The sequence below is a fragment of the Dermacentor variabilis genome, chromosome 8, assembly GCF_050947875.1.
Source record: "Dermacentor variabilis isolate Ectoservices chromosome 8, ASM5094787v1, whole genome shotgun sequence".
Classification (NCBI taxonomy): Eukaryota; Metazoa; Arthropoda; class Arachnida; order Ixodida; family Ixodidae; genus Dermacentor; species Dermacentor variabilis.
In genome coordinates, this window is record NC_134575.1 from 78,354,678 (window position 1) to 78,426,766 (window position 72,089).

At 47.9% G+C, this 72,089-nt stretch overlaps 3 protein-coding genes across 3 annotated transcripts in view; all 3 read left to right on the forward strand.

The window, feature by feature from the left end:
• The first annotated feature begins 5,928 nt into the window (after positions 1-5,928).
• LOC142591448 (sodium-dependent acetylcholine transporter-like) lies at positions 5,929-28,117 on the forward strand. Its single transcript, XM_075703777.1, has 8 exons — positions 5,929-6,082; positions 6,801-6,933; positions 8,189-8,320; positions 11,628-11,806; positions 14,782-14,957; positions 21,781-21,907; positions 24,686-24,820; positions 28,112-28,117. Exons 1-8 carry the CDS (start codon positions 6,041-6,043, stop codon positions 28,115-28,117), a joined length of 930 nt encoding a protein of 309 aa, XP_075559892.1. The 5' UTR covers positions 5,929-6,040.
• A 17,497-nt stretch (positions 28,118-45,614) lies between these two features.
• On the forward strand, positions 45,615-53,838 carry LOC142590347 (uncharacterized). Its single transcript, XM_075702402.1, has 2 exons — positions 45,615-47,298; positions 52,257-53,838. Exons 1-2 carry the CDS (start codon positions 45,670-45,672, stop codon positions 52,974-52,976), a joined length of 2,349 nt encoding a protein of 782 aa, XP_075558517.1. The 5' UTR covers positions 45,615-45,669; the 3' UTR covers positions 52,977-53,838.
• Positions 53,839-61,617: 7,779 nt separating this feature from the next.
• LOC142591449 (sodium-dependent nutrient amino acid transporter 1-like) overlaps positions 61,618-72,089 on the forward strand; it is a 10,987-nt gene continuing 515 nt past the window's right edge. Inside the window, exons 1-5 of the mRNA XM_075703779.1 lie at positions 61,618-61,668; positions 62,463-62,595; positions 63,901-64,032; positions 67,005-67,183; positions 70,537-70,712. Of these exons, the coding sequence (XP_075559894.1) occupies positions 61,618-61,668; positions 62,463-62,595; positions 63,901-64,032; positions 67,005-67,183; positions 70,537-70,712 (671 nt within the window). The remainder of the gene's footprint in view (positions 61,669-62,462; positions 62,596-63,900; positions 64,033-67,004; positions 67,184-70,536; positions 70,713-72,089) is intronic.

Here is a 72,089-nt window from a genome sequence, read left to right on the forward strand (position 1 = left end):
CGATGTCGCAGGTCAAAGTGCTACAGAAAATCACACTGTGAAGAAAAAAATCTTGAAATGGCATTTTCGCTCCTTCTGTAGACTGGGCATTCTCAGTCAGGATTCAGAATTTCTTATCCTTACTTCTGGCTGGAACTCTAGCTGGGGTGTTCACCTTACGCAAACTTCGCTTTTGCTCTAAACTACTCATTCGCAATCCGGATTTCGAATTTTATATCAATGTTTCTGGCTGACTGTTAGCATTACGCAAACTAAATGAAATAATATCGACGGTAATAATTAATTTCTCTTTGTGTTTACGGTCATCGCCCACAGCAAATGGTGGAACTAAGCTTTTAGGTACACTTCATTTTCTGATGCATGCCCACATAAATTTAATTAAATTGCTTTAGGTGCCTTGAACAAGGGATTATTCATGAACGAAATTACCCACAGTCTCGAACGAGCGGCCCTTAATGACCTTATAATATCATTACTTCCTACCTCAGCTTGCCTAATTACATTGCTAGATTCAAGAGATATGCAATTGCTCAAGACTCCTTGAGCCCATCTATAATTAACTGTTCTGAACAGACACACCTCATACTTGCTTGGCACAAAAATTCCTTTCGCACCACAAAAGCTTACCCGATTACGTCGTCGGAGGGGAGTGGGATAACTGTATTAAACTTTTATCGTCAGAGCGCATTTTATCGTCGTAAAGCCCTCCCCTCTGTGCCCAAACTGTGGAGAAGATGAGGCTATATATCAGGCGCTCTTAATCTGTCACCTTTTCTTATTTAAGATTATGATTGTTCGTTGGTTCGTTGTAACCAGTCAATCTCATTTCCAAATGACAAGCCCGTGTTCAAGTCGATCACCTTGCTCACCGGAAGAGGTATTCCCTGAAAGCTATGTGGCGCTTTCTCGGTAGCACAGGGTCAAACAATTAGCCGTGATAGAGTGATTAGTGTCACTACGGTCACCGCCACGTGCCCGTTGCTGCGATCAGCTCCGGCTGAACGAACAGTTAAGCGTTGTAAATCCACTCGCCGTCGGTGTCATTAAGCGTCAAGTCGAGCTGGCTTGGCTTGTTGACACCGGCTGCGACATGCACTCGCCAGCTTGTGCGTTCGTTGAACTCGTTTTACAAAAGGCACTTGCGGGCACGTTGCTTCAGAAGCTGAACAAGCTCTCTACTGAAGTCGACGGCTTTGTTATTTTCGCGAAGTTAGTGAAGCCCAGGTGACTACAATAACGCCGAAAGAACGCTTGGGACTTGTAGTCATATTGGTAAAGTGTAGTGCAATACTTCGCTTCTCAATAGGCCTTTACTAAATTACGGGGCTCAAGCTTGGATGATGACATAAATGTTGGAGAAGACCACGCAATGAGGGATAAAACGATGAATGATAGACATAACCTTAAAGGCCTATTCACATGCTGCAACTGCAGCACAAAAAAAATATGAATAAAGAAAGGAGTGGTGCAGTCGCAGACGTCCAAGTGCGATGTTCGGAGAACACTTCTCACATGCCTGCCTGTGATTCCGTTATTGTGACACCCAGGGTTGCTCGCTTCCAGGATTTGTGAGACGTGCCGAAAAGCGTCTCAAATGTAATGAGGAAGCATATAGGTTATGGTGCTGCTGGCATTCATTTAATACAAGCAAACAATACCCGTGTTCTGCACTTAAACCAACCCTTGCAAGTGGTAGGATTGCTTCAGAGTACGCCATAGTAGTTACTGAAATACAGTGCCAGAAGGCACGGCGGACGCTCGCAGCTGTTCTCAGCGATCTGCTCCAGCAACAACTTCGTCGTGTCAGTGTAGCCAATTGTATGGTAACGAACTGTACATACATACATACATACATACATACATACATACATACATACATACATACATACATACATACATACATACATACATACATACATACATACATACATACATACATACATACATACATACATACATACATACATACATACATACATACATAATGAACGTGTACCTAAAGGAGTCGCAGTTTCGCCCGAAAGGCGAAGCACCGATTGCGATAGCAATTGAGTAGACATCTATAAGGAGGATAGTAGATTTATCGGCCGCATAAACTTGTAAACATTCGCTTACCAACTAAATTAATAAGGATACAATGTGTAAGCGTGACTGAACGAAGACGTAGAAAGAAACAAACACACACAGACAGCGTGCAGCCTCTGTGTGTCTGTTTCTTTCAACGTACTCGTTCAGTCGCGCTTACACATTTTTTCGTGGATTCAAACCAACTAGCCTGCCAACGTGTTTTAACTAAATTATCAAGCACGCTGTCACGCGCGCACAGGTAAATTTGAACACATGTCGTTCGATGAGCACGGAAACTCGCTGTAAAAAATGCTGGAGCGAGGGATTTACCTTCGAGCATCTCTCGCTTCAACGCGAACGGAACGTCGAAAGCCCAGCGCATACAAAGCTACCGGCACTACGCCCAATATGCAAAACATCGCAGATCGCTCTGAATATCAGGCACGCGCTGGCGCGCACTTTGGCCACGTCGCAGATCGCTTTCAAGATAACGGCGCCTGTATCGCTTCGGAGAACTCCCTCCCTCACCTCAATCCCGTCAATCGCGCGCGACAGGAGACGGCGCGTTTCCGGCCCTCCTTTCTTGCTCCCATACGCGAGATTGAGCCGCGTTCGCAGGCTCACCCTCGCACTCTTTCACTCGCACACGCAGTATACGCGTGCGACGACGATTTCATCGGCCTTTGACTTGGTGCAGAACCTCACGGCGACGGCAGAAATGCACCGGGAAAGTCCATGTAATTGCAATCGCAATAAAAAGCATATGTACTGAAGTGGTTGTGCAACTATGGTATTAACCTTTTAAAGCTGGGATTTTAAAAGTTATGGGGTTTTACGTGGCAAAACCACTTTCTGATAATGAGGCACGCCGTAGTGGAAGACTCCGGAAATCTTGTCTACCTGGGGTTCTTCAACGTGCACCTAAATCCAAGTACTCGAATGTTATCGCATTTCGCCCCCATTGAAATGCGGCCGCCGGGATTCGATCCCGCGACATCGCGATCAGCAGCCCTACACCTTAGCCACTGAGCAACCACGGCAGGCGCAAGCTCGGGGTCATTACAGTAGCCATAAAGAATGCGCAGTCCGCAACATATTGAAAGTTCGTTTATGTGCAAGAAAGGACTACAGTTAGATAAAAAGATACAATTTAAAAAATGACAATTAAAGTTCGTTACCGCTTCGAAAAAAAACTGACAATACTGTCTATTCCAGGTCACAGCGTCAAATTGCTATTGTAGAAAACAGATCACGCTATACAACACGCTTGATATGTGAGTTCTGAATAAGCCGTTGCGACTCAATGCAGAGGTAGAAATATACTTTAAATAACGCGTTTAATCCACCGGGAAAATCACACATGATAACGACACGAAAGGGACGGTCGTCTACCTGTCGGCCTAGCCCACGACATGCCCCATGTGCTATAGGGCCTCGTTTCAATCCCTAAGCGTGGTGACCCGAACGTGATCCGAAACACACAACCACTGGGTATCGACGCTACAACCACGGACTCGTCAGGCAGCGACACGATAGGCGATGTCGTCACAACCGGCGCTGGGATCGTATAGCCACAGCGACGAACGAGGCAAAAGCTGCGGCCTTGGCAAGTATCTCGGCGGTACAGCTAAAACTACCGCAATTCTGGCCGCATAACCATGCCGTATGGCATAACCTTGCATAACCTGGCATAACCTGATTGCCGGTTACCATTACCGGTTACCATTACCGGTTACCATTACCGCTCAAGCCGACCCACAGAGACGGGAGGTGATCTTCCGCTACACTGTAAGGATTGCGGTTGCACTCCCTTCTTCAGCAACGTATCAGTCGTATGGAAGGCAGACTCAGCAGGAAAGAGAGTTGTTTGAAGCTTACATATCTCTATACTTGGCCCCGAGAAGTGTGTAAGCGCGCCATCGGTGTTCCTGACCAAGAAAGAGCTGCAATTTTTTATCAGCATTGCCGTGTTGGATAAGGTGATTACCGCGTATATGACATGCTGTGCCTCGCGCATGCTCAATACAGACTTGAAGGACGTTGTATTCAACAATAAAGTTCAGTTGTTAGTCCAGCCACCTTCGTGTCACTTTGTTTATGTCCATTTCTCGTTTTTTTTCCCCCTTCTTGATGTTTGCTGGCGCTCTCCTGGTATAACCATGCACCAACTTGCACCAACGTATAACCACCCATATTCGCCGAGTGGTTTACCCTGGTTAAAACTACTTTCGACCTTCGATGCATTACCGCTCAACGGACAAAGTACCTGCTTGTGCTCAGGAGCTCTGTCGCCCGAAGTCGCTAGGGATTTCAGCGACGTTATCGCCGCTGCCCGTCCCGGCACACCGTGCGACCATTTCAAGGCGGTTGCGCTAGCACGCAAGACCCCTTCGGAGCGTAGGCGCCTACCATGGCTGCTATGTCTGGAAGAACCGCTTTTTCTTAATTCTCACGAGTACGTACGTGCCTGTAAGAGGAGTGTGAGCATGGCGCAGGAGGTGCTCAATTGGGACAGCAACCGAGGATGACGAAGGAGCCGCTGTAGTAACTCCGGTACAGCTCTTTCGGAGTTTCTGTGCTTGGGCACTCACCGAGGAATGTATGCGCCGCCATAGAAAAAATTAAACCGATTTCGTTGTTGACAGCATCATTCATTTCATTATTCTCTTATTGCCTCATTTAGAAATACCTGTTGGTTGTCGCTCTCTCTTTCTCTCTCTGTACATTTCTTATATTGGCTGACTGTCTACTGAAACGTCTTGGACATTATAGATTTCTAAATTTATTTCTTGAAAGAATGCGTAAAATCTGCCCGACTCTCGGCCAGTCCCCGTGAGTGGGTATGTGCCAATGTCATTAAGGTCGTCGTCATCATCATCAACTGAAATTTCTTCACTTCTGCAGCGCAACATTGAAGCGTCGAGTACCATGGTGTTGAATTTTTTTTTTTCAAATTGCTCTAAGTGGAAGTGTGAAGAGACCATCAGTCATCTTTTGTGCCACTGTTCTCACTTTGGTAATCAACGTAAGAGTCTCCAGTGCGCCTTGAATAGACAGGATGACAGGCCATTTACGGAAGCAAAGATCTTGAGAGCCTGGCCTCACAGTTCATTAGCCCAGAAAGCAGTTCGAGCGCTTTTTCGCTACCTGAAGGCAACAGACTTAAGTGCCCGACTATAGACATCCCACATTTTAGTGTATGTGAAAGTGCGGTATATATTCATGTTTGCTCTCTCTCTTTCACTCCCCATTCCCCTGCCCACGTGTAAGGTACCAAACTGGAATTAGTCTGGTTAACCTCCCTGCCTTTCCTTCTTCCCTTCTCACTCTCTCTCTCTGTCCCTCTCTCTCAAATTGCTCCATGCATGCAATTTAATAATGATGATAGATAGATAGATAGATAGATAGATAGATAGATAGATAGATAGATAGATAGATAGATAGATAGATAGATAGATAGATAGATAGATAGATAGATAGATAGATAGATAGATAGATAATGGTTGTAGTAGGTTAGCAATGCTTATCACATAACTAAATAGTAAAAATATGGCATAAAATGATTACAACATTTGCATATTTCTTTCAGTCTCAACTACGGAACGAATCTTCATCATCTACATGCAATTGTTCAGCCATGTGATCTGATTACTTAATTATGCGCTCCTGTTTTGTGCGCAGCTTCGACTTTTTTATCCTGCAGCTGCTGTGTTGACTTGCATTCCTGTAGTTACTACTACCTTTATGCGGGTTTGTTGCAACCAGCCGACTCGCGGCCCACACACCGTTGTTGGCGCGTGTCAAAATTAAAGGCTCATCATCATCGTCATCGGTTGCCACTGGTGCCTGCGCGTGAAGCCACGGGGTCTTTTCTCCTGCTGTCAGAAGAAGACTGCCTTCCAGCGTGTCCGCAAGCATTCTGTGGGCCATTCATCGCTTGCCCTCAATTTGCGCACCAGTGAAGACCGTCGTCATGACATCATCAAAGCTCATGAGCCCAGCCGACAATGACCAGGTAAGTGAGGTAAGCTTTCTGTCAGTCTTTATTGTACTGTTTCGTTTATTATGTGGGGGCTGGTAAATTGTGCCAGAAAACCCTAATGCGATCGTCGAGAACTGATTTATTTATTTCTTTATTTATTTATTTATTTATTTATTTGATTTATTTTTACCGTCCCAATTTTATGCGGGTGCTGTAAAAAATGGCATAGTGGAGGACTCTAGATTCATCTTGACCATCTGGGGTTCGTTAACGTGTAACCAAAGCACTGCGTACCACCAGTACTCCAATACGACCACTGCTACTTCGAATTGAAGCAGCGAACTTGTATCGAACAACGGCACATCATAACTGGCTACGTTCACTAAGTCACCGCCACGTCAGCACATACGCTGAGTCACGAAAGATGACACGAAGCAGCTGGTGGGAGGGAAAACCGACTCTGGCTTTGCCTTCACAGAAAGTTGCCCGTTATGCGGCGATTACATTGTAACGTTTATTCGCAGGGCCGCCATTATATGCCTATTCTCACTCTAGGACAGAGAATAGGTTTTAAAGCGGTATTCTACGCATGCAGCTATTCAGACACCATTCTCAGCAGAGCTATCGGTAACGGCAGGCTTGCAGCCATCATACCTTTAAGTATGTTGGCTGCCAGAAAATTCAGCCTGCGAAGTGCCTGCGAAGCAATGCTAATGAATCGTGCACGCCGCTCTTCTCGCCGCATCAACAGGGACCGGCGGCGGGGCAAAGCGACTCTGGACGCTTCCACAGCCGCGCTCACAAGCTGGCCACGCTCATCATGATGACCACGGGAAGCGCGAACGCGGCCATGTTTCCCATGATGTTCATTTTCTACGGAGGAGGTGGGTGCCACCATTCGCCACCGCGTTCGGGCAAGCGCCGAATTCATGCCGCATGAATTCAAGGCCAACCGCAGCGAAATTTCAGTTTGGTTTACTTCTTTAAAGTGAGCAGTATGTCACTGAAACAATCTTGTCAAAGCTGCCGGCCTAATAATTGCATAGCTTTGTTGTTAGCAGCCTTCAAACAGCAGCTATGCGGATGACGCGCGCACATGGTGGTTTTCGCTTTGACGTAAGTCCAAACACGCCGCCTCCGAGATTTTGCAGCGCGCCGCGGGTGATAAAGACACCGCCTTATCTCGGAGGTCATGTCAAGGAGCCGTCCTTGCAAGGTCGCGCCTCACATTCGGCGAACGGAGATGAGAGCATTTTTATTATTATTATTATTATCCTATCGAGAACGACTTCTCTGCGAGCTTCTCGTGGCGATTCAGCTCTTTTTTCAAACGTTCAATCTCGCAAGGGGACTCCTCTATATCTTCGCTATGTTAAGCTATGCGTTCAACGCTCTCCAAAATTTCATTGCTGTAGGCCTTTTGGAAGTAGACGCAGTGAGCACAATGGCGCTTTTGTGGTTTCTTGAATAGCAGAAAGCGTTTGGGTGCTCGTTGTCGTTTCTTCGTTATCGCTCACTGTACACTAAAGCCATCCTATTTGAACAGTTTTCTCCGCTTCGGCTTCAAGAAACGAGTCAGCTTGTGGGAAAGAACTGCCCGCCGCCTTTCTTATTTCGTAAGCAATACTGATAGTTACGTCATCAAGGCCGCTTGTCGAGTTGGCTCTACGTTCTGAGCAGTATGACACCAGCAAAGGAAATAAGAAAATAGAAGAGGAAGTCGAGCAGAGGCAAAGACTGCCAACTTTCAGCTTTACTTTGCCTCCTCTAGATTTGCTGTCCTGCTTCCTTTGTGTTCGCTGGCAGCCCTCAACGTCTACAACGGAGGCGGCCGCGTCAGCCTCTAGAAGGCGGTGTCGAAGGCGCTTGCATGCTTACTGTCACTAGCGAAAACTCCGTGAGTGCTTAGTATTTGTCAATTTTGTTCGTAATACAGCAAAATCGACGAAGTAGTATTCTCGAGTAGCATATAAAGCGCTAGCATATATACCGATAGTTGAACCGGCTCAATTTTCTTTCCTCTTGCCATCCCTGTTGGCTCAAGTAATTTGCTGCGAGTAGGTAATGCTGCGAGACTTCGCATTCCGTGGTCATCCTAAACGGGGCACTGATACAACCGCCCACTTCGCGCACGCGCAGTGCCGTTCCTGCTGGCGTACCTTGTCGTGCTGGCGACCGTGGCGATGCCGATGCTGCAGCTGGAGAGCAACCTGGCCCAGTTCGCCGGAGACGGAAACTGCGGCGTCTTCAGCACCGTTCCGCTGTTCCTCGGTGAGCGCCACAAATTGAGAGTCGTGATTATCTCACATACAAACGTATAACTGTATTCGTGCAGAATTATGCGTCACACGTAGATTATGCATATACCTAGCTTCCGACTCCCGACCGAGAGAGAAGGAGTTGTTGATCCATTGAGAAATAAAATCAGACCTTTCATTGCTTGGAGTCACCAAATCGGCGCTAACAAGTTACAAGAGTTTGTGCACGTTGACATTGAGGAAGGAAACATCCTTGCTATACGTTTGTTCGATTCATTTATGTGTTACTGTACTATCGAAGCATTTCAAAGCCTTGAGCAATTCTCCGACCAATCGTGACCGCGGGCATGGCATTACTAGTATTGACCTGCCGATCTCACGAATAAGTTTTTATAAACTAGGGGGCGCACGAATTCAGTTCCTCTTGTCCTGTGACGCGCATTTTAAGATTGTATTTTAACATCCAGCGACCCAATCAGTCAAAGTACACATTTTGTGTTTCCCCGTTTGTAAACTTCGAAGAGCACCGCCGAATAATTTAAGCGATGCGTCCAATCGCAAGTGTGAAATTTTCGAGATATGTGAAATGGCCAAAATTTTCACCAAATTGACGAAATCTGAAACTGGATTTTTCAAGCCAGTGCTCTACGCCGAAAAATTTGGCAGCGCGTCCAAAAGCCGTGGTTTGATTTCTTTGATTGTCTTTTATCAAGGCAACATTGGCAAAGTTAAATAAAGACTAGGTTGATGCTACGATGGTGTGCATGTCATACACGTAATAAATTAAGCTGGTTCAACGCACTGTGGGAATCAACGTTAATCGAAGCAATTTGTAGATAACTTGCTATCCAGCATCGCTTGGTGTTCAGCAAAGCGCTGCCAACCGAACCAACGTGTTTGTGTTGGGCGATCATTTGCGCGCTACGCGAGGCAGCGTGACGACGGCTACACGACGACGACGAGGCTGACGATCGTACATAGGCGACAGCATGGTTTCTGCTGCGGCCGTTTTACGCGATTTGACTAAATGCTGATTATTCGGCACCTGCATTGTTTATGCTAGCTACCAGACGGGCGTAAGAGAGAGTAACGCAGATTGTGACGTCCTATGCGACTAAGTGTTCTACCGGCTGCGTTCACGTCTCTATGTAATACAGACTACGTTATAACGATGATCAAGTTTGTGCTTCGGCGAAAAAACATCTTATGCGCGGTTCGACATGGGCTGCTTATTAAGGCAGTAAAATGTCTCGCATCTTAGCGCAGCATTAGCTGCTACGATGGAAATACTGGGGGATGTGGGCAAAGGCCGAAGGCGGTGCAGTTCAACACAGCATCTCAAAGCAAAAGCTGTGGACAGGGAAGAATGCGAGAAAACGAGACACATGCGCCAAACCTTTCAAGGAGAGCTACTTCGCTTTCGAGCGAGAGAGGTACGTGGGTGCATGTGTATAAAAAATAAATAATGAAAAAAATATTTTGCCTAAGCAATAAAGCATGGAGCTGGTGCACTGAGAGACGGAGATTCAATTCCACCATCGGACACTTCAATTTCTTTTCGTATAACAGAGGCTTGGAACGAGGCGAGAAAGGAGCTATACCTACCTACCGCAAATTGTCTGGCATGATCCAAAAACAGCTCTCATGTAATGGTAGACAGATAGGGGATGACGAAAAACACAAACTTGCGAGAAATATTTCGCGGTTTCGCCCGAAAGACGAAGCACCGATTGCGATAGCGAATTTGTGGACAGCTGTGCGAACAAAGAATGGTAGTTCTAGCGACCGTATCAAGTTGTAAACGTTCGCTTACTCACTAAATTAACAATGATAGAATGTGTAAGCGTGGCTGAACGATGACGTAATAAGAAGCAGACACACAGAGACAGCGTTGTCTTTGTGTGTCTGCTTCTTTCTATGTAGTCGTTCAGTCACGCTTGCAAATTCTATCATGGATTCAAACCAACTAACCCGCCAACGCGTTTTCACTAAATTAACCAGCATGGTGTGACGCGCGCACAGGTAAACATGAACACATCTCGCGTGATGACCGCAGAAGCTCGCTGTCGAAATGCTGGAGTGAGGAATCGCGGCAGCAGCAGCGAGAGAATGGACCTTCGTGCATCTTCGTAGTACGTCCGCCGACGGCGTCTATACTACGGCGTCCGCCTTTCGCGTGCCGGACGCCGTAGTAAACGCCGCGGTTGTCTCCACTCTGTACGGAGCGGCAGGTGAGGAGAACATCGAAGCACCCTAACAGCCGCCGGGGAAGAACGGCCCTCCTCCCTCGCCTAACCACCCTGCCTCGCGCGCGACAGGAGATGGCACGCGTCCGAGCCGTGGCTTTATTCCCACCCGATTTCGCCGGGTCACTGTGCCACGCTTTCACTCGCACATACGGGGTCCTAAATATTTTGCTCCGTGTTTGGAAAAACTTTTTGCGCTATTCTTGCTCAAAGATACTAAACGAAGAAACGCTTAGTATCACACTTTGCACAGTTAACTCTTAGTTTTTTAAGAAAAAAGTACAAATTTGCCTGTGTTTATGGGGATGCGAGCTGTCGGCGCGAAGGCGCACGTATCAACTGGTGTCGCCACCTGTTGTCATCTGCAGAAAGCACCGTTTCAGGGAGGGCTGCCACGTGTTGCCCGCTCCAGGAACAGGTGTCCTGCCTCCCTGAAACGTTGTTTTCTGTAATTGCCGGCAAGTAGCGACCTAAGTTTATAAGCTTGCGCCGTCGCGGCAGCAGCTCGCATCCACATAAGCGCAAACAAATTTGTATTTTTTTCGCAAAAATTAGGCAGTTACCTGTGCCAAGTTATACTAACTGAAGTCGACGCCAAAACGGGATCGTTCTGCAAAATTCGAGCAAGAACGGTGCAGCGGCGAGCGCAAAACCTTGTTTTCGAACACGGGCAGCGCAATATTCAGGGCTCAGTACAGCATACAGCGCGCGGCGATGGTTTTATCGCCCTTGGACTTGATACGGAACCTCACAGTGACGGCGATGCCAACGACAGATATGCGTCTGGAGCGTCCACATAATTGCTATCGCAATAATAATTGCCTGAAGTCACAAGCAAGAGTAGCCCGAATGGCGTGGGCAACAAGAGAAATAGGAGGAACGGACGTTGGCAGGGCTGAGCCTGCTGGCAAGGACTTCGGAGCCGTCACTTCTCCGTAAGTTCAATCGACTACGCAAATCCTAGTGTGAATGTCCTAACGTCAATGTCCACGTCGCGCTTCTTTAGTTTAATGTTTGTCGCGTAATACTGGCACTTGGGTGCCGGCGTCATGACGTCTTCTTCACGCGACGCAGGCACGGGCTACGCGCTGACGCTGTACGTAGTCCTGCGCGTGGTCGCCGACTCGTTGCCCCTCTCCGACGTGCTCCTGCAGATGGCCGGTGTGGGAGGATCCACCGTCCCGTGGAGCGGGTCCTGTCCCGGCGGGTGGACGGCCAATAACCGCACCTGTTACGCCATCAAGCAGGGATCGGTAAGCGCGCCTGTTGGCTCAGCTGTTCTCGAATGGCGCAGACGCTGAGTGCTTCAGACCCCGGGCAACAAAGGAACACCAGGCGTTCCTAGTGCGCTACGTCCGTGGCTGGCGACGGACACACCAGAGAAAAGTACAGGCGGGGTGATCATTTCTAAGTTTTATGGAATTTTTAAAAATCTGCTGTTGTAGATTGCGATTCTAGTACTTGAGCTCAGAGAGGCGGACATTACTTGCACGAGAAATGAAACACACATATTCAACGAATAAACAAGAATCTACTAATTATCTGTTTAATTATTTCCTTGACGGCACATGCTGCAATTTACGAATTGTAGCCGCTGAGTTTGCAAGGCGTATCCACCACTAAGATTGAATTTGCAGAATGACGCCAGCTTGCAGATATACGCTATTAAAATAGCGCTAAACATGCATTGTTGTTACAACAGAATGTTTTGTACAACACGCTTAAACCACAAAAAGTAACTGGAACGCCCACGTATTTCGTTTCACACTTTAGGAAATAATACCTCGAAACAATTGTAATCCTGGAAATTCATGTGAAGTGTATGCGTCTGGTAAGCTCACCGCCTACAAATCGCAAATTGCAATATGTGCCGTAAAGTAATTAACTGAGAATTTAATTAGTATTTTTTGTATTATTAGGATGCGTGTCTTAATTTTTTGCAAGTGATGTCCGCCTCGAACAATCCAGTGCAAGGACTAGAATCATGTTATCTGCAACAGGCGATTTTTTTAATTCCGTGAAACATAAAAATCATCGCCCAGTAAATGCTGATCCAGCGCAGATATTGAAATCTTTGTACCCAAACTTTTGTGAAGCTGTTACGTGCTGTAAAACTAAATGACATATGTACAGCAATCTTTAATTCCATCATCTGCAATACATGATCTTTAGCAATGTTCATATTTACGCACAGCAAAAAACACAACGTTAATATTATCCGATGTTCATGATTATGACATTACGCAGCTGTGCCTAAACGCCGAAGTGTACGTTACAGTAGTTCGTGCGATTGCACACGGTGAAACATAATCGGAGTGATGTCACGAAGACGCGGGTGATGTTTGGTGCATGTGTAGGTGAGAATGGTGAGGCGGCATGTATGCAAAGAAAGGCACAACGCGATAGACAAGAGTAAAGTTTACGAGCGGAGGTCAAATGAGAATCTTTACTTGATGCAGATGCTTTGAACCTAAAACGTACTTGCTTAGGTAATTTTGTACGTGTTACTTGCTTCCATTATAAAATACCGATCTCTAAAGAATCAAGCGAAGGAAACGCATTTGGCGATGCTAAAGTCATTATATGGAACCCTATGGTTATGTCGTACAGCATGTTATTCGCTTACGTAGTCACCAGGAGTACAATACGTGTCGGCGGGGGCTAACGATGTCACGGATGTTGCCAAAGCTACAAAAGTACAAATTTTTATCTACAACTGCTTTGGCCCTGGCCTTTTCATGCTGTAGTCCCCAGAGATACACGTTAGGCAACATTCCCAACTCAGGAAATGGAAACTTGCCGACGATACCAAAGGGTTTTCTTTTTTCTTCATACTCACAGGGCCAGGAGGCATTACAGGGAGGAGTGTAGGTAATTTATGACAGATTCTTTGTATTTAGGGGCCTCAGTAATGACTGCAATGGTGGCTGTAAGGTGGTTCAAGTCGTTGGCACTTCTTAGAATAGAGTGGGAGTAGTTATAGCACGAACTTTATATCGGCGATCGGTGCGGGATGGCAAGTAATATGGATGATGGATCCGGTGACCTCTAGGCATATAGAGTTAGTGAAACATACGTCGCAGAAACTGCACAGGTGTAGTAGTTAGCGGGGACAAACTAATTATAACAAGCTGTTTGTTTTTCAATCTTGATACACTAGAGGGACGATATAAAAAAAATCAAGTGAGCTGTTCGGTTCGTAATAGACTCAAGAATGTCTGTTAGTGATGCGTGGTTTGGCTCCTGGCAACAATTCAACAAACCCACCAAGCCCCTGGTTAGCTCTTATGGTACAGTGACCATCACGGAAGGGCACTAGCTTCCAGTTAGAGCCCTGGACCAAAATCAATTGTTATTCAACTGTGAAGATGTAGGTTATATTTTTTCGCTTTTTGTGCGAGTTGCTCTCCCTCAAAGAGAATGAAAATATTACTTTTCATTCAAGTTTACGAGAATCTCAGTTCTTGGAAAATCATCAGTTCTTGCAGTGATTCCTGTAAATATTCCCATTCATGCTCAGGAGACCATATTTCCTGACGCTTAACAATGCCTCTTGTTTCAAATGTTGCGACGAGTATGAGCATATTCAAAATGTACGTAACCTGTCGACACCTTAACGATAGATCCCCTTCCTTTGACAGCAGCGCGCAGATTGCGCGTCCACTGAAGTCACCTCGGTTGACTCGGTTGAGAAGAACACGCGAACTTAATGTTCACACGTGCACTGTCAGCTGTTAAGCATGCAATTCGCATGAATTGGCCTTAGACAGTCTTTTTTACCAACGCCTTCGTGCGGCCGATACCCACACAGTACTGGCCGTATATTCCCTCTGGTCACCACGCTTGTGAAGCCGTATTTCCAGGCGCTAATTTTTCGGGTATGCTACTTTCGTATAATGAAGCATCATTCAGAATGACGCCACACTGGAGTCACGGTCATTTTGTTCGTGCAGTCTAAAACGATGCTACATGAAAATAGCGCTAACCGTAAGTGTCCCAGTACTTCCATTCATTTCACACGGCCTTTTCGAAACAGCGTATAACGAAGGCGGCGTCCCCGAAAGTAACTTAATAAACTACGGCCCCCGTTTCGTAGGTGCTGACTACATGTCTTTCTCTTCTCTTCCAGGAGCTTTTTTTTTTATCGGAAGCCACAGTACGGAGTGGTAAACAAGGTCGTACGATTCCGCAGTCACCGCAGTCGCCTGTGTTCTGGTGAATCACGCAGGTCCCGTGCCGATTTTTGCGCGGTCGATTCGTGGACTCGTTCCGGCGCGTGGCTCTCGGTGAAGGCCTACCTCTGCTGCGCGGCGACCAGGTGGTGCTGGTGCCGTCCAAGTCCTACCACCACGACGCCGCCGGCTGCATGCCCGACTTGTACACACAGACGCCCACCTACGACTTGTAAGTGCCGAAAAAAAACCGCCAGAAATATTGCTACGGAACAATACTTGCGATGACGAAGAGGCGAGCAGTGTGAAGACGACGACGACGATTGGAGGCTACCGCTGGCTGTTGCCTCTTGGCCAAGTGCGGCGTATTTCCTTGTAAATATATATAGCTTTTCGTCTGCGTCTTCCTACGTAACATATCTGGTGGAGGTGGCCGTTCCCTTTACCTCGTCACGGAGCTTCGCAGTGGACGGTACGTCGAGCCTTCCTTCGTGGTTCCCGTCGACAACAACTCGACTCAGTCGCCTCCGACACCTGCTGCCACTTCGACGACCTACATCGCTCTCCCCGCTCCCCGTGATCCTGGCGTATTCTCGGGCAAAGATGGGGAATACGTCGAGGACTGGATCAGCCTGTACGAACACGTCAGCCGCAATAAGCGGTGGGACTCTACTGCCATGCTCGCCAGCGTGGTCTTTTACCTCGGTGCGACACCTCGAGTTTGGTTTCGGACGCACGAAGATGATTGGGATTCGCAGTTGGGATTGTCTTATGCAAAAGCTCCGAGACTTGTTCGGCAACCCCTACGGTCACCAATTTGCCGCGCAGAAGGCGTTATCCGGTCGTGTGCAGACGTCAACAGAGCCCTACGTCACGTACATTCAGGACGCCTTGGCTTTGTGTCGCAAAGCTGACGCACACATGACTGAGTCCGACAAGGTTTCCCACATCCTCAAAGGCATTGCCGATGACGCCTTCAACTTGCTCGTTTTCAACAACGCGGTGACGGTAGATGTAGTTATAAAAGAGTGCCGCCGCCTGGAACTCGCTAAAAGCCAACGTATCGACCAGTAGTTTGCCCGTGCGCCCAACGCCCCAGCGACATCTTCCTGTGCCGACCCTCCTCGTCCCAACAACACTGGCGATCTTAACAGGATCGTGCGGCCTGAGATCGAGGCCGCCTATCCGGCTGCTTTTGACTGCAGCTCCTCCAACGCATCTGCAGTCACGGTTTCCCTGATCCAGGCAGTTGTCCGCCAGGAATTCAAAAACATCGGTCTTCACACCATCTCCTCGGCCCATCGCCCTGATACCCGCCCGGCTTCTTCTATTTCGCCCCGTCCCACATCTTATTACCCACCACGTTTCCGCGACCCATCTGAATGGCGCGCTGCTGACGACAAGCCCATTTGATTTCACTGCCGTCGAATCGGGCACATTTCACGGCACTGTCGCAGACGCTGGAGTTCTTCGACCCGGTCTACTTATACTGCCTGCTCGCGCCCCCCAGGTGGCCTTTCTCGTCCCTATGTCGCACGCTCCGATAATGCCGCCACTGATTCTCCTGCGCCGAGCCGCCCCTATTCTCGTTCGCCTTCACCACAACGACGACAAATCTCGCTCTCCCCAGCCCCGTCACTCCTTTTCGCCGACTCCCTTCGGACGCCACTCCCAGCCGGAAAACTAGACGATGGAGCGTCTCGAGGTGACGCTGCATTGCTCCCTACGCCGTCAAATCATCTACTGACGTTGGCCACTCATCTGAACCTTCTTGACGTGCAAGTCGACGGTGTTTCTGTATCTGCTCTTATACACACTGGGGCGCATTTGTCGGCAATGAGCGCTGACCTTCGTAACCGCCTGAAGAAAATAATCGCGCCCGCCACGACACCTCTTGTCCGTGTCGCCGATGGCGGAACCGCCCCCGTAATTGGTATGTTCGCCGATCGCTCCACTATTGCGCTATTCACAGTCATCGCCCAGTGTGCCCACGACATCATCCTCGGCTTAGACTTCCTCTCCGCACATTCTGCTCTCATTGATTGTCCCGCCAGTACTCTCCGCCTTGACCTGCCTGTTCTGGATCACGCTGAACCACACCCCAGTAGCCTCAGTTCCGTCGACTTCGTTCGCTTGCCACCTTCGGCACTGACTTATGTTCACTTAGTGTCATCCCCACCAGTGCCCGATGGTCACTACATCGCGGCTCCTATGCAAGACGTCCTCCTTACACACGGGATCACAGTACCTCATACAGTTTTATCTATTACGGCGAATTGCGTTTGCCTGCAAGTGGTCAATTTTGGCTTGACGACACAAGTGCTGCCACGTGGCATGTCTCTGGCCCAGCTTTGCTCATTCGAGGATCACTCAGTAGCATCTATTGCAGTAGACGACCATTCAGCCGATCCTCCTCTACCATCGCCTTCGGCAACTTGTACCATCGCCAACTTACAGAAAATGATTACGCCCGACATGCCGTCCGAGCACGCTCGTGAGCTCTACCGCGTTCGGTTTTCGTACAACGATATTTTTGACTTTAACTATCCTCCCTTGGCCCAAACTACAGCTGTTAAACATCGCATTAATACAGGCGATGCACCTCCTATTCATCGCCGCCACTATCGAGTGTCACCGGCTCAGCGTCAAGTTATTCACGCAGAAGTTCGCAAAATGCTCGCTAAGAACATTATTAAACCGTCTAGTGGTCCATGGGCGTCACCTGTTGTACTGGTAAAAAAGAAGGATGGCTCATGGCGCTTTGGCTTGGATTATCGGCACCTTAACAGGGTTACCGAAAAGGACGTGTATCCCCTAACTCGGATTGACGACGCCCTTGACTGCCTCCACGGTGCTCGCTATTTCTCCTCTATCGACCTTCGCTCTGGCTACTGGCAGATTGCCGTGGACGATCTCGACCCCGAGAAGACTGTTTTTGTAACACCCGACGGTCTTTATCAATTCAAAGTGATGTCGTTTGGTCTATGTGACGCTCCTGCCACTTTTGAACGCATGATGGACTCCCTTCTTGACGATTTCAAATGGTCCACGTGCATGTGCTACTTGGACGACGTTATAGTATTCTCCCCAACGTTCGCTACGCACCTCGAGAGCCTCTCAGCATTCCTGGACGTTTTTCGTCGAATCGGTTTGCAACTCAAAGCATCGAAGTGCCAATTCGGCCGTCGCGAGATTACCGTCCTTGGGCATCTCCTTGACGCGAACTTAGTACAACCAGACCCAGGCAAGATCCATGCTGTTACGCACTTCCCTGTTCCGAAGTGTGTCAAGGATGTGCGCAGCTTCATCGGCCTTTGTTCGTACTTCCGCCGTTTCATTAAAAATTTATCTGCCATAGCACGACCACTAACCAAGCTTTTGAAAAAAGACGCCCCTTTCCGGTGGGGCGATAATGAGACCTCTGCATTCTCGCAACTAATCGACCTTCTCAAAACGCCTCCCGTTCTGGCCCATTTAGATCCTTCTGCCCGTACCAAAGTCCGTACTGATGCCAGCGGTCACGGAATTCACGCAGTAGTGGCACAACGCCAGCGCGGCCACGACCGTGTTATCGCTTACGCCAGCAGGCTCCTCTCACACGCGGAGCGCAACTATTCCATCCCAGAGCGTGAGTGTCTGGCCCTAGTTTGGGCGGTTCCGAAGTTCCGCCCATACTTATATGGCCGACCCTTTTCCGTTGTCACAGACCATCACGCGCTTTGCTGGTTATGCTCACTGAAAGATCCTACAGGAAGATTTGGCCGCTGGGCCTTAGGCCTCCAAGAATATTCATATTCTGTCACCTACAAATCTGGCCGACCACACAAAGACGCTGACTGCCTGTCTCGCTATCCGGTAGACGAGCCTGACGACGCCGACAAGAGTACCGCCAACGGCATTTTCTCTGTGTCCACCTTCGCTAACTTCGCCGATGAGCAGTACCGAGACTTATCGCTGCGAGCACTCATCGAGCGTCTGCGCTCTACACCTACCGACGCATCCGTTCGCCGATATGTCCTCCAGGGTGGCATTCTGTACCGAAGGAACTTCCTCCCTGACGGATATAATCTTCTTGTTGTCCCAAAACATCTACGACAGACTGTGCTCTTTGAGATACATGACGCACCCACTGCCGGACATCTTGGGGTAACCCGCACGTACGACCGCGTCCGCCGCCGCTTCTGTTGGCCTGGTCTCGCTCGCTCCGTCCGACGCTGTATTGCTGCCTGTGATCCCTGCCAGCGTCAGAAAACGCCTCAGGTGCTACCTGCCGGTCATCTCCAGCCGATCACTGTCCCTGTGGAACCGTTCTTTCGTGTTGGATTAGACCTCGGTCCCTTTCCCACGTCATCCTCTGGGAACAAATGGGTAGCCGTCGCAGCTGATTACGCCACCCGATACGCTATCACGCGGGCTCTCCCTACCAGTTGCGCCACTGACGTCGCGGACTTTCTCTTGAGTGACATTATCTTGCTTCATGGCGCCCCGCGACAGCTGCTTACTGACCGTGGTCGTAACTTCCTCTCGAAAGTTATCGCCGACGTTGTGCGTTCCTGCCACACTCAACACAAGCTGACTACCTCATACCATCCTCAAGCCAATGGCCTGACAGAGCTGTAAACCGTATTCTTACCGATATGCTGTTCATGTACGTTTCCAAGCACCACCACGACTGGGACATTGCCCTTCCTTACGTCACATTTGCGTACAATTCTTGCGGGCCCGACACCGCCGGATTTTCTCCATTTTACCTACTGTACGGTCGCGAACCGACCTTGCCCCTTGACACGGCACTTCCTTCTGCTGCGGTCTCAAGAAGCGAGTATGCACGCGGCGCCATCGCCCTCGCCGACCATGCACGCCAGCTTGCCCGTACTCAACTGACGGCCTCGCAAACCACTCAGCAGCGTCAGTACAACGCCCGTCACCGTGACGTACAGTTTTCGCCTGATACGCTCATGCTCCTGTGGTCGCCCTCTCGTCACGTCGGACTTTCAGAGAAGCTCCTTCCGCGATACACAGGACCCTGCCGCGTGCTGCGCCAGGGGACGCCTGTGACGTATGAAAGTGCTCCTGTGAGTTCAACCTCGTCCTCTTCTCTGGCATCTAGTGATGTTGTGCCCGTCAGTAGGCTCAAGGCCTACTACACTGCTTCCGAGTCCGGTCCGGCCTTTAGTCGCTCCGGGACGGCGCTTTTGCCGCCGGGGATAGTGCTACGGAACAGTATTTGCGATGACTAAGAGGCGAGCAGTGTGAAGACGACGACGACGATTGGAGGCTAGCGCGGGCTGTTGCCTCTTGGCCATGTGCGGCGTATTTCTGTGTAAATATGCTTGTATATAGCTTTTCGTCTGCGTCTTCCTACGTAACAATATCCCCGGTACCCCCATGCAGTTAAATTATTGCTTTATAGCTATAAGTGTTACGGCAGCACTCCTTCCTGCTCTAGAGGTGCCTTTCACAGATGTTCATGCATGGTTTCCTTATTTATGCGCAAAAATTAATACAGATGAGATAATAACTTGCGGCAAGCTGTATATTCCTTTCAAGTGTATAGTCCTGGCAACTGCGTATTCCTTTCAACTGTGTATCCATTTCAACTGCAAGTACCACGTACTATGTACGTGAACATCGGAGCACCCAACTGACCAATAAAGCCTCGTCAGTGCTACGTCAGAACATCAGTGATGCCCGTGCGGATACCTTCAAGATGCAGTGAGCCAGATTGATCAGGAGAAAGCGAGGGGCTCGCTATTTAGTATAGCAACCATATGAAAACAATGCTGCCAACGAAGGCTCTCCTATCATTGGTTCATCGTTGGCTTCGCCGACGTACCAGCTATCGCTGTATTTAATGTGTTGAATGTTTAGTCACGTGTATTGTCGATCACAGCTAGTATTTTTACGCCGAACTAGGGAACAATCGACGACAAACGTCATGTTATGACAAATTTCAAATCAGCGTGCAACTTAATATTTCGCAAAGATTTGCGTGAAACGAAAGTTGGGCGAGTCAGAATTTTCCATGGTTTAGGCAAAGCTTCATTTCGCTAAAGCGCACAGCGTAAATTGCGTAAATGGTAGTGCCACCACCGAGGCTAATTATTCGTACGTTGTATATGTTTAACCCAACTGGTTAGAAAAACTTAAAAGAAGACACGGACATGAGCGCCAACCACTTGTGGTTTTAGGACACGCTGGTCTTGTATTTATATGTGCGGATGCAGACCACAGGCGTAACCCTTGCTCCAACAACCAAGAAATTAATGCGTATACGCAAATGTAAATACTAGAATAACTATACGTGCTTTCCTAAATAAGCATTTGTTAGCTTGCATTCCGTCTAATTTGTTGTTCTATTTTATTTTTATTTTAAAGCAATGCGGTTAATCACCTTCAGTGATGGGACTGTTAAAAAATACTTTTGAATAAATTTATTCATTTATCTATTCCTCGTGCCATGAATGTTCGTTTTCGCCATTTATAACTTCTCATTAACTACCCCTCTATATAATGGCTGTGAAAATATCGCGTGATAAGGCACATTTGGTGCAGACCCATTCGAGTGTTTCGCGGCCAGTCCGTTTATATGGAGTTCCGGAAAACCATACTTTCATTATCCAAGCAGCAGGCAACGAAGAAGCCTAGTAAATTGAATTCGCTTTATGGGCAATTTTCAGTAGTACAAATATCGTTCATCCACAACAACCAGAAGAACAAAAAAAATTATGCAACGACTGTTTAATAATGTAAGAAAAGACCTCGAATGGGCTACAAGCACCTTGAGTGCCAGAAAGATGGCTCGGGCCTCGCAGTTTTCAGTAGTAACTGATAATAGCATCGATGCAATAACGCCAGTGAGCTCACTATTGACACTAATAAAAGTGTTGAACAAACTTGTTTCGAGAAAGCGCCTCAAGTGGAACGAAGATCACGTGAAATTGTATTGTCGGCTGTGCGCCCATTGTGCTTTGCCGTGAAATCAGTTCCTTGCAATTTTTCTTCATATTCCAGGCAACTTCCTTTCCAGTATTCTTGCTTATTTATTTTTGCAGCCGATGTCAGCAGAATTGGGCGGAGCCCACGTTCGACCACATCCGGGCACAGCCTCTGCTCTCGATGGCCGCTATCTGGGTCCTGGTGTTTGCGCTCGCCCACGGTGGTTTCATCAGGCTCAGGAACGTGCGTCTCCAGTCCTTAATTTGATTATTAAAGAACACATGTAGGCTGAATAAAAAAGCATGTTTCCGAGATTTCATCGGGTGACTTTTGGTTTCGAGCCAAGACATAGGTTATGTTGCCATAAACCTAAGCCTTGGGGACCGATAAATGAAAAAATCGGCGTGTTCGACTTCCTTTCGATCAAAATTTATGCAAGTGTGCGATAGCTTAGGTACATATAGGAAGAGCGTGAAAGGCAACAAGGTCTGACTGGACCCTCTTTCCCATAAAGTTAAACATTGCGCTTGAACGCGTAGAAGCTCTTGGCATATCAAGGGCAGGAGCATACATGATATAAAACGAACCGATAAATCGAGGCAATGAATACATAAACACGTATACACAATAACATATTACAAAATACCGCCGCTACTAAACACATTGGTAAAACATTTAAGGAATGAAATGCATGTTAGCCGTGGGAACCTCACACTTTTACTGAAGAAGGTGGCTCCAGTAAAAAGTTACCCTTTTTTTACGCATTTACCTTGATTTACAATCCCTTCAACAGTTCCTCTGGACCTTCGTTATTGTGCAGAAATTGGTTTAACTCATAATTTATTGTGACTGGTCCTCCATTCCGCACATTTGCATTATTTTCCTGAAGTCATTCACAATAGGCACTTCCCACGAAAACTTCTGTGCACGTGTGACATGCCAGAACGTACAGTCGCCAAAGGAGTCGAGCAAAGGAGGCCTGTGCGCGTGCCATAGTCGAGAGAGATAATAAACATCCTTATTATGTGAATGTAGCTTTCGAGAGCCGTCCTCATTCCAGAATGCCCTGAGCTCGGGCCGCGTCCTGGTACCTTGCGACCAGCCCTTCCTGATCCTCGAGGTCGGAGCTGGCCAAGGCTCTCTCCCAAAGGTCGTCGGTGTGATAAGCGTTACAATGTTTTAGCGGTGCCAGTTTGCAACACCCTACAATATGCCTAAAAGACTCCCGTTCTCTGCAAAAGCGGCATTGCTGAAAGAATTGCGTAGCGGCCACGTGGTGATTTCTTCTTGGTTGGGGGAACGTACTGACTTGTAGAGCTCGGAGGAATCTCTCTTGCTTTCTGCATGGTGGTGACTTGTGTGGGGGATGGCATTTTGTGCGGTTTAGCCTATAATGTTGTGTAATGTCTTGGTACGAGACTAGATGGTGTATACGATCGGACTAGGGATTCCTCGACGTCTGTTCGGCGGGTGAAATCTCGAGCCTCGATGTTGGCGATCTTGTTGTCCGGAATGCCGTGGTGCGCTAGCATCCTGATGATCATGACTGGTCCCGTTGGACGCTTTTCATGCATGTTGGTATCAGTTTTGCCGCTAGGGAAGCTGCGCTTGTTTATCACTGTGACTTCAACCTCTGTTTGGGAGAGCGCGAGAGCTATGGCCCCTTTATCTGGCTGGAGGCGATTGTTTCGAGGAATGGAATGCTTCACCGATGTTATTTGTTCACAATTACGGTGGCCGTTGTGACTGCTCCTCTGGGGCAAAACGTTCCATCCTTGCAGCCTGCAGATGGTTCACTCCCGTATTGCTCGAGTACGTCCCGGGCGCGGGCCTTCCTTCACTGCATGCGATACACTGGGTGCATGTTGAGAGATACTAGAGGCATGGTGACGTCGCTCCGGATGGCATGGCGTAAGCTTAGTCTGAAGCGGCGGGTGGCTGAGTAGGACAGAGAGCCCCAGGCGTGAGAGGATGGACCTCCCCGTTTCCGTGACCGCCAACATTGTTCGCCGGCTCGACATATATGCCTCTATCAGCTCCTCGTCCGTATTGCGCAATCATAGGCAGAGTAGGCATTCTGTAGACGTATTTTTCAACAGATCCATCACCTGCTTATACGCCTTTCTGATCATTGTTCCTTTCTGAGCCAGTTTTCTCTGCATAGATGGTGGCGTATTTCGCAGCAACTTTTGGTAGTACTGCTGTTCGCCTCTTATACTTCCGATTTAATCGTTTCCTTTTGCAAAGCTTCAGCAGGCTACACCGGGCTTCCCACATGTGGAGCAAGCGACCGTCAACGCATGGAGTGCTGGCGGATGTTTCGAGTATTTTGCTCTCTGTCTTCACATTCTGGTGAAGCTTTGTGATCCAAACTTGAATGGACTGATGCTGCTGGCAGTGTTCATTTGTAGGTCATTGTGCCATCGTCGAAAGCGGTTCGAAACTTCGGTATCCGAGCTCAGATCTATGGGCTCCAGTTCGTGTGATTAGCTGGTGATTTGCAGCATCCTTAGAGCGTGCCCTTACCTGGAGCTTTTTCTTATGCCAACAAAAAGATCTTGCACCACTTTGTTCAGAATGGCTCTAGCTATTTGTGTGACAAAGACAACCCGTGCTGTCGCAAGGATTTGGTCACGGCACCTTCGCGGTGTCGGTCTTCGATGTCAGTCCACGATGTATCAGTCATATGCTTGAAGGGTGCACTGAGATAAAGGGCTGTACGAAGGTGGTGCTTAAAAGAACGAGGTGCGTCGTCATTTAGGTGCCGGGAAAATCGTAATACAGGTTAGTCGGCCATTTCTGAAAAATCATTCGCTCCCCACAGTCTAGTTCAACGCACCCTCGAAATCTATCTTTACGAAAACAAACAAACATCCACGTTAGCAAAAGGGTTCTGTTGATATACTGGCAGCATTCGGGGACTTCCGATAGATTCATCAGCTACCAAACCAATATTTTCTATGCCGCTCTTCGTGCTTATCTTACAAACACTATTCGTTCACGCTCCCGCGTTTCGTGCAGTTCTTCTATGTGATGCTGGGCCTACACGTTACAACCGCCTTCATGCTGCTACTACGGGCCTTGGCCTTGGAAGGTGCCATCAGAGGGCTCCACGCGTTCGCCTACGCAGACTGGAGCCACGTAGCCAGCGCGGAGGCAAGCAGTTCTGTTTCACACACTGCCGAGCTGCGATGTAGAGATGCCGTTGCCTATATATATTTCGTATAGAAAAGCGATTCTAGACAAATGCACAGTCTGATAGACAGGAAAGGCAGGGAGGTCAACCAGACACGCGTCCGATGTTCTACCATACACAGGTGTAGAGGGGGTTAAAGGGTGCAGAGAGGGAAATAAAGGACAGATAACACTGATGGTGCTACGTCAGCTAAAGGTGCACATCGGCACCACAGTTATACACTAAGGTATGTAGAGGTCCGTTTCGTAGTTTGATGTATTGTCTCTTGCTATAGGGCTGTGCCACATGCAGAACATATGTGAGGCCCGTGCAAAGATATACGGACACTGCTGCGGTTGCTGCAGGTTGAAGAGTTGACAGATCGTAAGAGTGGCCTGTCCAGGTATAAACGAGCACTGCTTTTTGCGCCCGACGTTGAAGAGTTGAGATGGATGTGCAGCCCATGGTGTAACTGAACTTGACAGGTTAAGTTGCAAGCCGATTTGATAGAACCTACCGACGTAAGGGTTAAAAGGAGACATGATACCTTTAAAAGCGATTCGAAATTTAGCGACACCTAATAGGGTCCAAATTGATTTCACTTTGTTGTCTTAACTTTCGTATACGTAGAGCTAGCGCTTTCAGTCACGTGTTGGCCAAGCCTGCCAATAGAAAGGGCGGTGTGTTGGTCATGAGCTCATGTTTAGATATTTACGTACACGACAGTGGCATAAGCTCACACAAAGCTAATAATACAAAGAAATAATTATAAACACGTCGCTCTAGTATAACTTATGCTATATACCCATTACAAAGAAATTTTCCTCTCCAATTAAAACGACTGCCATGTGCTACAGTTAATGACATCCTCGGCTGCAAATTATCGTTTCTCAAGTAGCTTTCCACAAAATAGAGATCTGGGAGCTCTCACGTGTTGCGAGTTTGTTGGCCAGAAAGATGGTAGAGGTTATTTCGATGGCTTGACAAAGGTGACGATGAACATATACGACATATTCGGTCGAAATTTTTCCATCGACATGCGTCTGAATTAACAACGCGCAAGAACTAGAACTATGACGCCACCAAAAGCGATATTTATTGCTCCGTGCGCAAGGCTTTTCAAACGGGGATTACAATCTACAACTCTATCTTCCTCGGCAGAATTGGTAATTAGGCATAGAAACGTACAACTTCTATCACACAGTGTCTCCTTACTTTTCATTGTGTCATTGTCAAATAAGCAAACACTAAAATAAAATGGTGCTGTACACTTTTGTTGTCCAATTGCTCTTCAACAACCAGCTCTTCCTGGGACAAACTCGTAGGTGTTAAATAGGTCTCAAAATGTTTCTGGCGTCTTCAAAACGAGTAAAAATCACGGTGCCAGCCGCAGTACCTCTCCAGAGTTCTAAATCACCGCCGACATAGTCTGAAAACTCTACGAAACTTTCGTGTACCTCTGTCGCCATTTTCACCTCTATGAATATCACAATGCCGGCTTTTTGACAGCGATGATGAATGTGTCCTATATTGTGGCAGATAAGTTCAAGTGTTAAAGGTGGATGCCCCTTTTGAAATTGACCCCCGAAAAAGCGGCATAATTAAATAAATGCTGGCTCAAAGCAAGCTTAATATGCTTATAGCGGATATCACGAGAGTCATCAATTATTGGAAAAATTTTATAACGTGATAAGTATATAAGCATACCTTGCCCACTTTTTCTATTGTACTTTGATATCGGCAATGGTAAAATGGATACTGAAAAAAAGAACACTTAGAAAGAAATTGCTATACAATACGCCGCCATGCTCTGAACAATGTAATGAGGATAGACTTTGGCTTGCTTTTATCACACATGTAAAGGAATGATCCCATTAATGATCCAGCATTCAGTTAAGGATCCAGCGAGAATGTCACATTCCAGGAGTACTGATTTCTGTTGGAGTAGAAAAATTACATTTCATTTATCAATAATCTTTGAACGGAAACAATCCCCAAAAAAAACCACAAGGGGCAAAATAACTTTGCAAGCAATGCCTCTAAAGGAACAATTCAGGGTTTTTTGTGTGTACGTGAAGCATAAGGATTGATTGATTTATTTTTTATTTATTTATTTATTTGTTTGTTTGTTTGTTTGTTTGTTTGTTTATTTATTTATTTATTTATTTATTTATTTATTTATTTATTTATTCGTTCATTCATTCATTGCTTAATTCCAGGTGCCCTTATACATGTAGCAATCGCAAATGATTGCTAGATGTTATCGTCAAACATTAGCAGAACGCTCCCTTTCAATTGAGTTCATTGTCATCCCAGGTGGCAATGTTCTTGCCTCCCTTAAATGCTGCGAGCTTCGTTGCAGTTCAGTCATATCAGCGCGTACAGAAGCACGTTAAGTGTGTATAGAACCGGTTTAATGACCAGGAGTAGCTCCAATACAGCAGTACCTTCAAAAATTTGTGAACATAAAAACAACATTTAGTAATCATTAATCATGCGAACAATCGCAGTAAATGACAAACAAACAGGTGAGCTTAATCGCATCTTCTACGTACGTTTATTTTCTGTGGATAGTGTGTCTGCTATGCAAAATAGTGATCTTGAATCCTGCATCACCCCATTTTCAACGGGTTCCAGATGTGAAAACCTACAAGCCACAAATGCAAATTTGAGTCTTAGTCCCGCCTTCCGAGCGGCAGCCACACCGCAACGTGTGCAGTGGTAACGATGCAAAAAATTTGGCATGCTCAATTTACCAAAACTATTCTATAGAAAACACTACCACCTCGCGAATAACGTCCGATAAAAATGTTTATATAGCGTATTATTCACTGCTCTAATTATGGCAAACAGTCGCCCTCCTTCGAGGCTCTCTGAATAATGCAAAACCGATAAAAACAATAGCAACTATCTGCGCCCTAAACCTGATCGAATGAGCTTAGGAAAATCATAAATTTGGATTTTCAACCGCTCAAATGGCACTCTTGTGGTGAATAGAGGTGGTAGTGCGGCACCACAGTCCCGAAATGGACCCTGCAATCGCATACCCTGAACAGAAAGCTTATTCTTCAGCTTGCACGCATTCCTTTCTGGGAAGAGCTCGCTTGGTTTTTGTTTTTATATGAGTGTTTTTGCGGCTTTATGTTCAACGTTACCAACTTTATTTCTGATATGTTGGTTTGGATATTGGAAGGTTAATAGTTGACCAAGTGAGGCAGCTAATATCTTCATTTCCCCACTGTGATTGTGACCTTGTGGTGTGCTTCCCTCAGGGTTAACATCGTTGCCCCGGAATGTCAATGCGCAGATGTGGTCCCAGGCCCTGTACACGGGCCTGGAGAGCGTGGGCGTCACTGGAACCGTCTACTTGGGCGTCCAGAGGTTCAACTCCTTCAAGAACAACTTCCGCGAGTAAGCTATACACTAGCACACTGACAGTGACGATAATCGTGTGGGTGATGTCACCACAATGCCGTATATAGTTGATAAGTCGGGCTCGAGGCGTGACATCGCTGCTCTCAGGACGAAACGGCTCGCGTGTATAGGTGTCTTCCAAGCTCACGCGTCGTCTGAAATCCGGTTGTCCGCCTCACCAAGGCGGACAACCCATGCACTCGAAAAACTATACCCGCGGAGCTTAGGAAGTTCATCTTCTTTTGTGATAAAGTAACCACGTGCGGCACTGGAAGCGACGGTTTCCTTTAGATGACGCAATGACGCGCAGGTGTGGTCTTGAGAAGTATAGCCTGATCTTTTACTCCAGTACGCAGAATAGTCGCCGTGCTGAACAATATAACTAAATGCAGATTGCTAACTAGTGCCACGAACCCGCTTGTCACAGAGACGTGATGTTTGTACTCCTGGCTGACACCGCCTCCAAGGGTATCGGCACCTTCATAGCCTTCCTCTACCTCGGCCACTTGTCTGTCAGCATGGGCGTCGATGTCAGGATGCTCATTGACTACGGTACGTAGTCTTGCATTGTTGTTTATTTAAGGCCCTAACCACGTTGCTTCCAAAGTTCGGAAAGCACACGTTTCTTTTCTAAAGGTTCTGCTTATGTACAATCACGTTCCAAACAACGGCATTCAACAAATGGTGCTATATGTTCAAAAGCTGCACAGTAAGCTATGAGGGACGTTGTGATGAGTGTCTCCGGATTAATTTTTGCTACCTGTTGTTCTGGCACCAGTCTTGTAAAAAATATATACGTTTACAAGGTAATAAAGAAATACATTTCATCTCCCATGCAAGAGCCAAAACGTCTTTTGTGTCTTTTAAACTTTTATAGCTGTGATCGATGTCCGTATTTGTATAAACAGCTGTGCCATGATTATCCCCGAGGAGACGAGTTTTAATTAAGCCCCAGATTTCCCTTGTTTCCTTTAGGTGCAACTAGTACGTTTACCAGTGTTCTAAAATTGCAATCCTCATAAGAATTGAGGTGCCGTGGTTGAGATTTCTTTTCGCTTATTTTTTTCATTTCACTGTCCTCATCATGCTCTCCCTCATACACCATTCCCTTCCCCAATACCCCTCTCTACAGTGTTGCATGCTGGCAGATATACACACGACCATGTGGATAATGCCAATGTGGCGTTATCCACACTCCGGCAATTATGAGCACGCCGCCGAAAAATGACCTTCTACATTTGTTATTCCCGACCACAAAATGTACTATCAGAATAAACAAAAGCGTGAACCAGTCGAGAACGACTAGAATACGCTTTTGCCTTTCGAGATACACCTCCAATTTGGAACGTATCTTAATTCAGGCTACGAAACGTACCCGAAATGTGCGTTTAGCAAGATACCACAGCTCTAAACCTGCTACACAGTCACTGCACAGCGCACTCTCATCTAATTACGCGCTACAAGCTTCCTGATCAGTTTCTGCCTTTTCACGTTTCAATTAATGCCGATGGTAGGCTTTCTTGTGCAAGTACCACACTGCACCCATGAAATCCACCACGAGTACCGAAGCCGCAATTATTTGTCACTTTTTCATAAATTCCCTGCTCATAAATCTTTTGGTGTCGCGTGTACTTGTACCTAATGTACATTCCGAATTCCATTATACGCTTAAGCCGCTTGAACTTCCTCTCAGCAGCCGAGCATTGTAAACCTCATCCTACACGGTGAATTCCACCTTCGCGCAGAATTTACGCTCCTCGGGTTTGTCATAAATCTCCTCCCCCGCCGCTGAAACCTCGGGATGTGGCGTTCTGCAATTTTTGTTCATATACGGCTCCAAAATTCCTTCACGACGTGACCTCAAAGCCTCGACCAGTCGAAGCTAGTGCAACCAACAGCCTCAAGCCGCGCGATGTGCACAGGGTGTCACAAGATGACCCAATGCAAGCTATTGTGGTGCGAGTGTGTAAAGAAACCCCTGCACAGTGTTATTGGAGTACTCTCTGGAAAACGCACAAAGATGTACGATTTCTTTTTCACGGGAGGCGTGCTACTGCTACAGATTGCGGGATTTGGGACATTTTTGCAGCAAGTTAGAAGCCTCACTTCCAGAAACAGAACAAACCATCTTAGTAAAAAGAAATAGGGCATTCATAATAAAATGTCGCATCTAAATAAATATAATTGCACTTCCTTTTGTTTTCCAGACAAACGACCCCCAAAAAATTAACGCGAACTTAAGCACCCCACATTGCACGTATGTCCCGCAATTATTTTTTTTTTATCTTGGGAACGGCCATTTTCTGACGGAAGGAAAACCGTCACACCGAAGAAACAAAATATTTGCACGGTGCTTAACACGACACACGTTCGATTTGCTACCTTACAATGGGGAAATTGGTTAGTGAATAAAACGAGAGGAAACAAGTGGACGTAGAGAGTGAGCTCTAGTAGTGCCTCCAGTAGTTGGCCCTCCCCTTTGTTTCTCTGTGTGTATTACTCTGTTTCTGTCTTAAAAGTGCACCCCGGCATAGTAGGCAACTCGCCCAAGAAACAACCCACTAGCAGTAATAAAGCGCACGATATCAGATGCTGAGCAAGTCTATAAAAGGTCGCAGAGACCCGCCGACTTCAAAAACTGCAAGGATGTGTGCTAGAGTGCCTTTTGATCGTCTGCAAAACGGGCATAAGGTGTCATGCTCTGTTGGGAACATCTTGTGCAAGAGCACGGGGTGTGCTACCCCGCTTGCGTGCGTCGCACGATCGTTTGCTCTATTCGGCTGAGTTGCGGATGCGGACGGGGAAGCCTACATCTGCCGCTTCTGTACATTTGGGTGATTTCTTTGTAACTTCTCACGGGGTGCGGTAGCCTTGGCTCGTCCTCGGCCCGGATTCACAGTCCTGGGGCATAGTGGTCAGCGAGGGCGCTGCCTTCCACTTGCGAGTGAGCCGGGACCCACACGAGCTCAACGGCCCGCCCCGGTGATTTGCATTTGGTGAGGATCGCTAGTGCCGCGGGAGAGATGTTCCCCTTGCGGACAGGACAGGACAGGGCAGGAGTGGCGACAGAAGAGAGAACAGAGCGCTAACTTCTAACAGTTTATTTTCTTTTCAGAAAGCATAGCGAGTTTTATAGCCACATATTGGGGTGATCCCATACGTGCGTAGAAAATGCATACATGCTTTCTGAAAAGACCATAAACTGTTGGAAGTTAGCCTTCCGTTCTGTCTTATGCCCCCCTTCTGTCCTAGCGTTATTATCCAAACTTTAAAGAGTGGGCAGAAAGCACGCCATCTTCCATAGCGCGCAAGGCACCGGAGTAAGGGGAGGGGACGGATCGTTCTACTCGGGCGGTTGTTAATGATAGCGTCGGTTGAGCGAGGCCGTGCGGCCCCTATTACAAAGCTTTCTGGGATGGGTACAGAGTCTAGGCCCACGCCGAAGGCTGATAGCATCTTGTGCGCTGTGTTCTTGCCGCTTAGTTCGCGTTGGAGCTAGAGGCAGCACGAAGTTTAATTCGTTCGCTGGTGCCGCTCTTCCTCGCGCCAGCGTTATGAGAGCGAGTGTTCACGGTCATAGAGTGAGATGTGTTCGTGTGTGCCTGTACGTACTTGACACCATGCTGGTTAAGGTAAGCTAATGCTTAAAAGTTTATACAGCTGATAAAACTGCCATCTTTACCTCGCATAGCTGTCTAATAATATGATTTTGCAATCGATGCTTCGCCTTTCGGCTGTTCTTCATGCTGCCAGCGCTTTTGCACGATCATTACACGAGTGGGGTTTTCAAAATACAATACACATAAAGAACAATAATTAGAACCAGCAAGATTAGAGTTGTCTGATGTGCAAAGAAGCCATGCACAGTGCATACTAGTGTAAATGTAGTAGTGTTTAACACTTTATGAACGAGTGTTGCAAAAAAGAAATCCATCCGAATGGATGGTCTCGTCGTAGTGTCCAGAGCCGCGCATTGCGCTTGGCTGCAGTGATACGAAGCAGTGATCACACTCTACTCGGACGACTCTGCTGCTGTAGTATGAGCGTTGTACGTGCCCATGCGAGCGTTTTACTGAGCAGCCATGTTCGTACCACGTGGCGGTGCTTACGCTGGTTTTCTTCGACGTAAAATTTTCTTCGACATGAAAAAAAAAATTGAGTTCAGTGAGTACGGCATTTGTCGCGCATTCGGCAATTCCGTACGAGCCTTCGCTATTAAGAATTACCCACCAATTTTTTTTCTAGAACGAGGACAAAATGTCGCAGTTTCACCTGAAAAGAGAAACATCGATTGCGATAGCTAATTAGTAGACAGCTATACCAAGTAAGGAGAGTAGTTTTATCGGCTTTTTAAAGTTGGAAACATTCGCTTACTGGACTGAATTAACCAGCATAGTGGCAGAGCGCACCAGCGAGCAGGAACACGTCACACTATATGACCGCGGACGCACGCTGTCAAAACGCGTATGTGAGCAACCGTGGCAGCAGCAGCGAGCGAAGTGACCGTGCCGTCTATCGCTTCAACGCAAGAGCGGCTAGAGCACAGCGCGCACAAAAGTATGAGCCGTCTGCAAATCCCTTTCAAGATACTGCGCACGCGGCCGTGCAAAGTACGCACTTGGCGGAGTCGAAGCCGTCCCCCTCCCTCCCGCTGTCCCGCGCTGCCTCCCCGCATTCCTCCATATGTGACGCGGGAGATTGAGCCGCGATCGTCAGTTACCCTTGCCCTACACTGAATCTCTAGGTACAATTGTCAACAGCAGCGGATCTTGCTTCAAAACTACTTGGTCTCTCCCTGATCCAGTCATGACAATTCCCGACAATGAATTCGTTCCGACAGTCCTGTCAGATAATCATTTCTCTTGAGTGTGCGCGATGCCAATGCGCTGTGGTGGAAGCACATTGGACAAAACGTCCTTTGTGACATAAATTGGCACAGACCAAAGAGTAGATCACACGGTATGTCATGTCAAATGTAAAGACGAAACTGTACCCTGAAACCTCCACCACTAGACGTCGAGGAATTTCCAGGTTCATCATTTTAGAGCAGCATGTCCACTCCACATTTCTTCATTCATATTGTCCATCGCGTTAAACAGCCGCAACGGAAAAACCTCCTCGGAACTTGCCCATTACGTAGTTCCAATCAATGTCACGAAGCGAGAACACCTCTTCAGATTTCGCTGTCACATGGCGCGTCTGGTTCGCATTACGGTGAGATACATCACATCTTAAGGTTCTTAGGCGACAATTGAATTATCCACTGTTTCGCTGATATGCTGATGAACGACGTCATTAACATACACAGCAACGCAACGAGTCTGCCACATTTATCCCCGTACTATGAAAGCATTGCCCAAAGCATGGTCGTCACCAAAAGAATTCAGAGCCCTTCCACTATGTGAAGGTTGAAGACTGGCGAAGCTGTGTTGCTCAATAGGCATGTTAAGCTCTATATGGCGGTTAGGCTTTATTGGTTGAATAAAGGCACAAACACATTTGATTTTATGTTTCGTCTATTGTTTTAATTTTTTGTATTTCTTGTTTTTCTTTTCTTTTATATTTTTATTCTTGCATTATTTATATTGTATATTTTTTCTGTTTTCCCTTTCTATTTATATATATATATATATATATATATATATATATATATATATATATATATATATATATATATATATATATATATATGCACTGACGTTGCGAGATGCATTGTAAAGACTAGCGTTTGGGCAACAGCGTTCATCACTCTGGGGCATTGCTTTTGTCACCATCATAACTTCGTTGTTTCGCCTTTTTTATATTTTGTATTTTCTCTACTCTTCTTGCTTTTCATTTCTTTTCGTTTCCTTTTCAATTTATTTTATTTATTTTTTCTACAATTTTTTTCTACTTTATACATAAACACTGACGTTTCGACACGTATCGAGCCCACAGCGGTATGTGCCATTGAGCTTGGACCCTTTCTGCATAATCACCCGGATTGGCCCGCATGATTATTTGTTTTTTGTCAGCATCCCGGACTCATTTTTTTCCAGATCCTAGCCATAGACAGAATCTCTGCAAAATTAAAACATATCTATAAAAATGTATTCAGGGCAACTCCACCATAAGAACTGTTTAATGTCAACGATGAGTAACTGCTGAAGGCCCCTCATTTATCTTGACGACTAACACAGGGTCCAGCTTCATCGTCAGCATCACGCCGCAAGCCGTGAGCCTAGCTCCGGACCCGGAGATCTGGAGCCAAGTGCACCTCCTGTGGCTGCTCTCGACGATGGTGCCCAAGTTTGTGAGTACACTTAAGAGCCTGCGCCACCTACGTTCTCGTCACCGCCGCTCAGGAGTGAAGAAGCATACATGTTCACTTCTCTTTTAGGGACTTTTACAAAGCTTTTCACAAGGTATATCTTAAACTGCTTCTGTACCCGCAGCACCGGCTTAACATAGACCTTAAGCTGCTCATATGGCCTAGAATTATTTCCTACACACCATTCCTAGTCTGTGTCGGCGAAGAATGTAAACTCGTAGCCCACATGGGACCCTATAAGGTATGCCTTTTTCCAGTCTGTTTTTATTCCACTCTCATGACGTCACGTTTACGCAACTGCCGACGCAAGCATCGGGTGGTGACCCGCTACGTCATGCGAAGCAGTCAGATGCTCTCCTAGTTTATAGGAAGTTACTTTTGTTTGGTTTCAAAACGATTAGCGCTGCCTATAATCACAGCTTTTTCTTATCTAGTTGGCTGACAGAAGGCAAGGAGCACGCATCAGTGATGCTTTGGTAGGACCTAGCTAGTGCGGTTAAAGTAGGTAACCGCGTGCGGAGGGATGGTGCCGGCATCTGGCACTGGCCCACCTTTGCATGCTTAGCTTGCTGTGGTTGGTCGAAGATTGCGGCGGCGTGTAACGGAACGTTAGAAAGGCCGCTGAAATCAACCCTTAGCCAGGACGAATTGGCGCAGCGATGTCGCAAACGTGCCGCAAGGCCTTCACAAGGTGATATCGTCCGGCAAAAACGTTTATTATACGAAAATAAATTAATCATTCCCGGTAACTCCCAGTACCCAGTGTCCGAACGATCAGTAGGTATCTTCTATTCCTATCGGAACGGAGCAGTCTCCCACTATTCCGAAAAAAACATTCTCCTTTGTTCGGCATAATAATGCATCCTTATTGCGCCCACGTCACTTTGACGTTTTCAGTTTTTGTATTTTTGCAATGTCGCGCGGCTAACAAGCGAAATGGGCGCAGCCCGAAATTTGTTTGCCAGTGGCTGCGTGCTAGTGTCAGAAAAAGCAGAAGAAGTGGCAATAATTATTTTTGTTTGTTCGCTCTAATCATGCATAATCAATGTGTGCATGTCATAATAGGTGGAGAGTTTTCGCGGTTTTCGTGACATCGCGTGACAAACAGGCGAATTGGGATTGGCCCGAAAACCTTTGACCGAACGTGGAAGGCTGTTTGCATAAATGAACAGAAATAGTTGGGAACACCTTTGCGTTATAGCGCCATACTGTTCGATTTTGGATACATCTGTGTAGATAACCTCGAGGTAACTCTGTCTGTCTCATTGTTTCTAACTACAGCAGAACAGTGAGCACATATCTTCCATGAAATCAATCCTTGACCTGCCAACCCTTGCACAAGGTCGTAAGTTATCTCGTTTGAGCATTTGATACACCTATATTTCATGATCCTCATATGCGCACTGAGTTTATATCGCGTACGCAAAGATATTTCATCTGCCTCAGATCATGCACAAAAAACATCACATCACAAACATCACATACCACCAACCTGTTCAAGAATGCCTTAGGTAGCCTTGCAATAGTAAGCATTGTAATTTTTTAAGCCGAAACCCTTATATCCTTATGCTTCAAGGTCGCGTTGTGAGGTACATAAAATATCACGCGACCCAAGGAAAACCAGAAACATACCAAAGCATGACCAGTCCTCTATAATAGATTAATAATGATCAGCAAAAGTAATTAATGATGGCTTGGGGATTGCATTACGGTGGATTAGGGTGGTTTCAGATGTATTAAGGTCGGTTGAGGTCGATTGAGGTGTATAAAGGGGGATTATGTGAATCAGGGCGGATAAAAATGTAGAAGGAAGATTAAGGTAGATTAAGAATGATTAAGGTGGATGAAGTAGGATTAAGGTGAATTAGGGTGAATTAAATTAGGCTTTACTAGGCTTTCGCCTTCGCGTCTCTTAGGCGATAGCTAAGGACACCTGGGTTCTTTAATGCTACATTTTTATTGCCTAATCATTTGTACCCAACTCCTCTTTCTGCTGCCTTTGTACCTTAGGGTGTTTTAATAAATAAATGAAATAATTGCAGCACTCTGCAGACGGACGTACATGAATGGCAAGAATATTGGTCATTACAAAACAATGCCCGATATTGTTTTACTGTATTCAGTGTGTCTGTGTGCGTGCGTTCTCGTGCTTGGGCCTTCGGTAATCCGCCAGGTACCACTCTTATGTGCAGCTGATTGTCCCCGACATCTTCATCGAGGCGCTGTCGGCGCCATACCCGGTGATCCTGCGGCACCGCACAGCCACGCACTTTATGATCTGCAGCCTAATGTTCATCATAAGCGCCGTGGGCTGCAGCAGCGTGAGTGAAGCACGTAGTAACACCCGAAAAAATAATCAGCCGGTTACCCAACTTCTCAAAGGATTTCGTTTATTCGGGTATCGCAGAGAGAGCGAAGGTTGCCTTGTGTACTATTCTGGACATATGGTCAAATGCCGCCATGGGGTCGACTTGGGCAATGGCTTTATTTTGAGTCAATCAGAGAGACCCACAGAAGCCTCTGATCGGCTCAAGATGTCGCCGTTACCGAATTCGACAACATCGCGGATTCTGAATGTTCAGAATAGTAACCCAGAAACCTAAATCAAGGAGTTTTAGAAATAGCGGTGCCACTATAAAAGGACGAAATCCCCCGGGCGTAAAAAATTACGCCGAGTTCGGGTTCCAGCCCATTCTAAGCCCCTGGAATACGTGATTTATAAGAAATCTCCATATTACCAAGCCAGGCTGCAAGGTTTTTTCCGGAAATGGGCCGCCTGAAAACTGGACTTGCAATATCTCACCTTAATCACTTAAGCTTCCCCTAATAGTGACACTTCCGTTGTGCGATAAAAAGCCTCTGTCGCATTCAATTATTTCTTTATGCGCAGGGCGGCGCCAGCGTTGTCTCCGTGTTGGCCCACACACAGGGCCACGGCTTCCGCCTCCTGATGGTAGCGCTTGAGTCGGTGGTCATCCTTCAGTTCTACGGTGAGCGAGCGTAACCTACTAGGTTCACGTGCTTGTCGTCGCACTTGGAACTATATAGACTAGTGTAGCAGACTTCAAAACTCATAAAGGAGAGCTGTTCTAATGCAAAACTTTTCTGATATCATAGCCCAAAATAGGACGTTGTGTCCAACCTGCGAATTGCGTAATAGTCGCAAAAAGCGCGTCGCACGGGAGCACGAACGTGGCGCCTGCAACGATGGCAGACGAACTTGGTTATTACATGGCCTTCGAGTTTGAGCGGCGTGCACACTTATGATGATCCTCTGAGAAAAAGTTAATATCTCAGTGTTTCCAAAATGGAAGCTCTCATCCGCCAGAGTCGTCCTCATTTGTGCATATTAAGCAGCCCGTTCGTGTTCGCTGTTCAAGTTGCTCATCATTTCAAAGCAAACAATGCGGGGATGCTCATATAGATGAGTAGAGTTGGCGTTGCGCATTGTCTTTAATTTTCACAATTATTTTCAATGAGCTGTGGCAGATTCCACATTGCTACTCCTTGAGCTAGATTATTTGAAGAGGCAGCCTCGTTCAGGAACACTGGTTCACTTTTTTACCCACCAACGCGTACCAGCAAGACATACCCGCTAGACGATATCCAGGAAGACTCACGATTCTTTAATTTCGTTTAGTGTTTAGGGTAGCGACGGAGGGAAGTTCGGGGGGCTGGGCGGGGAGGGCTGTATAATATCGAAGACTAAGGTGCGCTTAATGTTTCGCGGACTCCCAGAAAATAACAATTACACCAGCGCAGCATTTGAAAGAGTGAAGTGTGCGCAACGAAAACGACGTGCAACAACATTTTAATACATGCATAAATACCAAAGCAAGTTCACATGCGAACTACCCGCCAGCGTAGCACAAATGGTAGTGCAACGCAAGTGTAGTACTGAGGTTATGGGTTCGGATCTCACCTGCGACAAATAGTTTTTCTCGTCCACTTTCATTTCCCTTTCATAACATATCATTTCTACACTTCAATTATAATTTTCCGTATCTTTCCTTGGCTTCATTATCTGTTGGCTTCATATGGCTGTAGGTAATGAAAATTGGCAGTTTCTCACGAAAGGCGAAGCATTGATTGGGATAACTGCTTATTAGACAGCTATATGAATTAAGGTCAGTAGTGTAATCAGATAAAAACAGCTGTAGACATTCGCTTACTCATTAAATTGACAAGCACACTGTCACGCGCGCCAAGCAAACAACAACACATGTCAGACAATGACCGCGCACTCTCGTTATCAGAACGCTGGCATAATGAAGAGCGGAAGCAGCGGCGCGCGAATTCTACTTCTTCTGCCTCTCATTTCAATGCGAACTAGGCGCGCGAGACTACAGTGCACACGAAGCTATCAGCTATTTCTGGCCTCCAACTTTTGAACCCATCGCAGATTGCCGTCAATAAAGGGCGCTGAATGCCGCGCTCAGCAGCCGCAGCCGGAGTAGAAAAGAATACGCCCTAATTCGCCCCTTTCCCTCTTCCGTACTGGCACGCATACATCTTTCTCCTCCTCCCTTGCGCAAGTGACAAGACGGCGCACCCTCTCCGCCATCCTCGCTTGTGAGTGCTAGAAGACGCCGATGCATCAAGTCAACATCCTTCTCGGCTCATCATCACAAGCTTTCCCTCCCACCTACAGCATACGGCACGCGCCCGCGATGTTATCGCATTTCAAGAGGCGACGACGGCGGCTACGACTCCAAAAGCTCTCCACCAGGGTCCACATAGTTGATATCGCAATAAGAACTGGGCCCCTCTGTTCCCCTTCTCGTTCATTCGAGCACAAAGTGGAATGTGGCGTTAGCGCTGGGATGTACGTATAGCCCCAATCTGCAAAATATACTCCACGTCCAATCGTGATGGGCTCTCTCAAACTTATATTATCTCAAGCTTAGTCACTGACAAGTTCATCACTGGAAACAGGGTGGTAATTCGGGTGAGTTCGTTTAAAATTATTTGCTGGAAGCCGATTCGCGCTTACTGTAACTATCTGAATGGAGAGTAGGTTATCCATGGTCATGTTCTTATAGCGCTGGCTTACACATGAAACGTACATGGACGTCTTTCCTGAGCACTTATTCGTGTGTCCGTGTCTGAGCGCTAAAATGACTTCAGCATAAATATTTGCAGTTGCCTCGCTCTGACAGCAACGAAGTTGCCGAGAAGACAGAATGAGAATTTGTGCCTTGGTGCGTACATACGATGGCAAATGGGGAACTGTGGGATCGGTTTATAGCGGTGAACCATTATGGTGGGGCGTCTCCGACTTAGCTGCGCAGAAGGCTGAAAGCAGAATTTGAAGTCATGACACGTTTACCAACGGTCGCTAATATAGTTGAATCTCGATTTAGGGAATTGATGACGACGCTCGAATTATTTCTTTAAATCTGAAAGCTCGTAAAACCAAGAAAGAAATTTTTCCGTCCCACGAAATATAAAATTCTAAGGTAACGACACGCAAAAGCTACCGCGGCACTGTATTTGCCGATAATCCAGCCATCTGTAGCATAAACCATGAAATAACCAACGCAACCACCGCCGACCCTAGCGAGGCGGTGTTCAGTGTTGAGGCGGTGCTGCTCCGTGCATGGGCGCGGCGTGCAGCCTCGTCGAAATAAAGCTAGGGGCGTGACTAGGGCACCCAGTTCTAACGCGATATTTTTAGAGCGCGCGCTCGAAGAAAATCCCGTATCTGTCAGAATTAGAAACAAATTACCGTTTTCCTACTCATTTATTTCAGGAAGAACTTTGTTACATCCAGTGCGGCCAAATTAGTTTCGTTAATTCGAGTTGATGACAACATAGAAACCTATGGGTACCTGCTGAGGAATGGAAATTGCTACGCTAGAGCTGGAGTTTCGTAAAATCGGGTTTCGTTAGATCGAGTTTTTGCTGTAAAACTTCACTACTTTTCTTCACCATATCGTGCGCCAGAGCTCTTCTTGCAGACTGGCAAGTGCCTCAACGCGTACCATTTGGCAGGAACAGCTCTGTTACTAAAATGCTAAACAAAGCTGCTCTTTCGGCTTTTCGTTAAACTTTAACTTGTTTTTTTTAATCATTCACCAAGCCAGCTACGAAAGTGCTGGGTGAACGTTCACTGCTGCCAGGGCGTCCACCGGAACTGAATTTCATTATAACCTGCGCACTTCAAGTCTATAGCTCCAGATGCCTTGGAATTTCACTGTCTGTGCCGACCGATGCTCTTGCGGGCACCACACATTGCACACTCAAATACGTATATTACATTTACACAGGTGCGCGAAGGCTGTCCATCGATGAGCACGCCATGACCAATCGCCATCCGAGCACTTTCGTCAAGATCTGCTGGACATCGGTCGTGCCGCTCGTCGTCGCTGTGAGTATGCAGGTCCAAGAGACGAAGGCAGTCGCATCGAGAATTCGAAGGCCCTGTGTTTTTGGGACACCCACAAAGCTGTCACACTCTCCAATGCAAAAATATACGAACTTCGCCGTGCTTCAAACCACCCTCGGCACAGCAGCTTGCAGTAAAAGCTCCTTGCTAAACTGTACTCAGGCAGCAAGAGAGCGGCACTGCAATTTTCCTGTGTCAAAAAATTGCGATTGCTGTCGATGGCACGGCAACTGGTGATTTGAGAGCCAGTGAAAGAAATTTTTACAGGCCACATTGGTGATTTGGCAGAAGATGGTGGCATGGCCTATGGTAAAGGCCCTTATTCATAGAGCCTTCTTTCCTGTACATGAGAGTGTTTCGTACGAACTCGAGCCCACCAATCACGACACTAATCTTATTTCTCAAGTTGCTGTTCATCCTGTGCATGAAAAAAGACGTTGCACCTAAAAGATGGTGAAAAAGTGGTCTACTTATATATAGCAAAGGTGGCTGACCAGCGACAAACTCTTTACGAACGAAAACCTTTCTGAAATTTGGTCCCATGACCTTTTAGCGCTGATGCTGACGATAAGAGGATACGTACGGCTGATCTAGGCGTGAAGTGGACATCTCCGAGACAACGGGATGTCATTGTAACAATCTAGATAACGGTATACGTAGTTGACAAATTATCGATTGCTCGAACGATGTCGCTCAACGTTGAAAAGCAAACCGCGGTATATATGATGTGCACCCCGTATTGACATGGCGGGGTGGGTGGGGGGGAGGAGTTATTTTCAATCACCGATGGTTATTTAATTTGCACCAAAATCTGAATACACGAAGATTTTTACATTCCGCCGCGGTCTGATTCCGGCCGGCAAAAGGAACCCGCAACCTCGTATTGAGCGGTTGAACGCCATAATGACTTGGCCACCGCGAGGCGTATAGCTTATGAACGACGATGCAGAATGCGCAAGCGCGTAGTACGTTTCCGCAACTGACTGTTTTTCTTCACAGTTTCTTTCCGTGCAGGAGCCGACACCGCGCAATTATGTGAGCGTCACAGGCCGGAAGAATTAAGGTATCTCTTACGGCTCGCCTTTGTGACGAACCTTCGTATCGCGTTGCCGAAAACTACCCCATGTTCTTCCAGCTATCCCTTGTTAAGAACGGCCCGCTAAGATGCAAGTTTTGCCAGCCAGTTCCGACAGCGGCGGCAACCTTTTCTTGGAACGCCACCGTTACTCTCTAGCTTCGTCACCATTGTGACTAAACGCGCTCGCCGGACCATCTATTGTTACTGAACCCGCCCCCGCCAACCTGGTCTGGCGCGAGCGGGAGAGTGCCCGCGGGAACGTCTATTAAGGCCTCGTCCCATGCGCCGTTTGAGACGAGGGACAATGGGCTACCGGCCCCGCTGCGGGGGACAGCTCGGGGAATAAAAGGCACCTTTCCTGACACAAGCCCCGAGTTATAAGAAGCCCGGCTGACCTCGGTTGGGGACCATGAACCTCGCGCAAGGAAGTGTGTGTGAGTGTGTGTGTGTAAACCGTCCCGCAAAGAGGTGACTTGTTTACGATCACTGGACGGCCGTTTCCGTCACCTTGGTATCGGAAGAGGACCGTGTGTTTATAAACCGCTGTTTTTCGGCTGCTCAGAGCACTTTCTCAAGCAGTCATGTTAGACTGGTGCACTTTCTCAAGCAGTCATGTTAGACTGATGTACTCTTCTCTCGCAGTCATGCTAGACTGGTGAATTGCATGCAGATACTGTAAATAAACCCATATTCCTCTTTCGCGATAAAAAGCAGTCCTTCCCTTCATCAACGTCCTCAGCGTGGATAAGTTGGACGACGGCATGGGCCAGCTACCTTCTAATTCATGCCCGAGTCCAATCTTGACAACGGGTTACGAGCGATAGGATTGAGCCCCCAATCTTAACACCCTCGAGCAATGGTGGAAATTTGGACAGTTAAAAAACTCCAGAAACCCAGTATTACCAGCAAGCATCACTCGAACGAGCGAGCGCGCGTGTAAATATGAGCTTGCGCGTATCTCTGTGCCCCAATGCCCCCTCAAGCGCGTCTCTGACCAACCTGACATGAAAAGTGAAAGAAACGAATACACAGGAACCCATGAGTTCACAGCTGTACCCGGCAGTCGTCCCTTGTGCTCCAAGTTTTCTGTGTATGTGTTATCATTTTTGCTTGTTTTCATTCTAGTTGGCCACGTAGCAACTCGCCCCGCACTCAGCCTTGTGGTCAGACACACCGATTTGGCCTGAAGAAGACGACTGTCGCGTTAGGCCGCGAGCACGGAGAGTGATGATTCCCTCCCTTTCCAAGACGAGAGCGTCCGCGGAGATCTATAAAAATACAGCTCCCATCGTGAGCAGCAGCTTGAGCCTTCGCCCATCGTTACGAGCACCTTGTGGAGCTGATGACATTTTACGTAGCGAACATTTCTTTCGTTATGTTGTCTCGTGTCTTCCTGGACTCTTTCGGGTGATGATCTTGGTCTTGTTCCAATAGATTGATCGGGTCCGCTTATGACCTGGTCAAGCCCGCGCTACCCGAGGGACTCGACAGCCCCTTCGCAATATGTATTTAAAAAGTCTTGTTTAAGAGACAGAGCGCCGCCACGAGTGCATCTCAACAGCTCAATCGTGTCAGACAGTGTACAAGAGTGCGAGAGAACACAGAGAGAACAAGAGTACAAGAGAACACAGAACGAGGAACAACAGGACAAGGAAGACGAGAATGTAGGTGCTCACGATAGTGCGTATGGTTAAGGTATCGCGCGTCCTTGAGAAAGCATTTCAAATAATTTTGCAACCTAATAGACCGAACGTTACTCTCGATAATATGACCCGTCAGGTCACAAGTCCTTTCACGGTCGTGATGTGAAGTTCGAATCTATGGGATTATGTGCATGGGCGAAGCAACCTTGTACCGCAAGCATTTAACACATCGTGCGAGCAATGCAAGCATGGTTATCGGTTTCGTGTTGCTTTACTGATCATTCAGAGCTATAGGAAACATAAAACATCGCTGAACAGCACCAGTGCCCTTCCTTATTGCCGTTCACAACTCATGAAACATGTGTGTGTGTGTGTGTGTGTGTGTGTGTGTGTGTGTGTGTGTGTGTGTGTGTGTGTGTGTGTGTGTGTGTGTGTGTGTGTGTGTGTGTGTGTGTGTGTGTGTGTGTGTGTGTGTGTGTGTGTGTGTGTGTGTGTGTGTGTGTGTGTGTGTGTGTGTGTGTGTGTGTGTGTGTGTGTGTGTGTGTGTGTGTGTGTGTGTGTGTGTGTGTGTGTGTGTGTGTCTGTGTGTGTGTGTGTGTGTGTGTGTGTGTGTGTGTGTGTGTGTGTGTGTGTGTGTGTGTGTGTGTGTGTGTGTCTGTGTGTGTGTGTGTGTGTGTGTGTGTGTGTGTGTGTGTGTGTGTGTGTGTGTGTGTGTGTGTGTGTGTGTGTGTGTGTGTGTGTGTGTGTGTGTGTTTTGGTAAATCTCCGCGAGCAATTGGTTGGGATTATTGGTCTTTTCAAACACCTGATTACGTAAAATTCCTTCAAAAAAGTTATCTGGAAAGCAAGCTGAATTGAGTCGATCAATCTCCGAGCTGCATGCTGAACAGTTGACATCTACGGACACATTATTTATTTGCACTTCGCAGGTTATCCTGTGCGGCAAGGTGACGAGCACTTCGTGGCACGACTACCCCATGTGGCTAACGTTCATCATTGTCTGGTTCACGTCGCTCGACTTCAGCTTCATACCCGTCTTCGCAGTTACCCTGCTGGAGTGCACAAAGCTGGTGAGCACACCGCATTCACTTCGAGCGAACGTGCTGAGTAAACTGAGGCGACCGCCATCACGCTTAATCGAAAGCTACACCAAAGATAACTATTTCATACGTTAAGCTGGATTAGTAAATTACGCTTCTGAAATACAAAAAAGAAATATAATTCTGGGGTTTTACGTGCCATAACCACGATCTGATTTTGCGACACGCCGAAGTGGGAGAATTCGGTTTAAGTTTGATCAGCTTGAGTTCGGGAACGTTCACCGAAATACACACGATTATTTTTTTTGCATTCCAATTCCATTGGAATGCAGCCACTGCAAAAGGAATCCAACCCTCGACCTCGAGATTAGCAACGCAGCGCCATAGCCACTAAGCTACCAAGGCCGGCGCTTCTAATCTTCTAATAATGTAATCTTGGGCGCTCGCCAAAACTTACGTTTCCCACAAAATCTTTACGCGTAGACGGCTGCAATAATAACAGGATTATTGGCGTGTTATAGGTGTGCGTGAGCGTACACAGCTCACCAACAGTAACGGCTTTCGAGAAGACACTCAAGTAACTACGTGAGCCTATGCTTCTGTCTGCCCAACGTTGTGGCTGTAGCATCGTTCGCAGCTTGCGAGAAATTTTGGTCTTTATTTACACTAAAAAGAGTACTTCAGCCTTAAGTTTTTCGTAGAAGAAAATGTACCGTGATGTTGGATTTATTATTACTGAGGGCGACCGGCCAATAGCAAGCAGCACTTAGGAATGAGACGTTTGGCGAATTCGGCCACATCGTAACTGCACATAAACTGCTGTTCAACGTAAACCTTTTTGTTCAACATTGCACTTCAAAGTTCCAACGTTGCTTCCCGATTTTGTCGCGCCTCCAGAAATTCAAGCAGAGCGTCGGTCCGCAGCCTGTGCGGGTACCGTCGAGCTGGGAGGAAGCCATGATCTACCGACAGCAGATCGCGGTCGAAGTCATCGACAACCGGAAGGTGCTCGAGAAACGGAGCACGCTAATGGCGGCGTCAGAAGTGGCACCCGGTCGACAGCCATCTCACAACACGCACGACTCCAACACGTCCCCGAACTCGGATACGGAGCACATGGCGGGCGACTTGTACGTGGAGTCCGATCGCTCAAAACGCGACGTCAAGTCGCCGAGCGACTGGCGCAACTTTTCCATAGACGACGAGTCTCCTCAGGCCAGGAAGTCCAAGAAGAGGCGAGCGTTGCGCAAGTCCGCCCAGGAAACGGGAACCTTGCACGAGTCCCGAAACTTGAGCTCGCTGCGCCAACTAGCGAGGCGGGCTCAAGAGAAGCCAGCCAAGCCGACGAAGGGGAAGCCGGCCGCCTCTATCGAATCGACGCCGAGGTCCGTACTGGCAGAGGGCCCCAAGCCGATTTACTTTCTTCCCCCCGTCGTCGCTCCCGTAGTAGCCGCAGTTCCCCCTCCAAACCGGGTAGACAAGATCATGCCCACGGCCGCAGAGCGTGACAAAGCCAGCGACGAAAGTGGCGACAGCTTCGATGAGATGGACTTCGTCGTCGACTCGGCGCCCGTGCCCATAGTGTCCGCTCCGGTACCATTCACGGATCCCATCCTTCCAAAGCCGTCGGCCAAGCGGCTGCCGGTCATCGTGAAGTCATTCGAGGATGAAGGCGACAAGCCGCATTTCGTGCAGCGGTACCAGAACGCGGCGTCGGGCCCAGAACCAGCGTTCCGAGGGCGGCCCGCTAGACCGACGAGCAACTTGCCCGTCGCCACGCACACTCCGGCGACGGCATCTGCTACCCCTGTTGGAGCCGGTGCTACGACGTCTCTAGCACACGGCGAGACCTCTGGCCCGCGCGCGCTACGAGCCGAAGAGGACGCAGCCGCCGAGATGCGAGCAGCCGGCCGGAGGGAAGAGCGTCAGGCGCCATCGATGCCGCCCGATGGGCGACGCACTCCCGTCAGGAGAGCCTCGCGCAAGCGATCGATGTCGCGAAGATCGTCGATGACCTCTCAGAAGCCGGACAGCTTCGCCACCTCTGGCCAACGCGTGGCGCAGGTGCCACAGATGGCTACGCAGGCATCCTCCTCGGTCGCCTCAGCAAAAGGGCCTTCTTCAGGTTCAGTCACCCCAGCCGAAGCAGCACCCAGAAAGCTGTTGCAGAGCCAACGCCGGAAGGTGTCCAGGCTGAGTCAGACGAGCCACAAGCCGCCGTCGGATGACCTGCAGTCGGCCTTCCAGACCGGAAAGTTGGCCAAGGACCCCAAGTTGAGCAAAAGTGCTTCCGAGCCGAACGGGTCTGCTCGGCATGGAGCGGCGCTTGCCGTTGGCGTTGCCACTACCGGAGGGCCTTCAGACATTGGTGGAGCAAGTGGCGAGATGAAGCAGGTCGTGCAGGATGAACCATCGCCCGCGCAACCAGGGCCTACCGGAAAAACGCTCCACACGGCGGCAGCAGCATCTGAAGCCGCGAGGTCGACCGGAAAGCGCACAGAGGGCGTCGAGGAACATCCTGGGAAGCACAAGCCCTCGTCGTCCGAGCCTCGACAAGATGGGGCGAAAAGTGTCGAAAGTTCCAAGGTAAGAGACGTTAGCAGAGACAGCGCTTACCTTGAGTCATATTTTTTTTCGACAACCGACACCGCTCTTTCTCTTTGAATACGCAGTGCAGAAAGTGGCTGTAGTAGTTGCACTTATATTAAACTTCATTCGCAGTGAGCGTGTTTAACAACCGTACACGTTTTCTTTTATTATTATGACTCATAAATGTCTTGTCTGTTTATGGCCCTATTCATTAATTTTTCTATTACCATTGAAAGCACATATATTAGGGCGGCCGCAAATTTCGGGCATTTCTGTGGCATTCGCCGAAGCATAGCGTTTCCTACAATATACAAGAGGGAACTCTGGCGCTGCAGTCGTTGTCCTACCATGATGGGAAGTACATAAATTTGTCTGATCGTGCTTGCGGATTCAGACGTTCATGTGGCTTTTTGTATCACGCTATATAAATCTTATTGTAAATTTCAGAGCAGTCTATACTCTTCGAAGTGCAGAAGACGCCGCGAACACGCACAATTGCTACTAATCGCAACGATTGAGCTTCTCGAGGTGGCCAAATCGAAACACGTCAAGCATCTCAAGGCGTCTCGTGCCCGCGATAAATTCATAAGGGCGTTTCACATCGCTTGTAGATACATGCGTCCGTGGCTCACACATTATGAACACAGCGTTCTTGCACGGAGATGTTCAAGCGCGGGCCTTCACGGTCGAAGATTTCCGGGACGCTTCGCACAAGGAACGGCTGCTCCCTGACACTGTGGCTTTGGGTGCCTACCAGATCAACCACGTGTGGACCGTGACATTAAAAAGCCCGGAGGCGACGAAGCGGTTGCTGGACTGAAAGAACTTCAGGTCAAGGGGCGACGCTCTCTCGTCATCGACCCACAGGAGCAGCAGGTCAGGTTCCGACATCATTGGTTGCTCCACGGCATGGCAGACGACGACGTGCGTACGGCGTTGACGGCGTTTGGCAAGGTGACCGAGGTTACCTAGAGCGCTGGCGTATGGAGGGGGTGAACGAGAAACGTTCGACAACCCGGACTTCTCCTGAAGCTCAAGAGTGGCCTCAAGGTTGATTACCTGCCACACCAGATTCGCGTCGCCCGTGAACTAGCACTGTTGGTTGCACCAGGTCGGCCTATGCAGTGCTTGCGCTGGCATAGTTCAGGACCTGTGCGTCGCGAGTGCAAGGTGCCACGTTGCCCACACTGCCGGCGTTTTGGTAACGTCGACGCCGAGTACATTCGTTACTACGCCGCAGTGACGGGAACAGCCGACGACGAGGATTCAACGGTGGACAATATGGACGTGACCGAGGCAGAGGACGCAGCGAAAGGTGGTGGGTATGGGACAACTGGGGCCACATTGCGATGCCTGAACTCCAGCAAGTGAAGATCGATCAGAGGCAGTACACAGCTCGCCGGACTCTTCAGCAAAAACGGTTGAGAGAACAGACAACCCTGCAAGAGATGTAACTTCTCAATTTGCCGAAGCGTCTACGCTAGTCTCTAAACGGGGTGCCGCAAAAAGCGCCCCTCGTAGTGCTAGTGCGGACCTGGACGCTGTTGGCGTGTCACCGAACGCCAGCGGAGTCTCTGGGAGTACTTGCGTATGCTCGGCAGTCAAATTACCCATGGAAGACACCACAAGCGAAGGAGACAAGGTCGGCGCGCAAAGCATCGAGGGACTGCTTGCGAAAACACCAACGGGTAGGCGCACAAACCTCAGGGCAAGGCTTAGGGGCACGGCGGATAGTATAGTTGACAAGTCAATTTCGCAGAGTGGTGAGACCGTCCCACCGGTCTAGGACTGGACGCGCAAAGTAAGCGCCATGCTCCGAGCCTACCTTTTCCAGAAATCAACGATGGCTCCTCAAACGTCGCTTACACTCGCCACTTTAAAGGTTCGAGGTCTGGCCTCTAGGAGAAAATAAAGCCTACTGTACCGGTTGTTAATGGAAGAAGATTTTGAGTTCTTGGCTGTGCAGGAGACGAAAGTGGAAGGAGAGGAGGAGACGGCGATCATGCTGCGGATTTTCACAGCACGGCATCCCGCCGTTCAGAGCCACGCTATTGGCAGGTCCGGAGGGTGCGTCCTCCTTGTTCGAAGGAATCCAGGACTGTCAGTGCAAAATGTTTCATGTTCTTCCGCTAGATTTGCGCTGTATGATTTCCCATATAGTGATATTGCATAAAGTGTTTGTGTTTATGCTCCAAGTGTGGCACAGGAAAGCGTAAATTTCCTTTCTAACCTGAGACGGTATTTGTGCATTGATGAGCAGCTTGTTTTGGTTGGATATTTTAATTGCGTTTTGAATTCAAGCGATAGGTCAAGTGGTAGAATAGTTAAAAGCAAAAGCAGTGAAGTGTTGTCACAAGTGATCGCAGAGTATGAGCCACAGGATATTGCGGAGTGCTTGGAGGGCTCCCTAGCTATGAAGTACGCTCATTTTCAGGGCAGCAGCCATGCCCGCTGGACCCACTGTACCTTTCATTAGATACATTCCTAAATTTATCGCAGTTATGGTGTTTCGCCGACTTCGTTTACTGATCACTGCCTTGTAGAATGTCAAATGGGATCAAAGAAAGAGAGCAAGAGTTTTTCGTGGGAGCAATAGAAATTGAATTGCAATTTATTAAGGGATCAATCTTTCAATGTAGCAGTGATGCCTGAAATTAAGAATATCTATTAAGATAGTGGGGACAAAATAAGAGAGCATGCTTTCCTATTTATATCTATTTCTATCTGTTGCTTGAAAAGTTCCGCTGCAGTTTGAACTTTTCAAGCAACAGATAAAAAATTAAAGCGATAGAAAGATCCAACATTTTATTTTTTGATGCCAAAAAGAAAGAGAAAGGGCTTAAGATGAGTTTTGGAAAGATAACAGCGCTTGAATGTGAAACGCCAGGTTTGTATGCCGAAGATCTGCGTAGTATCAAACAGAAACTGGAGCTTTATCATGAGGAGCGTTATCGCGGAGCGCTAGTGAGAGTAATAGTAGATGCGATGGCTCTAGATTAATGTCCAACAAAACGCTCACGTGGACTATAGAATAATGTCCCGCCAGGCGGACTCATATAGACGTTATTGAAGATAACGGGACAGAAATTACAGAAAATGACAGCATAAGACGTGCATTTGCTCGACATTAAGAAGCGCTTTTTGCTTCTAGACCCGTGAATGCATAGAGGTCTAAAGAAGAATTTTTTAAAGAATGCCACGGCTGCACTATGACACAAGAGCAGTGTTGGAATCAGCCATGTCACAAACGGAAGTAGAAAAGGCTATAGATAACCTCAGTCTCGGCAAGTCGCCAGGGCCCGACAGTCTGAGCGCTTCGTTTTACATGACATTTAAAAAAATGTTGACACGTGCTTTTTTTGTTTTTAATGAGGCTTAGGAATTAGGTGTCCTGCCCCGGTCATGCGGGGAAGCACATACTGTGTTAATACCAAAGACAGAAGCGACAGAGAACTTAAAAATGGTTTCCTCATACAGGCGTACATCACTAACTGTGATTATAAAATCGTGATGAAAATGCTAGCAAGGTGGCTAGAGAAAGTAATCAAGGAATTGGTTGGTCCTCCCCAAACATGTGGCATTATGGGGCGTTTGATTGTGAGTAATATACATAAGATGCGGTGCGTGACGGAGTGCTGCGAGATTATGCAAACAGGGGTAGTAATTCTACAGTTCGATCTTGAGAAAACGTTTGATTGTGTACCTCACGGTATTTGTTTGCCATCCTAGACCACATTATTGTCGGATCCATCAAAGAAGTTATTTTAACTGTACGGTTCTTGTCGATTAGATTTTCAAATGAGTACATTTTTTCTGTGAAACGTAAAACTCTGTACAAAGATGTATGCGATGTAGTTCTCCCTGTTCCAATGCACAGGGCCATATAACGTGGAGGTCAAGGGAAGACGTGCTTAAGCGGGTGAAAAGAATGCGAGTAACGCCAGGGACCAAGTCTTTCTTTTTTAAGCTTCACATGGGTACGTTGCCTGTCAAAATATGTTTAGAAGATTTTGGTTTTTTCTTACCCTGGGAGTCACATTGCTTGATCTGTAAGAAACCAGAAACTATAGATCACGTATTTCTAGATTCTTGGGCGGGTGTCTTCTTTTGGGATGTACTTCAGTGCACTATCAAGAAAGGCTTTCCTTTAGATCCACAGGGTATTAGATATTTATCTATAGAAAACGATGATGGACTGCCGTTTGACCTTATTATGCTAGTTGGGCTTCACTGACTATGGTGCGCCCGTATGGCGGGGTTTCACTGCAATCCGGATGCTCGGCCTGCACGAATTCTTTTTCGAGAATGCATGTCCAGTTTGTAGAAATTCAGAAAGCACAAGATTGTGTACCTGCGTGGCTGTCAAGGGTGGAACCCTTGACCGCGCTCAAAGAATTCTAAAATAGTCAGCCCAGCAAGGCTGACACTTGGTGTTGAAAACTTACTAATTTCTCTTGTTTTCTCAAATGTCATTTGTTGTTTGATATAGTAGTACAAAACAGGCAATAAATTTTTAAAACAGTGTCTGTGGCTTAATGGTTTCAATATCCGGCTTCTGTGCCATAGGTTCTGCGTTCAAATCCTGCCATTGGACAATTATAATAATGTTTAGTTCATTACTTATTACAGAGTACATCGTTGAAAACGACGAGTTTACGAAGCCACAAATCCGTTTGAAGCCATAAGGACGAGATTTAGGCAAATCCATGTACTTCCCATAATTCCCATGCTTGTACAACCGCAGATGCACTCCCGCAGATGCTGGCGCCAGAGTTCCCTCAAGTAATTATTGTATGAAACTATATGCCCCAATGTACTCGACGTAGTCTGCTCGCATTGGCCGCCAGCACGTCTTCCCCAATTCTATTCACGCAAAACGCATAATCTTTCTGTAAGCTCTTTGGCATACCTGCAGACGTCATTCCGTTCTGGTCCTTATTCACACCCTTCTACAGGCACAGCACCTAGATACGAGGACCGTGACCGCTGCCTCACACCTGGAGGCTACCGACCACAGTAAGCGATCCGGCGGCAAGATGGTCCGGTCGCTTCGCAAACTCGCCGTCGGCCTCAGGCGCCGTTCGCGTCGGCCGCCCCTCTCCGGCAAGAGTCTCGAGTCGAATCAGAGCGTCGAGGACGCAGCTACTGCCAGGGCCGCCGACGTTTCGACAGTGTCCGGCGAAAGCGCCGCTCAGGAACCGGGCAACTTGGTTTCGCCGTCGGTGGCTTCCGTGGCCGGAACGTCGGCGGCGCAGTTCAACAATCCCCAAGCGCCAGAGATCAAAGCCGCGACAGGACTTTTTCAGCAGTGGGAGAGGACCACTGCCTCTGGACAGCGGGCTGCCGCGGATCCTCCACCGGCCATCGTCGTGCACGAGTCAGCCTCACAGATGCCGGCCAAGACGACGTCCAGTGGGACGTCCAGCGGGACGCTCCATTCGTCGCCGATCGCCAAGGAAAGCGAGCGTGGTCCCACCGCTGCTGGGGCTGGCGTCGAGGCAAAGGACGCGGTGCCCGGCGATGCTGCTCGTTCCGCGGGCGTCCAGAGTCCCAAGGAATCGCGGGACGCTTCAACGAAGACCAGTGCTCTGCGGAAACGCCGTTCCCGTCGCTCGAGGAAGGAGCGGCAAACGAGTAACGAACGGGACGACCCCGACTCAGAAGGCCACCAGTGATAAACAGGTGACGCCAGCCTCCGAGATCGTTGTCGCTTGCCGCGCTCAGCGCCCGTTCCTGGAGACCATACGCCAGTGGATGCCGGTTTCGGGAACGTGCTCCACGAGGCTCCCATCGCCGCGCTGTAGCATTGCCCGTGAAGCTTTCTTTCAGGCAAAGACCCAAGAAGCTGGAAATGAAGGAAAGCTCTTGCATTCTTGGAGGGGTTACATTCACGAGCACCGCTGTGTTTCGATCCGAGTGTTCTTTTTTTTTTGTTCTTGTTCTTGGGAACGCATTCGGATCTTGACAAGCGCTCAATCGACGCTCTTGAATACACGAGTAGTTATGCGTCCCTTTTACCCCGCCGCTACTTTTGTCTCTATTACAGGACACTACTGCGGCGAACCTCAAAGCGAGCAAAACTCTGTGTTCATGAACTGTGCCTCACGAGTCCTCATGTGGATCTGAAGAAGAGGCCAGTAACCCACTTCCGCATCTATGGGCGCGTCGAAGGCATTGCTAGATTAATTGTGCCTAGTAGCTACTTTGAATTATTTCTGATATATCTAAGAGCATTGAAATTCACAACAGCAGCTTCACCTTTGCAGGTGTATGGCCGGCGATTCGATATTTATTCGGAATACGGAACTTCGAAGAACATGGGGCAACAACTGTGTCATTTTGCATACTTTCGTTCGATCATTGGCTGCCTCATTATGGTCTGCATCATCCTGTACTTCTATATATAGCGTCTTCATTTCTTTTCTTGCCCTGCTTGTTCACATGCTGTCCTTTTCTTTGAGCATTTGAGCATCGCTGAGCTCGTAATGCAAATATAACGCGATGTTCCAGCCGAAAGTGTCCCCTTCTTCAAGTGAACTTCATGATAAACTGTAAATGTGTACTCGTATGGGCATATTGATGAAGGTGTGGTCAAGAATGTTTTTTTATGTTTCAATTTGCGTATTCAAGTAAAATTGGTCATGCGCACGTGCGTGCTCATGCACAGTAAATATCTGCAGAGTTTGCTGCTTTTCGGGCACGGTTAGCTGCAATTCGAAGACGCTGAATATGGGGAGCACGGTGTTATTGCCATTAAAATGCGCACGCCAGAGAGACTGACGCCGTTTTTTTAGTTTCAGCGAGTCGTTCCGTCGGCCGTGCATGCAAATGGGTGTAGGAATATGTGCCTAAATAGTGAACGAGGCTGCAAACGAAACAAAATCTTGCAGGAAGAAGAAGAAGAAGAAACTTTAGTAAAGAATAGTCCGGCAGTTCTTGACGTGGTGGCCTCAGGTGACGGCTCGAAGTTGTTGGACTCGAGCGGCATCTTTGGCTTGCCGGACGGCCCAGAGTTGGTCTGCCAGCTCTGAACTTCTGATAGCCGCCTCCCAGCGGCGGCGACGCCTACGGAGAAGGTCCCCGGCGGCTCCCGCATCCGGGGCGGCCTCGGGAAGAACGGAGCTCGAGCCTTCTCCTACTCTGGCAAGGAAGATGGAAATATTATTCAACAGGGAGAACAAGTAAAACCCCGCCGTGAAGTTCCGGCAAAGCTACGTCGGCTTAACGGCCACCTTTTGACTGACTGTTTTTGAAACGGTGACCTCGGGCTGAGGTCAGATTCCTGTGTTCACAAACTGGTCGAAAAGCCTCCCAAGACTCCGCTGAACTCATTGTTGATTAAAGGGAAAATTTTCGTCCACCCGGCTACAGCACAGCACGCGCGAGCTGGGGGATTAGGTCTCAATCCCTCCGAGCTGCAAAGAAAACTAATGTGGTTAGCTCAAAAAAAAAAAGCTTTTTGAAAAATTTGTCCCAGTCCTGGAATCGAACGTAGGGCCAACGCTTTTCTGAGGGCGGCCGTCTTCCTGTTTCAGATAACGAGGCGGTTATACGATCCTATATCGAGGCTGAATCGACAATTCGAAGCGAGGGGACACTGACCCCAGTATTCTACAACGTTTGGGCACCCTTCAAGAGAGGTAGTCATTATGCTTCATGGTCACCCACAGCAATCCTTGAAAAGTCTTCAGTCAAGGAACGGCACTGTGCTCAACTTGGTGACATAAAAGAAGAGCTTCGAGCCAAGGGTCATTTGAGAATGTAAGTGTGGATGGGAGAAATCAGTTCTGTGGCAGCTCATAGAGCAGATCTCTGCTACAGGCGACGAGAATGTTTCCTTTCGTGATCCGCCTTGCGGCCTTCCCAAAAACTAATTTCCCAAACGAGTAGTTGCAGCCACACATAGAAGCCATCGTTGACTTCTGGAAAAGGTAGGCTCGGAGCATGGCGCTTACTTTGCGCGTCCAGTTCAAGACCGGTGGGACGGTCTCACCACTCTGCGAAAGTGACTTGTCAACTATCCTATCCGTCGTGCCCCTAAGCCTTGCCCTGAGGTTTGTGCGCCTACCCGTTGGTGTTTTCGCAAGCAGTCACTCGATGCTTTGCGCGCCGACATTGTCTCCTTCGCTTGTGGTGTCTTCCATGGGTAATTTGACTGCCGAGCATACGCAAGTACTCCCAGAGACGCCGCTGGCGTTCGGTGACCCGCCGACAGCGTCCAGGTCCGCACTAGCACTACGAGGGACGCTTTTCGCGACCCCCGTTTAGACACTAGCGTAGACGCTTCGGCAACTTGAGAAGTTACATCTCTTGCAGGGTTGTCTGTTCTCTTAACCGTTTTTGCTGAAGAGTCCGGCGGGCTGTGTACTGCCTCTCATCGATCTTCACTTGCTGTAGTAGAGGCATCGCAATGTGGCCCAGTTGTCCCATACCCGCCACCTTTCGCTGCGTCCTCTGCCTCGGTCACGTCCATAATGTGCACCGTTGAATCCTCCTCGTGGGCTGTTCCCGTCACTGCGGCGTAGTAACGAATGTACTCGGCGTCGACGTTACCAAAACGCCGGCAGTGTGGGCAACGTGGCACCTTACACTCGCGACGCACATGTCCTGAACCATGGCAGCGTAAGTACTGCATAGGCCGACCTGGTGCAACCAACATTGCTAGTTCACGGGCGACGCGAATCTGGTGTGGCAGGTAATCAACCTTGAGGCCACTCTTGAGCTTCAGGAGAAGTCCGGGTTGTCGAACGTTTCTCGTTCACCCCCTCCATACGCCAGCGCTCTAGGTAACCTCGGTCACCTTGCCAAACGCCGTCAACGCCGTACGCACGTCGTCGTCTGCCATGCCGTGGAGCAACCAATGAAGTCGGAACCTGACCTGCTGCTCCTGTGGGTCGATGACGAGAGAGCGTCGCCCCTTGACCTGAAGTTCTTTCAGTCCAGCAACCGCTTCGTCGCCTCCGGGCTTTTTAATGTCACGGCCCACACGTGGTTGATCTGGTAGGCACCCAAAGCCACAGTGTCAGGGAGCAGCCGTTCCTTGTGCGAAGCGTCCCGGAAATCTTCGACCGTGAAGGCCCGCGCTCGAACATCTCCGTGCAAGAACACTGTGTTCATAATGTGTGAGCCACGGACGCATGTATCTACAAGCGATGTGAAACGCCCTTATGAATTTATCGCGGGCACGAGACGCCTTGAGATGCTTGACGCGTTTCAATTTGGCCACCTCGAGAAGCTCAATCGTTGCGATTAGTAGCAATTGTGCGTATTCGCGGCGTCTTCTGCACTTCGAAGAGTATAGACTGCTCTGAAATTTACAATAAGATTTATATAGCGTGATACAAAAAGCCACAGGAACGTCTGAATCCGCAAGCATGATCAGACAAATTTATGTACTTCCCATCATGGTAGGACTAGGACTGCAGCGCCAGAGTTCCCTCTTGTATATTGTAGGAAACGCTATGCTTCGGCGAAGGCCACAGAAATGCCCGAAATTTGCGGCCGCACTAATATATGTGCTTTCAATGGTAATAGAAAAATTAATGAATAGGGCCATAAACAGACAAGACATTTATGAGTCATAATAATAAAAGAAAACGTCTACGGTTGTTAAACACGCTCACTGCGAATGACGTTTAATATAAGTGCAACTACTACAGCCACTTTCTGCACTGCGTATTCAAAGAGAAAGAGCGGTGTCGGTTGTCGAAAAAAAATATGACTCAAGGTAAGCGCTGTCTCTGCTAACGTCTCTTACCTTGGGACTTTCGACACTTTTCGCCCCATCTCAAGCAGGCTAGGTGACTATTTGTCACCTAGCCTGCTTGAGCTAGTAGCGATACAAGCCGACAGGGACAGATTGGTCACGTGCCACGACATACTGGCACACTATGCAAAACAAAGAGAAACGTACCCACAACCCAACAAACAACTCGACAGGTCTCAAGAAACAGATTGGAAAAGGTTGCAAACCAGAACGTTCCGAAACCCAGTACATTTAAACAGAGTAAATTCAACACAATACCCAGACGTGAGCTGCAAGCTCTGCAAAGCACGAACACGCAGACATGGCACACATCTTATGGAAGTGCACAAAGATCGATATATGTAGAGGACAACATAGAACCAGACCTTCTCGAAGAGCGATGGCTAAGCGCTCTTACTAGCTCGGAACAACACAACCAAATATGGTCTATCCAGCGGGCCCGGGCAGCCTTGGAAAGGCTATGCCACACCGCACATAATGAGCGGGTGACCTGGGCCCAGGATGGCAACCTCGCAGGTACTTCGCTCATAAAAGTTTTTACCGTCCGTCCGTCCGACTATTTGTCACCACCCCGTAATAAAGGGGATGCCAATAAATCGTCATCATCGCCGCGCGGGAGAGGGGCCCGACTGCATTCCGACACGCCGATTGGGCAATCGGGGATTTAAACCAGCTAAATGTACCATTAAAAATTTACAGTTCCGCCGGAAAGGCGAAGCACCAATTGCTGTAGCAAATAATAGATAGTTGTACGAAGTAAGCATAGTAGTTTTATTGGCCGTATAAACTTGTAAACATTCGCTTCCTAACTAGATTAACAATTGTAGAATGTGTAATCGTGACTCAACGAGGGCTTAGAAAGAAACAGACACGCGGAGACAGCTCTGTCTTTGTGTGTCTGCTTCTTTCTACGCCCTCGTTCAGTCGCGCTTACGCGTTCTATAATGGATTCAAACCAACTAGCCCGTCAACGTGTTTTAGTTAAGCAGCACGGTGTCACGCGCGCACAGGCAATCATGAACACACATCGCTCGATGACAGCGGAAACTGTCTGTGAAAACGCTGGAGTTAGGAATCGCGGCAGCAGCTGCGAGGCAATTCACCACCGTGCATCTGTCGCTTCAACGCATACAAAACGTCGAAGGCACAGCGCATACGACGCTACCGGCGCTACGTGCACTCGTTCAAACATCACAGATCGCTCTTGAAGATGAGGCATGCGCGGGGGCGCTCTTTAGCCAGGTCACAGCTCGCTTTCAAGACACACGAGCGACGGCAACGCGTCCTTATGGCATCTCCCAAAGGCGTCTACTACGACGCCCGCAATTGGCGTGGCCAACACCGCATGGAATTTCAAAGAGTAATTACTAGAGGGGACTCTGGCGCCGCAGTCGTTGTACCGCCATGGGAATGATGGGAAGAGCATGAATTTGTCTGATCTTCGTGCTTGTGGATTCGGAAGTTCTTGTGGCTTTGTATATTACGCTAGATAAAACTTATTGTCGTGTATTTCAGCGCAATCTATACTTTTGGAAGCGCAGAAGACACCGCGAACATGCACAATTGCAATCAATTGCAATGATTGAGCTTGCCCAGGTGGCCAAGTCAAAATGCGCCAAGCGTCTCAAGGCACAGGCATGCACGTGATAAATTCATAAGGCCGTTTCATTCGCTCGTCCATACATGCGCCCGTGGCTTAACGGTTTCAGTATGACGCTTCTTTGCTAGAGTTCCTGTGTTCATATCCTGCTATCGGACAATTTTAATGATGTTGATTTGATTATTTATTACGCAGTACATTGTTGAAAAGAACCAGTGTACAAAGTCACAAAGTCGTTTGAAGCCAAAAGGACGAAGTTTAGGCAAATTCATGTCCTCCCATAATTCCCATGCTAGTACAACCGTTCACGCTGCAGCTCTCGTAGACACTAGTGCCAGAGTTCCCTCTAGTAATTATTGTATGAAACACTCTGCAACGCCGTAGTAGACACCGCGGTTGCCTCCCCTCTGTTCGGAGTGGCGGGGAGGCACCCTCGCAGCCGCCGGAGAAGAACGCACCTCCTCCCTCGCCTCCCCCCTCCCCATGCCTCGCGCATTGCCTCGCGCAGACCTTTGCCGTCGTTCTGGTCGACTCCAGCGGCAAGATTTCCAATAGCGCCGCCATTCGGACTTCAGATCCCGGAGCCGCCGAGCAAGCCGCCATCGCCCTCGCCCTGCTAGGCGGTTGTGGGTCCGAGATCTATAGTCATTCCAAAACGGTAGTTAGGGCTTTTCAGAAGGGTTGCATTGCCAAACAAGCTGCTCGTAGTCTTAGGAGCTCGAGTCCATATACACTCACGCATCATTCAACCCAGTGGTTTCCCGCTCACGTAGGGTCGGTCGAGGGTGCTCCCCCGAACCTCAATGAGTCTTCTCACGAGGCTGCGCGTGACCTCACCGACCGCGCTTCCTCTGCTAGAAGCACTGCCTCCCCTCCTCCCTACCGCCACACAGACGCTCTCACTACTCACAACGAGATTATTAAATTCTTCTACATGTCTAGAAGGGTCTTTCCACCCCCTCACCCCAAGTTGAATAGGGCGCAAGCCGTTTCGCTTAGACTACTGAAGACCAGCACGTATCCGTGTCTGTCCGTTCTCCACGAGGCTTACCCGGACGTGTACCGAGACGACGCCTGCCCCTCCTACGGGCAGACCTCCACTCCAGCGCACATGCTCTGGGAGTGCGGGTCGACATACCCCAAGTTCAGCAAGGAGCAGTGGGACACGCTTCTGCGTAGCCCCGCTCTAGAAAAGCAAATCCTGGCTGTCCGGCATGCCCGCGACCGGGCCGGTGGGCTAGACCTACCGGTCCCGACGTGGGACTATCCGGGTGCTTCGCGTCCTCGCCGGACCTGCAATGAGGTTTCTTCACTCTCTCACTCACTCACTCATCGCACGTGTTCAATACAGACTTGGATGACGTTGTTTCCAACAATAAAGTCCAGTTGTTAGTCCAGCCAGCTTCTTGTCGCTTTGTCGACGTCTGCTTCTCGTTCTTTTTTTTTCCGTTCTTCAAGTTTGCTGGCGCTCTCCTGGTATAACCATGTGCCAAGTATCCCAACAAACCCCTCATATTTTCCGTGTGGTTTACCGTGGTTAAAGCTACTTGCGACCTTCGACGCATGACCGCTCAAAAGACAAAGTACCTGCTTGTGCTCACGGGCCCTGTCGCCCGAAGTCGCGAGCGAGTTCAGCGACCTTGTCGCCGCTACGCGTCCCGGCACACCGTGCGACATTTCCAAGGCGGCTGTGCTAGCACGCAAGACTCCTTCGGAGTGCAGGCGCCTACCACGGCTGCTATATATGGAAGAACAGATTTTTTTTTATTCTCACCAGAGAGTGCGTTTCTAGAGGAGTCCGAACATGGCGCAAGAGCGTGATCAATTTGGACAGCAACCGAGGATAACGAAGTAGCCGCTACAGTAACAACTCCGGTAATGTTGTCTTTCGGAGCGTCTGTGCTTGGCCACTCGCGGAGGAATGCATGCACCACCATAGAAAAAATTTATTATTGAATTAAACCGACTTCTTTGTTGACCGCATTATTCATTTCATTTTTCTCTTATTACGTCATTTGTAAATGCCTGTTGGTTGTCGCTCTCCCTCTCTCTGTACATTTTTTTTTTATATTGAATGACCGTCCACTGAATCGTCTTGGACATTATAGATTTCTAAATTTATTCCTTTACCACATACGTAAAATCTGCCCGACTCTTGGCCAATCTCCGTGAATGGGTATCTGCCAAAGGCATTAAGGTTATCGTCATCATCATATACTAAATATTCGCTTCTGCAGCGCAACCTTGAAGCGTCGAGTACCGTACTGTCATTTTGTATGCCCTTGATGTAGCATTTCACCGAGGTTGCAATTTTTCAAATTGCTGCATGCGATTGATTGATTGATTGATTGATTGATTGATTGATTGATTGATTTATTGATTGATTGATTGATTGATTGATTGATTGATTGATTGATTGATTGATTGATTGATTGATTGATTGATTGATTGATTGATTGATTGATTGATTGATTGTGGTTCTAGTAGGTTAACAATGATTATCGCATAAGTAAATCGCAAAAATATGGCATAGAAGATTACAACATTTAGATATTTCTTTCAGTCTCAACCACGGAATGAATCTTCATCATCAACATGCAATTTTCTGCCATATTATCTGATCACTTAATTATGCGCTTCTGTTTAGAGAAAAAAGTAAGTTTCGACTTTTTTTCTCCTGCAGTTACTGTGTTGAGTTTCATTCCTGTAGTTACTACGACTTTTATGCGGGTTTGTTGCAACCAGCCAACTCCCGGCTCACGCACAGTTGTTGGTCCGTGTCAAAATTAAAGGCTCATAATCATCATCGGTTGCCACTGCTGCCTGCGCGTGAAGCAACGGGGTCTTTTCTCCTGCTGTCAGAAGAAGACTGCCTTCCAGCGTGTCCCCAAGCATTCTGTGGTATATTCTTCGCTTGTCCTCAATTCGCGCGCCAGGGAAGACCGTCCCCATGACATTATCAAAGCTCATGAGCCCAACCGACAACGACCAGGAACGTGAGGTAAGCTTTTTGTCAGTCTTTATTGTATTGTTGAGCTTATTATGTGGGAGCGGGTGAATTGTTCCAGAAAACGCTAAGGCGGTCGCCGACAACTCATTGATTGATTGATTGATTGATTGATTGATTGATTGATTGATTGATTGATTGATTGATTGATTGATTGATTGATTGATTGATTGATTTTTACCGTCCCAATTTTACGCGGGTGCTTCAAATAATGTCGTAGTGGACGACTCTAGATTCATCTTCACCACCTGGGGTTCATTAACGTGCAACCAAAGCACTGCGCTTCCCCATTCCGTCAGTATTCCAATACCGCCGCTGCCACTTCAAATTGAAGCAGCGAACTCGTACAGAACAACGGCACATCATAAATAGCTACGTTCGCTAAGCCACCGCCACGGGTCAGCCGACGCAGGAACGTCAGTACGTACGCCGAGTCACGAGACATGACACGAAGCAGCTGGTGGGGGATGGAAAACCGAGTCTGGCTTTGCCTTCACAGAAAGGTGCCCCTTATGCTGCGATTACATTGTAACGTTTATTCGCAGTGTTGCCTTTCTATGCCTGTTTTCACTCTAGGTCAGAGAATAGCTTTTAAAACGCATTCCACGCATGCAGCTACTCACACTCTATTCTCAACAGAACTATCGGTAACGGCAGGCTTGCAGTTATTACAGACTTGCAGCCATCATACCTGTAGATATGTCGGCTGCAATAAAATTCAGCCTGCGAAGTGCCCGTGAAACAATGCTAATGAATCGAGCACGCCGCTCTTCTCGCCGCATCAACAGGGACCGGCTGCGGGGCAAAGCGACACTGGGCGCTTCCACAGCCGCGCTCACAAGCTGGCCACGCTCATCATGATGACCACGGGAAGCGCGAACGCGGCCATGTTTCCCATGATGTTCATCTTCTACGGAGGAGGTGGGTGCCACCACTCGCCACCGCGTTCGGGCAAGCGCCGAATTCATGCCGCATGGGTTAAAGGCCAACCGCAACGAAATTTCACTTTGGTTTAGTTCTTTAAAGTGAGCAGCATGTCACTGAAACAATCTTGGCAAAGCTGACGGCCTAATAATTGCATAGCTTTGTCGTTAACAGCCTTCAAACAGCAGCTATGCGGATGACGCGCGCACATGGTGGTTTTCGCTATGACGTAAGTCCAAATACGCCGCCTCCGCGATTTTGCAGCTTGCCGCGGGTGGTAGGGACAACGCCTTATCGCGGAGGTCATGCCAAGGCGCCGTGCTTGCAAGGTCGCGCCTAACATTCGGCGAACGGTAATGAGGGCATTGTTTTTTTTTATTATCCTATCGAGAACGACTACGCTGCGAGCTATTCATGGCGATTCAACTCGCTCTTCAAACGTTCAATCTCGCATGGGGACTCCTCTATATCTGCGCTATCGTAAGCTACCCATTCAACTCTCTCCAAAATTTCATTGCTGTAGGCCTTTGAGACGTAGACGCAGTGAGCACAATGGCGCTTTTGTGATTTCTTTAATACCAAAAAGCGTTTCGGTGCTCGTTATCGCTTCTTTCTTATCGCTCAGTGTACAATAAAGGCATCCTATATGAGCACCTTTCTCGGCTTCGCCTTCAAGAAAAGAGTGAGCTCATGGAAACAAACTGTCCGGCACCTTTCTTATTATGGAAGCAATACTGATAATTACGTCATCAAGGCCGCTTGTAAGTCGAGTTGGCTCTTCGTTCAGAGCAGTAGGACGCAAGCAAGAGAAATAAGAAAACAAAACAGGAAGCAGAGAGGTTACCAAGACTACTCGTTTTTAACTTTGTTTTGCCTCCTCACCATTTCCTGCCCTCCTTTCTTTGTGTTCGCTGGCACCCCGCAACGTCTACGACGTAGGCGGCCGCGTCAGCTTCTAGAAGGCGGTGTCGAAGGCGCTTGCATGCTTACTGTCACTAGCGCAAATTTCGGGAGTGCTTAGTATTTGTCAATTTTTTCCTAATACAGCAAAATAGACGAAGTAGTAGTCTCGAGTAGCATATAAAGCGGCATCATATATACCGATAGTTGATTCGGCGCAGTTTTCTTTCCTCTCCGCGGTAATTTGCTGCGAGTATGTGTGCATGTTGTTATACATCTGATCAGAGCGGCCAAGTCGAAGAGCTAAATTTGGCCGATAAACGGCCTGAGCTGCTATACTTCACATTCCGTGGTCATCCTAAACGGGGCACTGACACAACCGCCCACTTCGCCTACGCGCAGTGCCGTTCCTGCTGGCGTACCTTGTCGTGCTGGCGACCGTGGCGATGCCGATGCTGCAGCTGGAGAGCAACCTGGCCCAGTTCGCCGGAGACGGAAACTGCGGCGTCTTCAGCACCGTTCCGCTGTTCCTCGGTGAGCGCCGCAAGTGAAGATGGTGTCTCCATTATCTCACATACAAACGCATAACTGCATTCGTGCAGAATTGTGCCTCACACGTAGATGATGCACATTCATAGCTTCCGGCTCCCGACCGAAAGAGGAGGAGCTGTTGCTCCATAGAGAAATATATTCAGACGTTTCATTGCATGGGGTTACCAAATCGGCGCTAACAAGTTACAAGAGTTCGTGCACGTTGACATTGAGGGAGCCAACATTCTTGCTATACGTTTGCTCTATTCATTTATCTGTTACTGTACTGTCGAAGCATTTCAAAGCCTTGAGCAACTCTGCGACCAATCGTGACCGTGGGCATGGCATTACTAGTATTGCCCTGCCGAACACACGAATAAGTTTTCATGAACTAGGGGGCTCACGAATTCACTCCCTCTTGTCCTGTGACGTGCGTTTTAAGATTGTGTTTTAACGCCCAGCGACCCAATCAGTCAAAGTACACATTTTGTGTTTTCCCGTTAGTAAACTTCGAAGTGCTCCGCCGAATAAATTAGGCGATGCGTCCAATCGCAAGTGTGAAATTTTCGAGATATGCCAAATGGCGAAAATTTTTACTAAATCGACGAAATCTGAAACTGCACTTTTCAAGCTAGTGCTTCTCGCGGAAAAATTTGGCACTGCATTGAGAAGCCATCGATCAATTAATTCCGTTGATTTTCTTTATCACGGTAACATTGGCAAGGTTAAATAAAAAGAAAATTATAGCTACGATGGTGTGCATGTCAGGCATGTAAAAAATTATGGTGATTCCGCGCACTGTGGGAATCAACGTTAATCGAAACAACTTGTAGATAACTTGCTATCCCGCATCGCTTGGTGTTCGGCAAAGCGCTGCCAACCGCACCAACATGTTTGGGTTAGGCGAGCACTTGCGCGCCATGCGAGGCAGCGTGACGACGGCTACACGACGACGACGAGGCTGACGATGATCGTACATCGGCGACAGCATGGTTTCTACTGTGGCCATTTTACGCCATTTGACTACATGCCGATTATTCCAGTCCCGCATTGTTTATGCTAGGTACCAGATGGGCGTAAGAGAGAGCAACGTAGATTGTGACGTCATCTGCGACTAAGTGTTCTGCAAGCTACGTTCGCGTCTCTATGTAATGCAGCCTATGCAATATCGACGATCGCAGTTGTCCTTCGGCGGAAAAAAAGCGTTAAACACTGTTCGACCTGGGCTGGTCATTAAGGCAGTAAAATGTCGCACATCTTCAACACAGCGTTAGCCGCTACGATGAAAATACTGGGGAACGTGGCCGAATCCAGAAGGCAGTGCAGTTGAACACAGCATCTCAACACAGCATTCCCTCTCCACAGCATCTGTGGACAGGGAATAATGCGAGAGTACGAGACGCACGCGCCAGACGTCTCAAAAAGAGCTAATTCCCTTTCGAGCGAGAGGGGTATGTGGGCGAGTGTAGATAAAAAATGCAAAATGAAAAAAAAAGGATTTTGCCTAATCAATAAAGCATGGAGCTGCTACACTGAGAGACAGAGATTCAATTCCGCCATCGCACACTTGAATTTCTTTTTGTATAAATATGTTTCAAGCAAGCAGAGGCAGGAGCCTGCCTATCTACCGCCAATTGTCTGGGATGATCCAAGAATACTTTTCATGTAACAGTAGACACAGGATAGCGAAAAATACAAACTTTTTGGGAGAAATATTTCGCCGTTTTGCCCGAAAGACGAAGCGCCGATTGCGATAGCAAATTTGCGGACAGCTGTGCGAAATAGGGACAGTAGGTTTAATGGCCCTATAAACTTGTAAACATTCACTTACTAACTAAATTAACAAAAATAGAATCTGTAAGCGTGACTGAACGACGACGTAGGAAGAAGCAGACACACAGAGACAGCGTTGTCTTTGTGAGTGATTCTTTCTATGTCCTTGTTCAGTCGCCCTTACAAATTATATTATGGATTCAAACCAACCAGCCCGTCAACGTGTTTTAACTAAATTAAAAAGCACGGTGTCTCGCGCGCAGAAGTAAACATGATCACACCTTGCTCGATGAGTGCGTAAACTCGCTGTGAAAATGCTGGAGCGAGGAATCGCGGCGGCAGCTGCGATCGAACTGACCCTTGTGCCATATCTCGCCTCGACGCGAACGAAACTTCGCAAGCACTGCGCATACGAAGCTACCGGCACTACGCGCACTCCGCAAGCAATGCAGATCACGTTGAAGATGAACCCCGCGTGGGCGTGCACTTTAGCCAAGTCGCAGATTGCTCTTAAGACATACGAGCACCGGCAACGCGCCCCTACGGCGCCCGCCAAGGGCGTCTACTATGTTGTCCGCCATTCGCGTGCCCAACGCCCTAAGAGACGCCGCAGTTCTCTCCACTCTGTATGGAGCGGCAGGCGAAGAGGACATCGGTGCGCCTTAGCACCCTCCGGAAAAGAATGTCCTCTCCCCTCGCCTGACCACCCAGCCACGCGCGCGACAGGAGCGGGCACGCGTCCGAGCCGCGCTCCTCGCTTGCACAGGCGAAATTGAACCGCGTTCGCCGGCTCACCGTCGAACGCTTTCACTCCCACATACGGCATACGGCGCGTGGCGACGGTTTTATCGCCCTTGCACCTTATACGGAACGTCACGGTGATGCCGACGCCGACGAGAGATATGCGTCTGGAGCGTCCACATAATTGCTATCGCAATAATAAATGCCTGAAGCCGCAAGAAAGAGCTGTCTCAATGGCACTGTGGACATCATGAGAAATACGAGGAACGGACGTTGGCAGGGCTGAGTCTACTGGCCAGCACTTCGGAGCCGTGACTTCTCCGTAAGTTCAATCGACTACGCAAATCCTAGTGTGAATGTCCTAACGTCAATGTCCACGTCACGCTTCTTTAGTTTAATGTTTGTCGCGTAACACTGGCACTTGGGTGCCGGCGTCATGGCGTCTTCTTCACGCGGCGCAGGCACAGGCTACGCGCTGACGTTGTACGTAGTCCTGCGCGTGGTCGCCGACTCGTTGCCCCTCTCCGACATGCTCCTGCAGATGGCCGGTGTGGGAGGATCCACCGTCCCGTGGAGCGGGTCCTGTCCCGGCGGGTGGACGGCCAATAACCGCACCTGTTACGCCATCAAGCAGGGATTGGTAAGCGCGCCTGTTGGCTCAGCTGTTCTCGAATGGCGCAGACGCTGAGTGCTTCAGACCCCGGGCAACAAAGAAACATCAGGCGTCCCTAGTGCGCTACGTCCGTGGCTGGCGACGGACACACCAGAGAAAACTACAGGCGGGGTGATCAATTCTATGTTTTACGGAATTTTTTTTGAAGTCTGTTGTTGCAAATAGGGATTCTAATACTTCAGCTCAGAGTGGCAGACATTACTTGCACGAGAAGTGAAACACACACGTCCAAGTAATAAACGGAGATCTGCTAAATATCGGTTTCATGAATTCCTTGGCGGCACATATTGCAATATACGGATTGTAGCCACTTAGTTTTCAAGGCGTATCCGCCCCACAGATTGAATCAACAGAATGACGCCAGCTTGTAGATATGCGCCATTAAAATTGCCCTAAAGATGCACTGTTGTTCCACTTAGTTTTTTGCACAAGACGCCCTCTTATGCGTTAAAGCACGAAAGTAACTGGAACGCCCATGTATTTCGTTTCACACTTTAGGAAATAATATATCGAAACTAGTGTCATCCTGGAAATTTATTTGAAGTGGATGCCTCTTGCAAGCTCACCGCCTACAAATCGCAAACTGCAATATGGGCCGTAATGTAATTAATTGAGAAGTTAATTAGTAATTTTTGTTTATTATTAGAATGCGTGTTTCAATGTCCTTTGCAAGTAATGTCCACCTCTCTGAACCAACCAGTGCAAGGACTAGAGTTATGTTGTCTGCAGCAGGCGATTTTTTTTAATTCCATGGAGCACAGAAATTATCACTCTGTAGATGCAGATCCAGTGCACATATTGAAATCTATGTACCCAAGCTTTTGTGAAACGGTTACGTGCTGTAAAACCATATGACATATGTACAGCAATCTTTATTGCAATCCCCGACAATATGTGACCTTTAGCAATGCTCATGTTTAATCACAGGAAAGAACACAACGTTAATATATACCAATGTTCATGATTACGACATTACGCAGCTGTGCCTAAATGGTAAAGTGTACGTAACATCTTTTCATGCAATTGCACACGCCGAAACAGCAACCGACTCATGTCACGAAGACGCGGATGATGTTTGATGCATGTCGAGGTAGAGTTGTGAGACGGGATGTATGCAGAGAAAGGCACGACACCATAGACAGTGGTAAAGTTTGCTAGCGGAAGTCAAATCAGACTCATTACTTAATCCAGATGTTTTCAACCTAAAACTGACTCGTTTAGGTCATATTGTACGTGTTACTTACTTCCACTATAAAATATAAATCTGTGAAGAAGCAAGCGAAAGAAACCCATTTGGCGATGCTAAAGTCATTATATGGAACACTAGCGCTTTGTCACACCGTAGGTTATTCACCTGTGTAGTAACCAGGAGCACAATACGACTCAACAATGGCTAACGACGTACCAGACGTTGCGAAAGCTCCTAAAGTACAAATTTTGATCCACAACTGCTTTGACCCTGGCCTTTTCATGCTGCATTCCCCGAGGATCCGCGTTAGGCAATATTCCGAACTCAGAAAATGGAAACTTGTCCATCCGAAAGAGTTTTCTCTTTTTTCATACTCCCTGGTCCTGGTGGCATTACAGGAAGGAGTGGAGGTAATTGGTAACCGATTCTTTGAATTAAGTGGCGTCATTAATGACAGCAATGATGGCGGTAAGATGGTTCAAGTCGTTTGACCTTCTTAGAATGAAGTACGAGTAATTATAGCACCAACTTTATATAGGCCATCCGTGCGGGATGACACTTAGGATGGATGATGGAGCCGTTGAACTCTAGGCACAGAGTTGCTCTAATGTACGTCGCAGAAAGTGCTCAGTTGTAGTAGTTGCGGTGACAAACTAACTATAATAAGCTATTGTTGTATTTCACCCTTGATACACTAAAGTGATGATATTATATGAAAAAAAATCAAGCGAGTTGATCGGTTCTGAATAGACTCAACAATATCTCTTAGTGTTGCGTGGCTTGGGCCCAGGAAACATTCAGAAAACTATATCCAACCCCCTTGTCAGGACATATGGTATAGTGACCATCCCGGAAAGGCACTTGTTTCTACTTTGAGCCCCGAACCAAAACGAATGTTTTTTCAACTGTGAAGCGCTAGGTTTTGCCTTTCGCTTTCTTGTGTGAGATGCTCTCAATCGAAATGAGAATTTTACTTTTGATTCAAGTTTCGCAGACTATCAGTTCTGCAAAAATTATGCAAGGCGACCTTGCTGTGATTTCTGTAAATATTCTCATTCGTATTCGGGAGTCCATACTTTCTGACGCTTAACGAAGCCTCTTGTTTAAGGTGTTGCGACGGGTATCACCGTATTATGAACTTACGTAGCTTGTGGACGCCTTAACGATACCACACCCTCCCTTCCACAGCAGCGTGCAAATTGCGCCTGCACTCATGTCAACCGGATCTATGATTGACGAGAACACGCGAAATGAATGTTGACTTATATGCTGTGAGCTGCTAAGCCTGCAATTCGCATGACCTAAGCATTGCCTTAAACAGACATGTTAACGGCGCGTTTGTGCGGCCGATACCCACGCAGTATTGGCCATATATCCTCTTTGGTCACCACGCTCGTGAAGAGCTATTTCCAGCAGCTAATTTTTTCGGGTATGATAGTTTTCCTTTTAAATATAATGACGTGCCATTCAACGAGCCACCACACTGGAGTCCCGGTCATTCTGTTGGAAAACAGCGCAAACCGTAAGTGTGCCACTACTTCCATTCACTTCACACGGGCTTTGCCAAACTATGCATAACTATGCAGCGTATACGTATAACGTATAAGATACGTATAAGATGCAGCGGTGAACTACGTATAAGATGCAGCGGTGGCGTAGCGGTAGAACACCCGCCTCGCGTGCAAGAGGTCCGTGGTTCGAATCACGGTGCCGCGCAATTTTCCACCGGAATAAAAAAAAGATAAATACGCGTGTTGATAAAATTACATAAACAGGCCTGGAGTGTGGCCTGATCCCGGTGACCAGAACCGGCAACGCACTCCCTCACCGGAGCAGGATTGGCCACCCTGATGCAGTACTTGGCCACAACCTCCTATATGAACACAACAATCAAATCCCGGCCTTTACATGACCGGGGTAGTTGGAGAAGTATGGGAGAGGCCTTTGCCCTGCAGTTGGCATAACCAGGCTGATGATGATACGGCGGCGTCCCCGAAAGAAACTAGGGCCTCCGTTTCGTTCTTCCTCTTCCAGGACCTTTTTCTTACTGGCAGTCACACTACGAAGTGGTAAACAAGATCGTACGATTCCGCAGTCACCGCAGTCGCCTGTGTTCTGGTGACTCACGCAGGTCCCGTGCCGATTGTTGCGCGGCCGATTCGTGGACTCGTTCCGGCGCGTGGCTCTCGGTGAAGGCCTTCCTCTGCTGCGCGGCGACCAGGTGGTGCTGGTGCCGTCCAAGTCCTACCACCAAGACGCCGCCGGGTGCATGCCCGACTTGTACACACCGGCGCCCACCTACGACTTGTAAGTGCCGAAACAAAAGACGGTCGATAATATCACCGGTGCCACCATGCAGTTAAATTATTGCTTTACATGTACATGTATAAGTGTTATGGCCGCACTCCTTCCGGCTCTAGAGGCGCCTTTCACAGATGTCCATAAATGGTTTCCTTATTGATGCGCAAAAATTAGCATACATGAGACAATAATTTGCGGCAAGCTGTACATTCCTTTCAAGTGTGTAGTCCTTGCAACTGCATATTCCTTTCAACTGTGTATACATTTTGACTGCAAGTACCAATTACGATATACCTGAACTTCGGAGCGCGCAACTGGCCAATAAATCCTCGGCAGTGCTACGTCAGAACATCAGTGATGCCAGTGTTGGTACCCTCGACATGCAGTCAGCCCTCACTATTTAGTATAGCAACCATATAAGGACAATCCTGCCAACGAAGGCTTTCCTGTCATTGGTTTGTCGTTGGCGTCGCCGACGGACCAGCTATCGCAGTATTTAATGTCGTGTTGAATGATTAGTCACGTGTCTTCCGGGTGACAGCTAATATGTTTACGCCGAACTAGGGAACAATCGACAAATATCATATGACAAATTTCGAATCAATGTGCAAATTAATATTTCGCACGATTTTTGTGAAACGAAGCTTACAGGGGCGCGGTGGGCGAGTCAGAATTTTCCATGGTTTAAGCGAAGCTTCATTTCGGTAAAGTGCACAGCATCAATTACGTAAATAGGAGTGCCACCACTGAGGCTAATTACTTGTACACAGCACATGTTTAGCACGACTAGTGAGTAAAAACTTAAAAGAAGACACGGAAGTGAGTGCAAACTGTGGTTTTAGGAAACGCTAGTCTTGTATTTATATGTGCGGATGCAGACCACTGCCGTAAGCCTTTCTCCAACAACCAGAAATTGATGCGTATACACATATGTAAATACCAGAATAACTGCATATCCCTTCCTAAAAAAGCATTTGTTAGCTTGCATTCCTTCTAATTTCATGTTCTAATGTTTTTTTATTCTACAACTGTGCGGTTAATCACCTTCAGTGATGAGACTGTCCAAGAATAATTTTGATTAAATTTATTCATTTATCCACTATCAATGCCATGAATGTTCCTTTTTGCCCTTTATAACTCCTCGTAAACTAACTATACCTCTATGTAATAGTTGTGAAACTATCGCGTGGTAAAGCACGTTTAATGCACCTATTGGAGTGTTTCGCAGCCAGTTCGTTTATATGGAGTTCCGGAAAACTATACATCAATTATCCAAGCAGCACGTAATGAAGAAGCAAAGTAAATTGAGTTTGCTTTATCGATAACTTTTCGTAATGCAAATATCCTTCATCCGCAACTGCCACAAGCACAAAAAAATTATGT

Coding starts and splice junctions, on each gene's coding strand:
- LOC142591448 (XM_075703777.1), top strand. CDS start 6,041: ATGACATCATCAAAGCTCATGAGCCCAGCCGACAATGACCAG. Junction 6,934..8,188: donor GTTCATTTTCTACGGAGGAG/GTGGGTGCCACC, acceptor GCGCACGCGCAG/TGCCGTTCCTGCTGGCGTAC. Junction 14,958..21,780: donor CAGACGCCCACCTACGACTT/GTAAGTGCCGAA, acceptor TTATTTTTGCAG/CCGATGTCAGCAGAATTGGG.
- LOC142590347 (XM_075702402.1), top strand. CDS start 45,670: ATGATCTACCGACAGCAGATCGCGGTCGAAGTCATCGACAACCGGAAG. Junction 47,299..52,256: donor AAAGTGTCGAAAGTTCCAAG/GTAAGAGACGTT, acceptor ACCCTTCTACAG/GCACAGCACCTAGATACGAG.